At 41.8% G+C, this 68541-nt stretch overlaps 8 protein-coding genes across 10 annotated transcripts in view; 4 read left to right on the forward strand and 4 right to left on the reverse strand.

Moving 5' to 3' along the window:
* Positions 1 to 1541: 1541 nt before the first annotated feature.
* On the forward strand, positions 1542 to 9343 carry ncaph (non-SMC condensin I complex, subunit H). Its single transcript, XM_076150647.1, has 18 exons — positions 1542 to 1668; positions 2727 to 2938; positions 3330 to 3420; positions 3681 to 3773; positions 3942 to 4059; positions 4204 to 4337; positions 4495 to 4684; positions 4788 to 4870; positions 5143 to 5342; positions 6076 to 6221; positions 6337 to 6443; positions 6802 to 6921; positions 7195 to 7302; positions 7974 to 8117; positions 8363 to 8473; positions 8630 to 8700; positions 8864 to 8939; positions 9108 to 9343. Exons 2-18 carry the CDS (start codon positions 2733 to 2735, stop codon positions 9165 to 9167), a joined length of 2058 nt encoding a protein of 685 aa, XP_076006762.1. The 5' UTR covers positions 1542 to 1668; positions 2727 to 2732; the 3' UTR covers positions 9168 to 9343.
* Positions 9344 to 10365: 1022 nt separating this feature from the next.
* vamp8 (vesicle-associated membrane protein 8 (endobrevin)) lies at positions 10366 to 17604 on the forward strand. Of its 2 annotated transcripts, none has more exons than XM_076150800.1 (3): positions 10366 to 10385; positions 14976 to 15143; positions 15330 to 17604. In XM_076150800.1, exons 2-3 carry the CDS (start codon positions 15018 to 15020, stop codon positions 15516 to 15518), a joined length of 315 nt encoding a protein of 104 aa, XP_076006915.1. In that variant the 5' UTR covers positions 10366 to 10385; positions 14976 to 15017; the 3' UTR covers positions 15519 to 17604. The 2 variants fall into 2 exon arrangements, with proteins under 2 accessions (XP_076006915.1, XP_076006914.1); XM_076150799.1 differs by lacking the exon at positions 10366 to 10385 and adding an exon at positions 11796 to 12030.
* Positions 17605 to 21795: 4191 nt separating this feature from the next.
* Positions 21796 to 26574, forward strand: vamp5 (vesicle-associated membrane protein 5). Its single transcript, XM_076150817.1, has 3 exons — positions 21796 to 22057; positions 24677 to 24820; positions 25672 to 26574. Exons 1-3 carry the CDS (start codon positions 22055 to 22057, stop codon positions 25816 to 25818), a joined length of 294 nt encoding a protein of 97 aa, XP_076006932.1. The 5' UTR covers positions 21796 to 22054; the 3' UTR covers positions 25819 to 26574.
* A 680-nt stretch (positions 26575 to 27254) lies between these two features.
* rnf181 (ring finger protein 181) lies at positions 27255 to 29200 on the forward strand. The gene is made up of 6 exons (XM_076150928.1): positions 27255 to 27341; positions 27914 to 28033; positions 28145 to 28281; positions 28555 to 28670; positions 28780 to 28854; positions 28961 to 29200. The coding sequence occupies exons 2-6, from the start codon at positions 27948 to 27950 to the stop codon at positions 29018 to 29020; spliced, it is 474 nt and encodes a 157-aa protein (XP_076007043.1). The 5' UTR covers positions 27255 to 27341; positions 27914 to 27947; the 3' UTR covers positions 29021 to 29200.
* Positions 29201 to 31400: 2200 nt separating this feature from the next.
* On the reverse strand, positions 31401 to 38306 carry LOC143001363 (interleukin-6 receptor subunit beta). The gene is made up of 15 exons (XM_076150927.1): positions 38081 to 38306; positions 37728 to 37832; positions 37339 to 37450; positions 37030 to 37163; positions 36819 to 36946; positions 36472 to 36628; positions 36300 to 36382; positions 35971 to 36190; positions 34997 to 35200; positions 34493 to 34594; positions 34131 to 34274; positions 33603 to 33725; positions 33283 to 33367; positions 33001 to 33073; positions 31401 to 32804 (listed from the first exon to the last, which is right to left on the reverse strand). The coding sequence occupies exons 1-15, from the start codon at positions 38151 to 38153 to the stop codon at positions 32091 to 32093; spliced, it is 2457 nt and encodes an 818-aa protein (XP_076007042.1). The 5' UTR covers positions 38154 to 38306; the 3' UTR covers positions 31401 to 32090.
* Positions 38307 to 38826: 520 nt separating this feature from the next.
* hira (histone cell cycle regulator a) lies at positions 38827 to 49803 on the reverse strand. 2 transcript variants are annotated; one of them, XM_076150944.1, is made up of 25 exons: positions 49553 to 49803; positions 48543 to 48605; positions 48166 to 48276; positions 47420 to 47510; positions 47028 to 47122; positions 46764 to 46859; positions 46093 to 46253; positions 45742 to 45909; positions 45459 to 45572; positions 45216 to 45286; positions 45014 to 45119; positions 44645 to 44866; positions 44367 to 44452; positions 43887 to 44087; positions 43499 to 43642; positions 43161 to 43377; positions 42870 to 42977; positions 42417 to 42565; positions 42019 to 42180; positions 41772 to 41830; positions 41415 to 41520; positions 41060 to 41182; positions 40753 to 40916; positions 40543 to 40631; positions 38827 to 39979 (listed from the first exon to the last, which is right to left on the reverse strand). In XM_076150944.1, exons 1-25 carry the CDS (start codon positions 49587 to 49589, stop codon positions 39863 to 39865), a joined length of 3060 nt encoding a protein of 1019 aa, XP_076007059.1. In that variant the 5' UTR covers positions 49590 to 49803; the 3' UTR covers positions 38827 to 39862. The 2 variants fall into 2 exon arrangements, with proteins under 2 accessions (XP_076007059.1, XP_076007058.1); XM_076150943.1 differs by having other exon boundaries at positions 43161 to 43380.
* A 719-nt stretch (positions 49804 to 50522) lies between these two features.
* Positions 50523 to 56897, reverse strand: slc2a8 (solute carrier family 2 member 8). The gene is made up of 10 exons (XM_076151054.1): positions 56565 to 56897; positions 55995 to 56157; positions 55582 to 55788; positions 55303 to 55402; positions 53768 to 53979; positions 53386 to 53541; positions 53112 to 53220; positions 52710 to 52868; positions 52230 to 52375; positions 50523 to 51900 (listed from the first exon to the last, which is right to left on the reverse strand). Exons 1-10 carry the CDS (start codon positions 56651 to 56653, stop codon positions 51754 to 51756), a joined length of 1488 nt encoding a protein of 495 aa, XP_076007169.1. The 5' UTR covers positions 56654 to 56897; the 3' UTR covers positions 50523 to 51753.
* A 9561-nt stretch (positions 56898 to 66458) lies between these two features.
* mymk (myomaker, myoblast fusion factor) overlaps positions 66459 to 68541 on the reverse strand; it is a 2793-nt gene continuing 710 nt past the window's right edge. The window contains exons 3-6 of the mRNA XM_076151180.1: positions 67615 to 67763; positions 67303 to 67419; positions 66832 to 66972; positions 66459 to 66659 (exon numbers count right to left, since the gene is read on the reverse strand). Coding sequence (XP_076007295.1) covers positions 66459 to 66659; positions 66832 to 66972; positions 67303 to 67419; positions 67615 to 67763 — 608 coding nt within the window. The remainder of the gene's footprint in view (positions 66660 to 66831; positions 66973 to 67302; positions 67420 to 67614; positions 67764 to 68541) is intronic.

Genomic DNA, 68541 nt, shown 5'->3' on the forward strand with positions numbered 1-68541 from the left:
TTTCAGTTCCAAAAACTCCAGACACTGATTTGATTTTTCATAGGTGAGCTTGAGTTGGAGTTGGAAGAGTTTTTCACTGTTTTGATACATAAATGCTGATTTGCAGCTCTATATTGAAGCAAGCATGGAGCATGAACATCTACTACCTGTAGATAAATCGTATCTGAAGCAGGGACCAGAAAGTTGTAGAACCACTGTTGGCTTCCTTAACAGAAAAGTTTTCTTGGAGTTCAATCGACTTAATGATCCAGGCACAGGGAAAGATTCTCCTTGCCCACGTGAAGAATTCTGTGACATTTCTGAAAAGAAATGGGCGTTCACTACACAATAGGACATAGATTTTCCGAGGCTGAAGTTCTCAAAGCCAGGTTTAAAATGTTTGGCTGCATTATTTGACCATGGTCAATTGCTCTGCCCTGGTATCCTTTTGTAATTTCAATAAAGGCTTTGGACCAGTATAGTCCATGTATCTTCCTCTCTGATTGAGATTTCAGCCAATCTACATCTTTGCCAGATACAAATTATTTATGCTACAAGAATGGCCAGCTATGTGGTCACAGAGGACTGGTCAGGGCAGGTCAGAGTTGAAAAATGGAAATAGGCTATATAACTGTAAAAATAGTTAGGGGTTGAAAAGGTCTCCTCTGAGTGTCTGCCTGACAGCTGTGTGTGTGTTAGTTGTGGCACGACCCCTCCCACACCGTACTCGCTCGATTCTAAATGAAATGATTGTACAAACAATCATTGTGAAATTATTGCCGGATATGACCTATGTAAACAATATGTGCATGGGAACGATCACTCTCATTCTCCGCCATATGTGGCTCAAACTCTGGCTCAGGGCCTCTGTCTAATGAACGACTCACAGGACTGATGCATGCTTATCGAAAAATGAAACAGAAAATGGAGAGGGTTCTCAGGCAGTGTGTGTGTGTGTGTGTGTGTGTGCGCGTGTGTGTGTGTGTGTGTGTGTGTGTGTGTGTGTGTGTGTGTGTGTGTGTGTGTGTGTGCGTCGTCAAAAAGTGTGAGAATGTGCATGCGCATCACCACCTGTACATGCCTGCACTGTTGTACGATACCATCCTGAAAGAACTATACCTATGAGATCAATGAACTATTCACACTGATGTCATCTTATCTCTGTCATTACATTATTGTGTCATTTAAACATAACCTGGCTAGCTGCTGTTACTGTTTGTCATCCCATTGTCTTAAGTAACGTGAAAATTACACAGCCTGGTTCTCTTTATGGTATTTGTTCTCTTCTTCCTCTCTGTCTTTGCGTCTTCCCCCTTAAGTTTGACAAATGTATGCTCATTGTCATGTCAGGTGCTTTCTTAAATAAAAATATAACAAAAAACACTACGTTTGTGCTGAGGAAAAAGGATTGATTTATTAACTTATATGAGGTGATGAAAATGCACCAGACAATTTTCTTGACTGCCATCTAGTGACCTGTAAGTGTGATTGCATCACTCGTCCTCGCCTGGGACGCAGTCACTAGAATGGGCGTGGCGAACGTAATGACGTTCGGCGGTCTTGCGTAAACCGTCCGGCGCTAAAATTCAAAAGGACAACAGGAAGAAGAACCATAGTTTCTTCTTTTCTTGCCGGGAGTTATATTTTATAGCCTCGTGATCAAGCAGCATCGAGTTCTAAACATTTGAGGTACGTGACGTCACTAGAGCAAATATTGCAATACAATTATGTCAGTCGTTGATATTTAATGAGTATCATGTATGCTAAAGCTAAAACTAGCCGTGGCTAACTTTGTTTTGCTACAATGTACGTGATGCTAAAGTACCTGAGCTGCTTTGCTCGTGTCGAAGCTAATGTCGATTAAGCGAACACAGCTGTGGTGCGTTAGTGTGGCGCCTCTGCTTGTATTATAGTCACCTTTAACTTACAGTCCCACTAGAATCATTTGACAATCATTTGTATTGTCCTCCAAATAATTCTGTTTCGCTCAAGTCTCAAGTGTCAGAGCCAGATTGAAACTCAAAGCTTAACAATCAGAAAGAACGCCATCACAAGGTCATCATGTCGCAAACCAAGCTTTGAATAAAATACTTTGTTTATGCAAATCTCCGGTAATTGGAGTTTACAACCAACTTCTTGGGGTACCTTTTTCCGTTTCAAATGTTATTTTGTGTCGTGGGCTTTTTAATCTCGATGGCTAAAATGTAATTCGTTTTTTCAGTGTAACATGAATTAGCTTTATCAAGGAAATCAAGAGTTTGAGCTTACACTTTGTTTACATGTGATCAGATGCATCAGCTGCTCTTTAGGAGTGTACGCTGTCAAGTGAGCATCAGAATGCGCGTGTTGTTTAGTATCGTGTATATATATAGTCTCTGTTCATGTTTGAGGGACTGTGGAAATAGTCTATGATAATCAATGTCATTCCATGAAGATTCACATCTCAGTATTCAAGAAATGGGCAACAAATACGGTTTCCTCTGTACACGTATCCAGATCCGGATTTGCAGACACAATCTAATCAACCTTCCCTTGACCAAAGTCACTCCATTTTAAAGCTGAAATTTCAGATAAATTATTACATTTTGAAGATATCTTGGTGTCACAGGTAAACAAAATAACCAACAACAACCTCCTTAGCAGAGGTTAACTTGATCAGAGCTTTTTCATGAAGGTAAAACTTTGTGGCATTAGATAGCTTGTGTTATCATCATTTCTCTGTGTGTGGTGTCTTGTTCTGTCTCCAGCTCAAGATGAGCGCTGCATCCACACCTGTTTCCAGAGTATTTGCCTCGTCCTTGAAGAACAGGGGTCTGTCCCCTGCAGCCTGTAGCACCCCGCTATTGGCAGCCTTCCCTGGCAATGATGACAAACACGAGAGGCAACAGCGACGGAGGTCCAGGGTCATTGACCTTCAGTCTGCCACTGACTCCTCCTTCAATGAGTCTACGTCTCATAGGTAGGTTGTGACGGATAAAATAACCTGGACAGCCTGTTTTACAAACCTACTTTTATGTAAATGTCTCTTGCTCAGGTTTAAATTAGCATTAAAAACAAATGCAACAAATATAGACTAACACAAAGTAAATTCCTTGACAAAGGAACAGTAATTACCTTCAGGGATGTCCTAATACTTCTTTATGAGAGTTTAAATGCTGCTTTCTAGATGACACAAGATATCCTCTTAAAATGTTTATAGAAATGTTGATTTCTTTGTATTTTGAGTGGTGAAACAGCATAGAGGTGATGAATAGTGATTAAAAAAAAGCAGTTGGTAGAAACATTGCTGCCTTGTGGGCCTAAAGTATCCATTTGTATCTTGAGTGCCTTCGTCCCATGTTTGTATTCAGTGCCGCTGGGACTCCTGCTGCGGTGCCCAAATTGTCAAACGCACAGATCTCCGAACATTATTCCACCTGCATCAAACTCTCCACTGAGAATGTAAGTACAAGTATTGTGTGCACAATATTATCACAGAGATCCTCAGTAACTACAGACCATGTTTGTTTTTTGATATTGTATGTGGTTTGGTTTGACAAATGCATGGGGGTTGATTATTCACTACTGAAAACATTGACAACTGTTCATTAGGATAAATATGTTTCTGTTAGTGATATAAATCTCATATTGCTCCTAAGAGTGTTACTGATAGGTTAAAATTGCCTAAAGACTAAATGTATTTCTTTTTTCTTTCTTGGCAGAAAATCACCACTAAAAATGCCTTTGGTCTGCATCTGATTGATTACATGGCTGATATCCTCAAACAGAAGGATTCTGAGCTCACAAACTTCAAGGTACAACATTTGTTTTTGATCTCTGATTAATCCATTGATGCAACACGCCTGTCAGTCTTTACACTCTTTAAATTCACTATTGAATTTAAAGAGATTTAAAGGATCATTGTCTAAATAAATGCCCTGTTTAGACATGCCATACATGAATCTGTGTGACTTTTCCTGAAGGTGGCAGCTGGCACTCTGGATGCCAGTACAAAGATCTATGCAGTTAGGGTGGATGCTGTACATGCTGATGCCTACAGAGTGCTGGGTGGCCTGGGGGCAGAGACAAAACCTGCGGATGGTGAGAGAGTGGCTTTATGATAGAATGTGGGACTTTATCAAACAGCACTTGTCCAACTTGGTCCAATCTGTTTTGAAGCTGAAATCTGGCTAATGATGATGAAGCTCCTCATAAGCTCCTCATTTCTTGTTCGTGTATATAAAGAACATGGTCCTATGGAGGATGGAGAAGCAAGGGAACCAACTGCTAAGCAGCCCAAGAGGAAGAGGCCTCCTAAGAAGACTGTGGAACAGAACCTGGGCAACATCAACAGTGCAGAGTCTGAGAGGAAGTGTGAGGTATGATGTCGGCTTTAGGTGTGAGTTTGAAGGACTGCAAATGTCTCCTCTGTATGAAATGATAGATGAAGAACAATTAACTTGAAAGCCTGTCACAATGAATCATATACTTAGTATCACTGACACCAATTATTTATTATATCTGTCTCCGACCCAGGTGGACCCGATGTTTCAGCGGATGGCGTCATCCTTTGATGAGAGCAGCACCGCGGGCGTCTTCCTGTCTGTCCTCTTCAGCGAGGACAGCCGTTGTGAGCTTCTCTTCCCGTCCTACATGACCCTACTGCAGTCCAAACCCTCACTTTCTCCTCCACCTCCTCAGCGAGTGCCTGTGTCGCCATTCACTGGTAAAGTCTATGCACATGGCCTTCCATCATTAAATACGAAATGGTATGAAGTTTCACTGACAGACATTCTAATCCCTGGCCTCCTCTGCTGTGTTTGTGTTAGCTGGTCTGCAGCGTTCTCAGGAGAAGTGCTCCATCTGCCCCTCTCTGCAGGACTTCTCCTTCACAAGCTGGAACCCTGAGCAGGTCAGAGGAAACCTATAGCCACCAAATTACGTTTCATTACGTTTCATTTCATGTTAATCTATATTGCATATCCTATCAGACTCCGACAGGAGCAATCCATGATATTCTTGTGCATTTTCTTAGGTGATCTATACATTATATGTTATTCACCCTTTCCAGTTGCACACTGAAACCTGTGCTGGAGTTACTGCTTTATAAAATCCATTGTCGGGTATCATTTGTAAAGATTCTTGATCCATGTGCTCTCTGCCTGACTGAACTTCCTCCTGCAGACCATGAACCAGCTGTTAGAGAAGATGAAACAGGGTGACCACGTGTTCGACGTGAATGCTGAGCCTGAGCCCGAAGAAGACGACTGCCACGACTTTGGCCAGGACTTCGGCGAAGAGGATGACGAGGGTCAGGGAGACAGCGGGGAGGGATACAAGGAACACAAAGATGGTTGTGAGGCCTCTGGATCTGGAAGAGGAAGGTGAGAACACCAATTGTAAGAGTGGCCATGTTGAGCCTGATCCTGTCAATCTGAGCTCCTGCAGCATTTTGCCTGACTTTAAAAGCTGGCTCACCTGAGCCAAAACTATCACTGTGACACTGTTTTCTTTGTTGGAGAGGTTTGACTGTTAATTAATGAATACTTTATTGCTTTGAGAATGAATGGTTAATGTGCTGGAACACATTTTGTGCCATGTCAGACAGTACAAATATCCCACATTTAAGTGATGAAAAAATATGGCACATCACACCTTTCCTTAAGGCTTCTTTGCGGTCGGACTCTTACATTCTCTGGACATCACCGGGGATGTTTGATTCAATAATGTGTTAATGGTCAAGCTCAAACTGCACACTAAATCCAATTTTGAGATTCAGAAGCCAGTTCTGACACCCATGAGGTTGAGGTTTCTGTACTCTTCATGCTCATGTGCACTGCTTTGCATTTATCTTTAATTGCTTTTTAATGCTCTTTGAACCCGGTGAATGGAATCCATTACTGTCCATTCAGCAAAGGTGCCTTTTCTGATTGACTGATTAAACTTACAATTTTGAGATCCATTCATTATTCAATTGAGGAGTGAAGTAATTAGATTGCCTATTATCCCCAAAGAGAGGATGAATTCATCAATCAAATTATCATTAGCCTAATCATTTTTTAAGTTTGAGCTTTTCTAACAGACTACTTTGTGTCTGATTGATGGTATGATGTCTAGAGATGTGATTCCAATTGGAGAGGGAGACATCGCCACCATGTGTCTGCAGCTGTCCTCTCAGCCCAGGGAGTATTCCTACTTCAGCCCCAGGACCATGGCCACGTGGGCCGGACCCGGTTACTGGCAGTTCAAGCCAAAGCACAAATGTGAGTGTGGGAAGTTAGGATGACATATTCACATGTTATCTGGCTTTTCCTGCTTTGTTCCATAGCATGCAAAGTAACCATTATGTGTGTGACTGAATGTGTCCTTTTTTCATAGTGGATCATTTGCCTGACAAAGAGACACGTAAGAGGAAGCCCAAGAAGACTTTTGAATTGGACTTCAACGCGGACGTCAACTTAGACACCTACTTCCGCACAACAAGAGTAAATGGCTCTGCTTTTTCTAAATTGGGAGATTTCTTTTAAAACATGACAGATTAGACAGAACTGGATTTCTAGAGATGATGCAAATATTTTGGCAGGAAACTGGAAATTGTAGGATGGTAATCAAAATATTTTAAACATCACTGTTCAGACCAGGAAAAGAATCAGCATTTTGACTTTGATCTTGTTGCACTGTAATAACTTGAATAGTAATTGAAAACAGCCAATTCAGACTCAGGTCTAACCACAACCATGACAGGATCAGACAGAATGACACATATTGTTGTCTATCCAGCCTTTTGAGTATTTGATTGCAACTGATGTTATTGCAGCTGAGGTCTGTGCTCTCCTCTCACAGGCTGCCACCACTCTCAGCAAGTCTTCCTTAAGTGCCAGCAATAAGAAAACAACTCTACCAGCAGACTTCCAGTTCCCCCCTGAGACGCTGTCCCAGCTCAACCTTAAACCCTCTGCAACGGTAAAGCTTCACCACTCATCTCATTTGACAGGGCTTATAGAAATGGTGGAAATTATAGATTCACCATTACAACTTTGCTTCAACCACCTGTACAGATGTCCCATATGTTGATGCAGACTACCTTGTTGGTATTATTGAAACATTGTATCTTACATTTCATTCCACAAAGACTTTCACAAATGTGTCATACTTGCATTGTACTTCCATTGGCAGTAAGTAAAGATTATTGGTGTGGTTTTAAGTGAGTAGTGTTTTTGGCTTTGTCGACTACAGTTGTGTCAAGAAGGCCAGAAGAGGCTCTCTGGGGAGCTGGGAGAAGGCATCGGAGACTACGACTACAACAACGCCAACGACACAGCCAACTTCTGTCCTGGACTTCAGGTGTGAACCCCACCAATACATTATTTTAGATTTATTTGTGTTTGATTGCGTCTTTTAGCTGACATTCATCAGCAGGTAGACTTGGGCAGTATAAGCAGACGCTCGCGGGCCAGATGTAAATACAGGAAACACGCAGTGCAAATTAGTGAATGGGTCGGCTCACTAGTTTATGAGTTTAAAGGGCTAGGTTGAATGGGGTAATCTGTTCAACATAGGTCCCTGAACGAGCGCATAAAATCTAATTTCAGTGATATTCGTATAGAAATACTAAAATATCAAAACATATTTTACAGCAACACAATTCAACTTCAGCTGCTAAAAGCTAAATTTGTCTGCAATTCATAAATTCTTGCAACCAGAGTCACCAGTAGAGCCCCAGAGGAAATTTTAAATAAAAATGGAATGACATAAAAGGGCAAACATTGTTGAAAAATTTTAACTACATTTTTTGTTTAACAATGGAGATATTTCTAGCAGGATGCATAAAGATAATAAGTTAATTTATACTTTCTGTAAAGTAAGTACGTTCATTTCGATACAAGTATTGTGTTGTTTGCAGCCAAGGCGCATTTTCATTTGATATTCTACATTGCTGTACGCAGGTCTTTGTCACGGCAAAAACATATGAATAATGCCTTCGATGTTCCATCCTTTTGCTACGTCCCCTTCAGGGAGGTGACAGTGACGATGATGTTGAAGGGTTTGTAGGTTCAGATGACACACAGCCCTCGGGTGACAACATACCTGCGCCCTCGCAAGATCCAGAGGGCGTCTCCACCTATGGGGAGGACGATCTGGTGCCTGAACCATACAGGGTGAGAGAGAGAGAAAGAGAGAGAGAGATATCATCTCTGCACACATCTCAATGTTTACCTTTTAGTCATAACTTCATACCCTCTGGTAATAATATTACTTGTAATACTTTGTAGTTGCATGAGGAGACTTGTTCTTCAACTATAAAACAATCTGAACCGCACAGCATAAGAAAACAATGAAGGAACAAGCCTGCTGTGCTTATGATTACATTTTCTGGTTTGTTTTTTGTTTCTTGTGCCCGTAGGTCAACAAAATTGAAATTAACTATGCTAAAACAGCTAAGAAAATGGACATGAAGAGACTTAAAAACAGCATGTGGACTCTTCTCACTGGAAGCCCAGAAAAGACCATAGAGGTAAATTTCAAAAGGACCTGCGGAGACTTATGGGTCTTTTTGTCTATAAGCCACAGTAGGTGGTGGATCCTTCAGTCACATCAGAGATGTCGCTCCATGTGTGTTTCCTTCCATGTTTCACATATTTTATTGCTCACTCATTCATGTCCCGTGCAGGAGTCTGTGGAGACGCCAGAGGTGTGTGGGGAGAAAGTCTTCAGTCAGACCACAAAGGATCTGCTTCAAAGGTACTAGTAGGCCTCCCACTGTGCTGACCACTGCAAAGCACTAATGAGGAATGAAAAGCACAAATCTACATCCTCAAACGTGATAGCTTTGGAATGATGATGATGATAAATAAAATTCGAACTTTCTCTGTCTCTCTTTTCACCCCCACCTGTGTTGGTGTAGGTTGCCCAGCACGATGGCCCAAAATTTGTCAGTGCCTCTGGCGTTCGTTGCTTTGCTTCACCTTGCCAATGAAAAGGTGAGTAACGATAATGTCACACCTTCAGATGTACCTTCACCTTCAGATGAAATGTTTGTGGAAAAAGGCTTTGGCCAAGGTAAAGGTGTGAAGCGTATGAACAACTACAAAATAACCAATTGCTGTTGTGCGATAAGAAAAATTGTAACATTTTTCCTTTTCTTACAGAATTTGGAGCTGGTGACGGTTGATGACATGTCTGACATCATCATCAAACAGGGTCACTGAGTGATTGCTCTTCTCACCAAGTCCTCTCTTTTTTTAATGTCTACAGGACATTTTTTTATTTTGTTCTTATTATTTCCTTTTTTATTGCTAATCAAATGTAACAAATGATGAATTTCATGTACAAGCTGTCCTTAAATGTCTGTTATAGAAATAAACATTTTCTATATATAAATCTATTTAAATTGAGTTTTAGCAAAAATATGTAATCAAACAACATGGAAATACAATGGACTCATGAGGCAACTAATGGACTTTGGAAATCTGATGTGGCATATATCATCACCGTCTCGCTGACTCATAATTATGGATATAATACAGGGTGTTGTCACATAACTTTAATTACATCACTCTACAACACTACTGTGGTTGACTGTAGAAAACTTTACCCTCAGCTGATTTTAATGTGGTTTGATGGTGTGTGGAGATGCTCAGAGATGTCTTGGTACAAGTTCTTAAATATATGTGCTACACTTAAAACATTTCTTAATTTCAGATGAATATGCTTGTTTTATACTATGCCTGAGTTTGTTGTATTTTGAATTAATTTGGAAAAACATCCTTTCTTCTAATGTTAAGACTCTTCCTTCCAAGTTTATATCAAAATCAGTTCATAACAGGTGGAAACATGATCACAACCCGGTCCTTCTAGCACCTTCAATCATCGATCTATGATTTCAGAGTGACCTTGCATCAAAGATGACATTTAGCAGACGCTTTTATCCAAAGCGACTTGCATTACATTACCTCCCATTACAGAGGGGGGGAGCAGTTGGGGGTTCGGTGCCTTGCTCAGGGACAACTCCGTCCCCAAGCGGAAGACCTACCCACTGAGCTACTGCCTTCCCATTTATATGTATGAGTGATTGTGTTTATATATAAGTGATTGTGTATTGAATCAGCCATGTGAAACAGTTTGCAAAATGACTGATCATTTTGGTTGACTTGACCAGTATGAACAAACAAATGATTGTGAAGCAAATATTTATTCCATGATAGAAATTATGTTAAAGTTATGTTTATCTGCTCATGATTCAGGAGAACCCTGGAGTAATGTGTTTGACATGCAGGTGCTGATTCCTTGCCAGATAACAGTGAAACCGGTTGATCGGGGCGGGTGCTGGCTGGGTGGGACTTGGAGTGGTTGTGACAGCAACAACTTAAGTTTAGGAGCTGCAGGATAGGGAGGAGACATTCATTCAGCTGTGCTAGACATCAAAGGTAAGCAGACTGCAATAGTATCTCAGGACTCCTTTGAGTAATAGTTTAATATCCTTTCTACAGTTTTTCTCAGTTGATGTGGTACATTGTTCAGATCAGTATTGAATTAAATACAATTTTTGAACAAGCCGTATTCTCAAAACGGCTTGTTCACCTGCACATCATCCAGTCACGAGTGCACATCATAAAAGCTAGTTGTCATTTTGAAGAACTTGCAAATGCTTTGGCATATTCATGCAAATGATTGTGCAGAATTATCTGCTGCTACATTATCAATTGCAAATGTCATGCTGATCAAAATGTAATACACTGGTTCTCTGTTGAATAGTCTCACTCCCCAAAAATATCAATATGGAACCAGTTGTCATAATTTGTCGAGCAAATTTTCCATACTTTTGTATTTTACTTTTTGTAAATGTGTCCTGAAATGATGAATTTCTCTCAGGTGAAGCTTGACTTTCATTAATGGGGGGGGGGGGGGGGGGGAAGAATGTGTGAAGCCTCAGATCAACCAATGATCAACTAGGTTCCTAAAATATCTCAGATGTGCATCTCATGAACCTTCAATTAGAGAGCATATGTAAACAGAGTACAACGCAGTATAACAATGCCTGACAATGGAAAAACAATGAAATAGTAAGTCTGAGTAAGGCTGTGTGGTGGAAGGGCAGGGAGGCCAAACAGAGGAAGAGGTCGAAGAAGCCAAGGACATAAGGCACAATCCACGTGGAATGAAGGCCACAACTGTGGACCATGCTCTCAATGGCCGAGTCTGGTTGAAGGGTGCAGCTGAATGTTGGGGAAAAAACTGTCCTCAATTATTCAAACGCTTCATAGACAGAACAGGCATGTAATCCAGAATTATTGTTTACAAGACTTTGTTTGCAAGTGCAACAAAATTCACAGCTGTTAGAAATAATATAATGGTGAGAAATGAGAAACTACTCCTTACCAGTCAAAGAATAATGGTAATTATTAGATCTATTAATTAACAAGGTGGAAATATTATTGCATACACATTTCACACAGAATTGGATCATGTTTGCCACGGTCATCCAATCAGTCGGCACAGAGCCAACGCATTGTACCTACGGCATGACGCCATCCTGAGGACGCGTTATATCAAGCTGACAATATTTACGACAACACCGGAAATTATGTGACAATCATTCAAAACACGACCATGAATACCCGCACTAAAAGCTTTAAAATAGGGACATTACGCATCAATGTTTTATTTGAATGTGCGAAACTTCTGCTTTAAACCTCCTTCTACAATGTTTGAATTTGAACGTTTTAAGATTTTGAAATAACTATTACTACATTGCTGCCTACTAAAAAAGCGTATTTCAAAACAGGACAGGAAATTGTGCCAGAATGTTTTTATCTTGACACTCAAAGTGTATCATGTCGCGCCTCCCCGTTGTCTGAACTGATCTGAGCTCAGGGCTGCTTGAAGGAATTCAGTTCACAAAACACAACAACCAGGAAGTTAAACAGGAGGAGAGGTCTACGGCTTGAATGCGAGACAAACTCCAAAGTCGTCAAAGACATTTTAAAGGTTTTAAATCAACGTCAACTTTTGAAGAAAGTCGATCGGTCAGTTTTTCGGTGAAAGGATAATTCTTCCTACAAGATGGATCCGGTAGGTGGAAAGTAGTTCTTGTTGTTTTCTGAGCTCCTTCACGGGCAGCAGACACGAAACGCGACAGGTGTATTTCCGGAACATTGGTTTAGATTAGATCTCAAACTGCGTCTCAAAACTTTATAATGAATGTCAGCGCGTTAACTTTTCGTAATGGAGAAAGAAACTAAAGCAGACCTGAGGGCAGCATCAACAAAATGGCCTATTTACTGTTACCGCTCAGACGCTCGTTGTTGGCTACTAGCTCTTTTGTAACAAGTCGCCCACTGTATAATGTGTCAGTCCTTTATTTATCAGCCACAAAGTAATACAAATGTATCTTTGTCCGTATTTATCTTCAGAAGTAATGAGGCCGCCTGCTAAAGTAGTTTGCCGGGGAGCCTGTGCTCGTCTTGTTCAAAATAGTTCGATGCCATTATATCGTTCTCGTTGTTAACACGCCTGCTGGCCACTAAGAGGATCCGGGACTCGTGGCCGGTCTTCAATTCTGTACAGTTGGGTATTAGCCACCTTTCTTGAGTCAAATGTAAACTTTTAAAGATGGCGCTCACTGCTTACAAGCCAACTCCTGTGTTTAGGAGAAGAAACACAGAGAAAGATACAATTTACAGCTGGCACTTCAATGAAAATAGAAACACGCCGCCGACATTTTGAAGCAATCACAACAATATTCCTGCATTTCACGTACATACTAGTACAGTTGTTAATGTTATTATATAAATATATGTTTGCTACATCAAATGTCCACCATGTTGCTTTGCCATATTCAATAATATGGCCTCATTGCTCTTGAACAGTGGTTCTCAAACTGAGCCACCTGTAGCTACTTCTTGTGCGCCCCCAGTGGTAGGCCACAGTCATTGAAATCTAGGGACAGCTCTTGTTTCTCACAACGATAATTAATTTAGGTAAGAAATACGTTTTACTGTATTTATTATTTTGTCTTAAATCAATTGAATATGGCCCAAGTCACCTTTTCTGCGCACACTGTGTACTTGTTGTGGTTGTCAGGAACATTTTGATCTCTGTTTCTGTACAGAACATTGGCACATAGAGCTGTTGGCACATGGATGCTCTGCCCTGCTCTGCTTTGTTTGTGGCTGCTGCACTTGGATGAGTTTGAGAACAACTGTGCTTGAATGTTTCCCAGGAATTCCACGGAGGAACGTGAATAAATCAGTTCACAAGCTAATTTAGTTTATGTTTACATTCTGCATTTGTCTCCACCTCACTGGGCTTAAAAAGTATGACCTTTGTTTTTGGAACACTGCCTTCCCATTTATTTGAAAGTTCAGGGCAAATGGTTGGATTTTAGCTCTCTAGACTAACCTTTGCTGAGAGGAAAGCTGAAACAGTGTTTTAGGTTCCTATAGGTCTCATAACCCACTAAGTGTCTTTTTCTGCTGTTTCTAGTCCTTGTCATTAGAGTTTTACAGGTGAGGGTAATTTCATTTGAGTAGATTAGTCCTGGAGCAATGAATGTTTGATTTGGTCAGCCAAGATAAAAGAAATCTGTCCTTTGCTTATACTGCTGCATTCAAATATTCGTACAGGGAACATTTGATTGATCCTTTTGTATTTCCCAATGTACTATGATACAATCTGAATACTCAGGATGTATTAACCTGTGATGATGTGAAATCCTTCTCATGGTTTACAACAGTTTTTAATTGTAATATACTTATTGTAGACGTAAGTAGTGAGCAAACATACTTACCACTGTGTACTAACTGGAAAATAGATATGTGATTTTGCGACGTTATGTGCTTGATGTGCCAGTATTTAGTCTGCATTTGAAACATGGCTTCTGTCTCCAGCTTTCCCCTGACATTGATATTTGATAGTTGTCAGCCATTCAGTGGGCCTGACTGAACTACTATAGGAAGGAGAAAGGAGAGACTGTATATTCTTGCTTGGAGTAAACTAATAAGAATTCAGCAATGGAAAGAGGAAAAGGCAGTATGACGAACGAGTGAAGCAGGAAAAGAACTGCGAAAAGGAAGGAGGAATAGAGAAGAGAAGGAGAGGGCGGCACAAACGAAGGGGTGGAGGATGACGCAGCAGAACCTGTTTCCTGGAGACTGCTTTGTTTACACTGTGCTGATGGCTCACGGGAGTTGTGAATAATGTACACACACTCACGTCCAGAATACTGTAACATTAGTTTAAAAAAAGGTATCAGAACTCTGGACGGAGCCTTTCATGTCTTATTTTATTGTCTTGGTTGGTGTCGACACACTGCAGGCGCTCAGTGGTATGACAACAGTGAGACAGCTAATGGCTGTGCTGTCACATGCAGGAGCACCACCTACTCCATCAGAGCCACCACAGGGCTCATGCACACCTCTACAGGAAATACGTACATACCTGATAGTGTTATTTGATTTTCTCCTCACAGTGTTGTGACTCACTCAGGTGCCACACAGAGTTTATCCATCTGAGTCGATGTGAATGTCTAAGTTAGCTACTAATAAGTTGGAGCTCATGTAAACGCCACACTGCTATTATCAAGAGTAACAATGATCACAGTAACGTGGAGAACTGTGTTTTCTTTTGTATTGCACTACCCAGGCATGTATGCAGCTTAACTGTATTTATTCCACTCAGATGTGCACATGTTCCAGTGTGGCAGAAGGACATTGAGGTCACTTTATGCTCACACACTCGTGTCCAAAAACTTGATGGAATACAAGAAGGGAACTTCCAAGCAGAAAGTTCTATCACAATGGAAATGATTTTGATTTTGGTTTTGCTCAATTTCAGGGTGACATTGCTGAACAAAATGCTTAAACGGGACATTAATCATATCAATCATTACTATTGGTTTATTAGATGTTGTACATTGCAGTGTAAAGTAGAAGCTGAAGTCTGGGATGAAGTCCGATACAATATTGTGTTCCTTCATTCAAACCTTCTTCCTAAATCCCTCCTTCCTGCCTCCCTAGGAGAAGGGCGGTGTGGGAGAGCAGCCAGTGCCAAAGGACAAGATGCAGACTCTGAAGGATCAGGTAGATGGAGTCAAAGGCATCATGACAGAGAATGTGGACCGCATCCTGGCCCGTGGAGAGAGACTGGATGACCTCATGGAGAAGTCAGAGGACCTTCAATCAGGGGTCAGTATCACCAGAAGATCAAGCAAGCACAACCTTCAAAAAAACAAAAAAAACACAAGGTTATAGGTTTACAGACATAAAGAGCTTCAGTATCAGACATAACTTAACTGTAGATATTCTTTTGTACAGCACATTGTGAGGTTGTTATCATAAATCAATCATCAATGGATTTGTGTCCCTAACCAGGCTCAGCACTTCAAGCAAACGACCCAGAAAGTGGCTCGATCTTACTGGTGGAAGAACGTCAAACTGGTGGTGATCATCGTGGTAGTGGTCCTCATCATCATCCTCATCATCATCCTGTTGGCCACCGGAGTCATCCCTGTCGGCTCCTCCTTGCCTCCTGTAGTCAAGCCTACTGATAAGCCTAAATAAACCCCTGACATGTACACCAACATACAGACACAGTTAACTCTTAATGAAACATATTCCTACTGCAGAATATACAAAGTCCCTAGTTAGAACCCACTGCTGTCTGGTGAAGCCTGTTTTTACTGTTATGTTGCCATTTATGCTCAAATGCTACATTTCATACTTTGAACAGTAGACTTTGATCTAGCAGCGTCCATTTCAACAAGTCGCCCCGTCTTATTTTCGGAAAATCCAATTGAAAGGTCAGAGCCATTCACCTGACAGCATCCCAAACTTATTCCACCGGTCGATTCACGCCACGAGCCGTTCTGTCTTTAACCAACCAACCGTTATTTCATCACAGCAAAGAGGAAGTGAGCTGCACTCAGTTGCAGCATGTAGATCCACACAGTCTTCCAACAAACTCTTCACATACTGTCATACATACCTTCACATACTGTAGGACAGTAAACTCCACAACTTATACTGTTAAAATTGCAAAATGCAACACCCCAACGAAATTACTGAGGCTTGAAACGCACAAACTGCTGTTGACATCAGACAAAATTAAACACTCTAAAATGTACTTAAGCTCACAATACATGTTTGAGGCTAATTTGTATAATGGATATATATGTTCCCATTCGTGGGTGTGTTCCTTTCAGTATGCTTACCAGCTACTTAATAGACAATCTACAAAAATCAGTAGCATTCCACTGAAATATATATTTATTTTTCTCAGATGATATATTGGATGTATACAGTTAGCATTGCTTTCTTTCTTTCTTAAATGTTGTACTTGGCTCTCTTTTTGGTCTGGAGAGATTGATGGGAGGTTTTTTTTTTTACTGTCTGCACACAAAAAAAGCCAATAAAGGAGAAAAGAAGTGGCACAACTAGCTATATCCTCGATTTGCTCCTTTTACCCTCTACTGTGGCCAAACCCTCCCAGCTCACCGCTAATAATTGAAAGCGTTTCAGAACATCAGCAGGGAATTGAGAGGAAAGTTGGATCGTTTGTGGTATTTGGTACTGGGATAAAACCAGGGAGTGCACCAAGTATGATAGGTGTCTGGGCCATACAACTGAAATTAATGGAACCTTTTAATCACGTATATGTGGGTTTTCTATTTAGCATTAATGTGCCACTTTGATGGGAAGTTGACACAGAGCTGTAGATTTGTACTTTTGTGCTGTTCAATGTCTTTGGTCATTTTAACTGATCTCTGTTATTTTCTTTGCTGTGTCTCAACTGAGTTAGGTGAGAAAGCTGGTTCTGCCCAGTCTCTCTGTTTTGACGGCTTTTAGTTTCCCCCCTCTGAAGCGATGCGTTCAAGGTCACTGAAGAACAACAGGGCACAGGTTTCAGCTGCACAAGTGCTCCAGGCTTGAGAATACAAATACAGCCGTGGCTCTGATTTGATACAGCACAGACCCCCCCCCCCTCCCCCGGTAAAAGGTTACTTTCCAAGCACATGTTATTCTGTTCCCACATGTCTAGTGTTGGGGGGATCAGACTCTTCCAGCCAACCAGCTGAGAAAGTTCTGGGCTTTAGTGCTCCTCATGTTTGTTTGTTTGTTTTGAGTGCCCCCCTCTGCTGTTACACCTCCAGTTTATCTTAGACGAGGTCAAAATATTACCCAGTATGAAATGTATATAGTCAACAGTCTCACATATTTGTATATATGCAACAGCCCTTTATGTCTGTGTTAATGAAAGTATCATTTAGCGGCTATTTATTTACAGGTCTTGTTTTCCAGATTATCTAAACTGTGATTATTCGTACACAATGGTACAGTTCACCAATGTGCCTTAAATTCAATCATCCTGCTGTTAATCTAATCTTAATTCTAAAGGTAGATAGAAACAAATGTATATGTTAGAACAGATTATTTTGTGTTTTATATGCTGATCTGATCCATGCTGTGCAGGGTCAGGATGCTTTTCTGTGCACACAGGCTGTCGGTGTCGAAGGGCGTTTCTTCTTTAGACTTGTCTTTTCAAATCTTAACTCTGAAATGTACACCATGCATAAGGACATGTCTTATTTTGATGATTCATGGTGTTAAATAGTTATGTCTGAATATATAATAAATAGTATTTACTTTACCTGTTTGTTGCAGTTTGTTTAATTGTCACAAGATGGAGACAGAGTAAGGCTGAGCAGAGACTTGCTAAAGAAGTCTAACAGGTCAAAGGGAATGTCCCACTGCTGTGTCTATTGTGGTTTAGATGATAGTAAACACCACAGGACGTTCCACTTTTACATCTGACATTTTTATGTATGTCATAGAAAACCAAAGCCCCTCCTGCAACATTTGCGGTCAATGCACCCAACTACAAAGAGAGGCTTGAGTTTTCAAAATTGTACCAACATGAAGTAACCCTTGTGACAGCTTTGCACGTCATCCGTCTACGGCCACAAACGCCTTTGATTAATCAACTTAATGTGCAAAGTCCAATTCTAGATTATCCTTCAATGTTTATTTTTGCAGTAGCGCTGAAATTACCAGTTGATCAAACAATGATGAGGGAAGATTATAGGAGATCCACAATCAAGTCTAACTGTGATATACCGTGACACCAATCAGACAAACTGAATCTGCAAGTCATAGTGGCAGTTGATATTGATAATGATTTGACCCAACCTTGTTAAATGGGCCAGAGCCAGTCTTAACTCTGAGTCACGCTGACTCAACAATGGCATCCCATCACAGCGTGAATGTGCCGCTTGGTCAAGAGTTTGTGGCTAAAGCTGTTCCCATGACAAACATCCTGACGAGAATAACAGCCGATTAGACACACAAGAAAAGCCCATTTATTCCTGACGGGAAACCGGCCTGGACTCAGACTAAAGTGATCATGTGGATGTCAGTCTGCCATCCATGGACGTGTCTGGAGGGAGGGCAGGCAGCATGGTGAATATGGCCTTTGTATCGACTTGGTGGTGTCCAGAAGCAGCCTTTTGTTGTTTGGGTCTTTGAGCCTGGTAGCTCTGACCTGACAAAGCCTCACATGCACACTGAAAAATGTCCTCACTTTATCCAAGATGTCATCATACTGTTACATGACTATACTATCACACAGTATACCAATATTATTACATTACATTACGATTATGTTCCACTAATGTACACTAAGAGTACACTAAGAACAGAGAACAGAGTAACATCAATGTAATGTAGTAATGTATGCGATGTGAATATGAGTTGCTGACTGATGCAGGGCTTTATTGCTGAACTTACCTGCTGCTACTACTGCTGCTAGTGTGCTGTAATTATTACTTCTGCTACTGTTGCTGTTACTATTGGTAATGCTGATTGTACTGCTGCTACCACTGCTGCTGCTATAATTGGCCTGTAGATTAAAATAAAAAGATTTAGCTGCTGGGCACGATAAACTGCTGATATGATGAAGAATGTTTGTTTAAGTACCACACACACGTGTAGCAGTAATGGTAACAGAGTAGTAGAAGTAGCATTACTACTGCTAGCAGTCCTGCAATGTCACATGCACATCATTGTTCTGTCATTACTCAATATAATGACCTACCTGGAATGTTTTTTTTATATTAGTTTTCATAACATTTGGTTTTAGTATAGAGCTGAACAGCTTGTCCTTGCTGGACAAAATGAGAGATTTTGGCTCATATGATTTGTTTCCTATTTATCTGGATTTTCCCATCTGTTTTTTTGTGTTTCTTGGAATCAGTCATTTTAGCTTTTTTTCCAAATTAAATATTTTAATTTGTTTTTTGAATATTGTTTGATTAGTTCAAGACTCCAGATGGATATGAGGGATACTGCTGATAAATTATATAGGGCTTTGTAGGGAAAAACAATCTAGCCAAATATTTAAAGGTCACAGAGGAAATCTGATACACATTCCATACATACACTTCACTATGCCTATGTATTCAGATTGTGTTATAGTTGAATAACCTTATTCAATCCCAAAGACAATGAAGGAAATGATATTCTTTAAAGACCAATGGGCATTTGGACTTCACAACATCTCTTAAAGTCCATCATTAAAACAGACTGAAATTAGTCTTTTCTTAAGCAAAGTAGAGTATCATGGCATCAAATTCAATCATTCTATCAGTCAAATCCATTAACTATGTACAATATGTATCTAAACTTTGAAGTTTGAGGAGGAAGTTCCTGGTGCTTCTTCCTCTTTACGCTAAACAACAGCAATTCCATTCAGGCTTCAGATACTCATGTCCTATACATCCTCTTTTGCATCATTAGACACATATAACATGATACAACACAAGAATGAGTTAGTTGCCGTGAATTATTCATAGAGCAGTCTGTAAGGATTTAAGCATGTGTTGTTTTCTCAATGAGGTTGTTTTGACCTTCTCATAAGCAGAGGCTGTGATGGTGTGGATGGTAGTGTGTGCTCTCTGACAGATAGTCTCACAGTGAATATACAAGAGAAGATTGTTGGAAAGAATTATGATTGCTATTCACATAGTTGGGCTACAATGGAGTTGTGTTGTCTGTGTGTGTGTGTCAGCTTCCTATAAGAGGCCTGGCAGGGATTCATGAGCTCAAGAGCCTGCATAGTCCTCACTGCAGCACTGTTGCTTTATTATTCATCTATTCTGCATTTGCTTGAGAAAACGTACAGAGGCGCTTTGGTCACATCTATATGATATTGTAAGCTCAAATACAGTGTCGTACATCATAACTACACTGTATTTCTCAGCTACAAAGGACAAACAGGGCTGCAAGACAAGTAAATTATTGTTTTTTTGTATAGACATGAAGCCTGAATCTCTTTTGTTTTATGTCATTTACCCAACACACTGGACTGTATAAACAATTTAATAGACAAGAACACACTTATGTCTTGTGAAATCTTGTCAAGCTTTGCAAACAGTAAACAAAAGCTGAAACAGTATTTGCAAGCTCTTGTTTGTTTGTGTGATCTTCTACAACTAATTACAAAGTGTGTTTTATATATGAGCAAATATAGTTTACAGTATGAGAAAAGAGTTCCATAATGTCACCATATATTAACTCTGAAGTACCACAGTCATGATGTAAGTCTCTGTGGGGATATTACATGAATATTATACACATTTCTCACCAGGGTGGACCAGCAGTCACCTTCTTAAAATCTTGCCCAGCCCATAAGTAGGAAACAGCAGCCTGCACAGCCTGCTGAACAACTTAAGTAAAGTGGAAAAGTGAAGTGTGAAGTGAAGCTAAGTGAAGTGTGGTTGAAGGAGATCACTGTGTTTGCTTGTGTAGGTTGCAGTAACAACAAAATTAAACAAAAACAGAATTCAATATTGATTATGTCATGCTTCTGACGTTTACAACAGAACCACAAATTGCATCTGATCTTGTCTCGGAAAAGCTTCAGAAACATGAAGAACAGTTTGGTTTTACTTCTCTTTCATTCACATTGCTGCAGTGCTGTTGTAGAAGTAGTATATACTATTTAGCCTGAAAGTAATTTTGACTTAAAAATAAAAATAAAATGAAAACTGACTTTCTACAGGAAAAGAAAGATAGAATATTTGGATGCCCATGATAAATTGAAGCTTTGTCTTTAAATCACACAGATGAAAATTAATTAAAGTTTAAAACATGTTGCTCCTTTGCAGCTATTATAATCAACTGAGATTTGTACTTGATATCAACAACTCATTCATGTGAAAAAATATGACATTAAATGAATCACAGTTGGTGCTGTATGTGCTAGGTTATACTAGAATGTGCACCTTTTTGAATATATTACTGTGCTAGTGTCTAGTGCCATTAATCTGAATAATCTTTTTGAACATTTCTGTCCAGACTTTCAGGATCAGTAAAGAACTACTATACAATGTTATTCTGTGATAACCTTTATCCTTTGAGGAAACATCTGTCTGATAGGACTGGTCTCCCCAACATCACAATGCACCCATCCACTGAATGCTTTAAGGTCATTTACAGTTATATCAACCAGACCACCTGAGTGACCATCAACTATGCCTCATTCATAGCAGATGCTAAGAATTTTGGATCCCTGAAAAGACTTCAAAAACTATCTCAGGCAGGCCCAATGGTCCCATCCCGTTTTGTGCACGAGACATTATGCAAATCCTTGTATACATCTATGACTGGCCAGACTTGCAGAAGAAGCTCAGAGCTCATTTCACTACATGTATGCACATATGTATTGGTATGTGACAAAAAAACCTCTCGTCAAAGGTCATTTTACACCACAGAGTCTTCATGGCCTCCATATCGTTATTGTGGATTTTCCCGACAGCCCCTGAATGCAGCACAATGACAGGGTGTCTCTGAGCAGGGAGAGCAGAACACTCACACGCATACACACGCTCAGCTAGAAGTGAAAGTGAGAGAACAGAGGGAGTAACGACAGTATAGAAAGAGAAGAAAAAAGGAACGTGTGCTCAGGGGAATAAGATGAAACAGTGAGACATTCAAACCGCGAAGTAGATTTGTGTGTTTCCTGTTTCTCACTTTGACTTCAGTCGCTCTTTAAATGTCCTGGATCCGGTGACAGCCTCAACTCACAACGACCGACTGAGAAAATGGTGAGAAAATAAGCATTATTCTCGAGTTTTCTTTTAAATATGCTATGAGGATTGCGACAGTGTTGAAGATAAATGTACAGAGAGAGAAAGTAACACAGAAGAAAGACCGTTCTTAGCAAGAAAAGACTGTTGAGTCGTCGCGTTTACCCTTCAATATCTGTGGGCAAAGTCCCCTACGGTTATTTGTAGGTAAACACGACACCATGTCCAAATAAACTCCTCCATTTTAAATAGTAACAAATATAAAAATTTGATAGAAAAATACAGGAGTGAACATATTAATATACGATGTGCAACTTTTCTTTATAAACTAAATTAAACTGTTGTGGTTTGGACCCTGATTGGTCAGTGAACGTCTCTTGGTTTATTGACACATTTATTATCTCTTCCAAGGAGGTTGTGTTTCTCTGTTAGAAGGATATAAAATGTATTGGTGGAGGTACTTTCTCCCTTTCAGTTGCTTTCTAATATCTTTCATCACGATCATAATAATATAAATATGCAGAATAATGCTAGCCAGTAAAAAAAATACATCCATAAAGTTCACAGTATTTACTTCCTGTTTCTTGCCATTTTAATAACCATATGCTCTGATTCCGTTTCAGACACACTCAGCTCATCTGAGTTACCTGAGAACACAAAGCCTTTATTATGAAGTAACACCATGTCTTTGGGGTTTTTTGCTGGTTACAAAGTCACACAGTCCTTAGACCGTTGAACATGAGGTTGTGCCTGAAAGATAGATATCAACACCCTATTACGTTATGTGAGTGTGGTTGCCCTCAAATGTGCCAGCTGGAGTGATCCAGACAGCAGGGAGGGAGTAAGGGAAGCAAGGAAGGAAACAAGGAGGGGAATTGGAATGGGCAGCAGTTCCTGTGACAAGCTGTCGCCGGCTGAATTTTAAACAGACTGTTGTTCAACAATTACAACCATGTGTTGGACTATAAATGGCTGATGGGCTTTAATCAATATCCATCAGTAATAACAAGTATTGGAACCAGGTTTATTCTTATTGGTTTACAAGCCCATTGTGCATTTGCAACTTGGAAACATGCATTGCTTACAGATGCCTTTACAGGAAGTCAGAGTGAATGAAGAACAAATTCAAGATGCTGAAGTCTGTTGTTCTGTCTGTTGGTTTCCTGTCACATAACTTCAGAAAAACAGGTTTCCTCTCCTGCCCTCAAAGGTTAAGGAGAAAGCTGTCAGAATACAAATGGTTGTGGGTTCAAACGTCTCAGTAAATATCCTGCTCGGGGGGCTTATCAGTCTGGTGTGGCAGAGGGCGGGAGCAGCTTTTTTTCTGAGCACAAGGGTGCCAAGGCTATTTCATATTAGGAGTTGAGGCAAGCAGCTGCTCAGCTGTTTCAATGCTTTTGCCTTTGTGATGAGAGAAAACCAGCCTCACTACATGCTGATTGTGTCAAGTGCACGTCAGTGCTTGTTCATGCTTTCACAAGCCCTACCTGTTTTACTGCCAGCCCGTGTTGGGGAAATGACTTTGAATAATAATAATTACTTTGGTTGATTACGTGCTTTAAATTTGTCTCTGTAAATCTGCTTGTACTCTAAACCCCATGAGAGACGTTCTACACTTTGGACTGATGAGTGTCATCATTGTATTAAGATACAACACTAAACGTTTAGGAAACATTGGGCCATTCTGATCTGTATCAGGCAGGCTAAGGTTACATTCTTTCAATTGGCAGCAAGTTGAAGACGTTAGAATTTGTCCAAGAAATCGACAGATTAGATAAATGATGCTTTATAACAGAAAGTAACCAATAACTGAGACATTCCAACTGCTGCAAAGAAATCTGTATCCTCTAACCTGCAGGACCACATCTTATTACTAAACCTTGCCTCAGTCATTTCTCTTCATCTTTTTTCAAAATTAAACCAAGGACCTCAGGAAAGTAGGATGTCACTGTTGTTACGGCTCACTCCTTCTCGACATGCTTCTTCTTTTTTGTTTCGTTTCCCTCACAGGTGGCATGGTCTAAGTTTGAACTAGTTCCTCCTCTTTCAATTTAGTCTCCATCTGCTCCTTTGCCTTTGTGTTGCTGCACTGTTCATCTCATAGATTACTTGAACATGTAAAGCAGGGGTGGGGAACCTCTGGCCCGCGGGGCCGTTTGGACTCTATTCGGCCCGCCCGATTCGGCCCACTACCGGCAGATCACTCCGCAAATTAGGAACATTTAACCTCATGAGACGACTTATTATGTAGAACTGGAATCCTCCCGGCGTCGTTCTTTCTGAGTGAATTAGTCCAGTGATCACGATCGAGTCAATAAGCTGTTAAATTCCTTCATTGAGAGACATAATTGGAGGACCATTGGACTGCCTTGGCGTAGGTATGCACTCTCTGAGAGCGTTCCAGTTGATGTGTGGTGGTGGTGGTTTCGTCTGTTCAGCCATGGCGGTTTTCATTAGTCTTCTTTTTATCTCTTAACATCAACTCACTTCACCAGCATTTCCCGAATGTCAAGAAATGTTGCACCACAAAATCATGCTTGTACTCGTCCATCTCTCTTTTTAAATACCTATCCAGCAAACACAAAACATGACCGCACCCGTCCTCAGTATGTCTCTCATTATCTGTCATCTGGACAGGAGAATGGGAAGAGCCGCCTGCAGAGGGCCCAGGAGGACGTGGATGAGGTGAAGGTAATAATGCTGGATAACCTGAACAAGGCCGATGAGAGATCTGGCAAACTGGGAGAACTGGAAAACAGGGCTGATCAGCTGCTGGAAAAGGTGAGCAAGTGTCACATCACGTATGTTCTGCCAGTCTTCTCAGTGGACAAGGAGAATTACTGGGCCAGATAGCACACGAAGAGTCTTTCCACAAAACCAGGAAATGTCATATTGATGCCTATAAATACACCTTAGGTGGAGCTGGAGAGGAAAACAAATGTACAATTTACATCCTGATTGTGTTTTATGGGCTTATTTTTAGAAAGGTATTTCCTATTGTTTCCTAAGATGAATGAAGCGAGCTTGTCTCCCTGGGTATGACAGAGCGAGCGCAGGACATGCCACGAGGCAAATGTCCATCCAGGGGGTCGGCAAGTGGGTCACCTCTTTCCCACATCACTCTGAGGCTGTTACATCACACTGTGGGCCGGTTCACAGACCTAAAAAAGAGAGAAGACTGTTTTTCAAAGTTTGCTCTGTGGGGACTTGGAGGAGAAAAAGGTTTCAATGCCTGATGAATAAAACTTTGCAGACAGATTATTTATCATTCACTTGTCATCAATATGCATGAGTTTATAGATGTGTGTCATAGCTGAACTGTGACATTATAATCATAACTGTATGACACAGTGGGGAAGGGAATCAGTCTTTGCTCCAACAGCATTATGATGCTGTCAGTGAGTCTCATTCAGCAATCGGTGACCACTGATTTGGATTGATGACCAAAGGTTTCATCCATAGACTTCTTAATATACTTCCATTTGGGAGAATAATAAACTGTAAAACTGGCTCTTGTGGTTAATTTAGGGTTCCAATCCACCCTATTGAAAGCCCTAGATATGAAACAACCCAAATTCACACACTTAATGATATAAATAATGTTTTTGCCTCTGTTGTGTTTTTATTTCCAGAGCAAAGCCTTTGAAAAGACCTCAAAACAGGTGAAGGAAAAGAAAAGATGGGAAAATATGAAGACGAAAGTGGTGCTGATTGGCATCGCAGTGACCGTAGCAGTCGTCCTCATTATAGTCATCATTTGTGTCAGCATAAACTCCTAGATTGAGCCATGAATGAAGGACAAAACAGTGGGACTGATGGATGTCAAGCGAGGAGTGAGGAGTACAAAATATGGGATTGACTGAATCAACCCCATTTCAAGCATCTGCTTATGTGAGGTATTTCTGTTTTAGAGGCATTTTTAGGTGTCAGCAGGTCTTCAGGTGATATGGTACCATCAACAGCTGCTTCTGTTTCCTATTTTAAGTTTTCTTTTTTGCTTTTGCCAAGCCAAGATTAAAAGGACACAAAATCACAAAATGTTATTCTTTTTAAGTGATCATCCTCCCACTAGATGATAAGCGGAGGGATGATGGATGGATGGATGGGTCCTCCCTCCCAAATTGATGTATTGTTGAATGCTGGAGCATTCATCTAGACGCCATAGAGACAGAAATAGACTTTTTACTTGCAACTTGCTATCATTGAAATTTCTTTAAATTGGATTCAAGTAATGATGTGCATCCTGATTGCTTAATTTGTGTACAGTGTACAAAATATTGCTGCTGCAGAATCACTTGTAACTTGTCTTAATTTCTTTTGTGTTTATCTTCAATTTTGTATTGTAGATTGTTTTCGGTATTACATTCATTACTAAATATTAGTTAAAATGTAATGTCCTGTAGAAAAGACCATAAAACATTTGCAAAACCATGTGTAGGTGTCAAAAATAATGATTTTGACGTGTTTTCATGAGGTGGAGGAGGAAAATGGACACCAGAGAATGAATGGTAATAAACAGTACACATTATACCCAATATCTTTAAATCTTATGTTTGCAGTATGAACCCAACCTCAGTGGACTTTGAGTGACCCAGTTTGCTCCACATGGCTCTGGTATGTTGTAGCTGATATATATTTGGCTCCTGCTGGCCACATGTCCACACATGTTAGAAAACTGTTGCCTATTCAATTTATCATGATTAATACATAAGTAATCCTTCTGGTGAGCCGGTAAGAGGTAAGAGGACCAGTGTGTGTGTGTGTGTGTGTGTGTGTGTGTGTGTGTGTGTGTGTGTGTGTGTGTGTGTGTGTGTGTGTCTGTCTGTCTGTCTGTGTCTGTCTGTGTCTGTGTGTCTGTGTCTGTGTCCGTGTCTGTGTTTACGCACTGGACTTCAATCCATAGCGGGGTGAAACATCTCCAAAACTGAGCCAGATAATGTGGCGTGAAGATACACTCCAAGAAAGTGAAGTGCTCTCAAAGTAGTGAGTGTGACAAGATTCATGATGATGATGATGTTATTGATCATTATGATGTGACATCTTAATGATGATGTAATCCATTCACGTCTGCCATCTCCCATTGTAAAATGTTCATAATTGAATTCTTGCAAATAAAAAAAACAACATAAATGATGTATGACAGCCCCCCTGTGCACGTGCTGTATGTGAGCCATTGTGAGGAAGCCAGTTCAGGACATGCGAGAAGTCTGTTCCCCGCTGTGATTGGACAGATCGTACCACGTGACACTCACCATGTCACTCCCGGAAGAATGACAAGTGTTTACTGTTGCTAGCGGTCAAGGTAAGCCTCGCTTATTAGAAAAGTCTAGTCTGCTTAATAAGCGGGTAATATTTCCCCTGAAATATAGTTGTCATAAAAAGCTCTTTATTGTTTGTGAATTCTAGGTGCGTAATGTGAATAAATCCGTAATGTACGGTTGCGGTATTGAAGATAGTCTTAGTGATGTAGCGGTTAGCCTGTTAGCCGAAGCGGTACTCTCTTTACCAAACTCCTCCAAAAAATATTGCCTATTTCTGTTTGTATTTGTCCCCAAACGGCCCAAATCTTTCCTGTAGCAGTGAACAGTACAGTATCAGTACTGACAAGATGCTGTGTTTGTCACGTCAAATCACTTTGTTACACTAACTTTTTAGCTTGATTACTTGGTGCTCGCCGATCCTCATTTCTGTTTCCTCTGCTGTCTTAATGTTGTTTTAGTTTGACGCTGGTTCGCCACTTTGTATTGTCAGAGTGTTATTCTCAGGGCAGTATTATCAGTGTCAGTGTGTATGTTGTCTTTATATTAATTTGCGTAAATCAAATGTCAAGAGCCAGGCAGTCAATAGTGACTCTGAACTGAACTCTCCACACAGTTATGTTGATATAAATCCGACAGCACAGTCTGGAATGGCGTCATACTTTGAAGAACATGACTGTGAGCCCACCAACCCAGAGGAACAGTATCGTCAGAATGCTCTGCTAGAACTGGCGAGGTGAGGTCACAGTAACTCCAACTTTACACTGATACCATCTTGATCGAGAGCTTTGACGTGTGTGTGTGTGTGTGTGTGTGTGTGTGTGTGTGTGTGTGTGTGTAAGAGTAGGTCTTTAATGCAGGGTCTGGACATTGTTGACTCGGGGGCCTTTGACTTGTCAGACTGGGACCAACGTCTTCCTCCTCCAGCTGCCAAAACTGCAGTTCAGACCCTCTCTGTGGTCATTATTTCCCCCGAGCAAGCAGGTGACACACTTACGTTCAGCTTTAACACCACAATGATCATTTCAGTTCATGTAATGAGTCTAGACGAGAAAGAGATCATCGTGTTTCTGTCAGTAACTAAGTTGAGCTCCAGTATCAAACATGGGGCTGCTCTTAGTTTGAGTGTCTGCAGTTTGACTTTATGAATCCAGAATGTGGACTGTGGTGACTTTGGAGCCGTGCACGCAGGCCTCACCGGCTCCCCCCGGGTTAGTGAAGTTAGAGGGACGTCAGACGGTGTCTTTATTCCAACAGACAAAGGTGTGAAGTGTCCCGTGTGTTTGCTGGAGTTTGAGGAACAGGAGACGGTTCGAGAAATGCCTTGCAAGCATCTTTTCCACTCGGGATGTATCCTGCCCTGGCTGGGAAAGGTAAGGGAATGTGGTCATTTGTAATTCAGATGTCCATTCTGCATCAGACATGGAAGACATGAAGTGGAACTGTGCAGTGTCTCAGTGTGTGTGTGTTTGTTAATTGTAGACAAACTCCTGTCCGCTGTGCCGACTTGAACTACCAACAGACAATCCAGAATATGAGGAGTTTAAAAAAGACAAGGTGAGTGTGTCGCATACATCCTGGTCCTCTTAAGTGTTCTTTGAAGACGGCGTCAGTTCCCCAGTGTCCCTCAGCTGATTTGTTTCTTTTTCTGAATGTCCTCCAGGAGAGAAGAAAACAGAGAGAGCACAGGCTGGTGGACCTTCATCAAGCCATGTACACATGACAGCTGAGACAACACATCAGCGCTGTGGTGCAGCTCATGGCGTCGGGCTCTACAGTGACATTTTTTTACCCTGAAAACCCTGAAGGCTGCAGGAGAGACACTGGCTTCGGGATCCGATTCAAAAGGCCCTCAGCATTTTTGGAATCTCAACTAGGATAAAGGCACATTCTTGATTAGGCAGCATGGACTCAAGTGTTTTTTGTTTGAACGCTGTAGCACACACACACGCGTGTCATTTACACCACTTGGTACACATTCCCAAATTTGTCTTCCCCCCCCCTCTCCTCACACATGTGACATATCAGATTAGCATCGCAGACCTTTAAAGATGCTTCAGAAAGCAATAATTTATGACATTAGTTCAGTCTTGTCTTATCCACACAGCAGAGACTAAACCCTCAGTTTTTTGCATTTGGGTTGTTTCAGGACCAAACTGTTGAAGAGGTGAAACAGGCTTTCTAAGAACAATGAATACACACATTGGAATTGGGGATCAATACCTGTAGTGTAAATGTAGCCAGAGAGAGGAGAAGCACCTCCACAATTTAACAAACAAAGCAGATATATACTTATTTTGGTTTAAGGGATAGAAACACGTATGTGAGTAGAAGATAATGAAGGAGAAACTCAGTCCCCTATGCAGATGAGATTTTATTCATATGTAAGTTCAGTGTCGTCTTCAGAGTCTTGTTTTAGTGTTTGTTCACCCTAATTGTATTTTTGGGAAAATTCTTTTTCTTACCTCAAATGTAATTCATTCTCAAACGGGATGAAGATTGATTTCTGAGAAAGCATCTCTTTGTTGAACAGTCATGTCCAATAGTTTGGACCACAACAGATTCAACACAGGACTGATCTGCTTTGCTCCGATTTTAAACCAGTAGATTATAGGAAATCAATCATTTGTCACGTGTAAGATTTGACGCCTTGATCTGCCAAAACCGGTCTCCAAATCTGATCGATACAAAATCACCGGTGTTCCATTATAATTAACAATAGATTTGGTATACTAATCCGAGGCCAGGCTGTCTGTGTAGATTTGTTCTATTTTGCTCTTATGTATGAAGCATGTTTGAAATATATGTCCTGTGTTGGAGAAACACACATTTTGAAAGTGCTTCACACAGTTCATGCATTTACCTTTTTTAAATATTTGAATATAAATCTTTGGCAAAAAAATATCTAAATAAGAGAAAAAATCATATCTGCATTGATTTGTTGTTGTTTTTCAGGAATTTCCTTTCGTATATATAATGTTTGCAAACTCAGGAAATATGACACTTGAATATGACGCTGATTCTGTGTTGTTGTTGTTTTCTGGAGTTTAAGACCCGTCGCCTTTTCCTCATTGGGTTTCCCTTAAAGAAAGAGGCTGCAGCTGAACATGGGGACTTGGATTAAGTTACAATTTAAAAAAGATGAGGTGAACAAAGATGATACCAATGTCTGTGTGAGACAAAGAAAGAAGGCTTAGATCATATGAGCACTCCAGTGTACTTCTGTTAATGTTTCTATCACAGAACAGGAAATCACATATGAAACATTCACTTCACTCAAAACAGGACACCAATGTAAATTCCAGAGTAGATTTAAATCTGTTCTGCAGCACGAGACAAAGAGACTATTCACACATGCTATGATGAATGATTCACACTTTTTCTGTTAGAGCAGAATAAGTGTTGTGCCATATTGTCACTTCACTTAAAGTTTATACTGGCCCAGATCCAGTAATGTGCTTACATCATCAACATGTTTACATACGTGTATGGCGCTTTGTGATGCAAAACATGTTGATTCCTGCTCCAGCTGCTAAAACTGCTGTTCAGATCCTTGCTGTTGTGATTGGTGACACAGATTTACACTCCTGTAATTCCACTTAATCATCGTCAATAAAACGTCACAAATAATGACACTGCAGGTTCTCCGATGCCAAAACAATGTTTACAAAGTGCTCCATCAAAATATGTGAAGGCAGGGAGGATTTGGTGTAAATGAGGAATGGATCAAAACATGTTGGAAACCTTTATTTCACATTTAAGCAACATGAAACTTTACAAACTCATGACATATAATGATAAATAGCTCACTAAAGCTTTAGGGGTCCCAGGGCCATCCAAGTTGGAAACACAGCTGTCCTCTAGGTGGCAGTAGTCAACTTTAATTTGCGCTTCTACAGTTTGGTGTCATTTTCAACATACTTCACTGCAAGACTGATACAAAAGTTGGAAACCAGTAGGGTCGACCTTGACTTGATTGACTGCTGCTGCTGCTGCTGATGCACTTTGCACTCTCCAGGTATATTTTATTATTGGATGCTGGTGCTCGGCTAAGAGTTTAATAAAATTGTGCAACAACAGGACCTGCCTCATCTCTGCTCTCTCTTGTTAACAAAGCTGTTTTGAATCCCATGTTGTGATCTACTGTAAATGGGAACCACAAGTTAAAAATATGCATCGTTCATATTTCTGAGATGCAGTTTGCATTTGTCATTAACCTAAAACCGTTATAAAGTACAGTTCAATTTAACTGAAAGAGGTCAATATAACTAAATTAAGGTTTTGTTGTCAACTTAAATGTCACCACATCAGAATTATAGAGCAATTCTAATTAAAGAGCAATTTAAAATGTGTTCTTTTAATATTGAGATCATTAAAAAAGCCATAAATACCTAAATTAAACCATTAAATTGATTATGAGTTACACAGATCCAACAGCTTGGTTCATTTGATCACCTAAATCGACATGAAAGGAGTGAAACGTGTTGTCTCCCTTCAAAACGTGTCAATATTTACAATACTTACATTTTACATTATATTTACAACACGTCACAAGACAATGTTCCTCTGTAGGTTAAGGTGGCCGTGCAGGAGTCACAGTCCCCACAAGGGGGCAGTGACTCCTCCTGAAAGTGATGACAAGTCTGACCAGCAACTGCAGAAAACAATTGATGTACATTATTGCTGCTCACACTTTAACCAGACTGGACTGAGAATAATTCAACAATGTGACTCTGGTGCAACTTGGGACACATTTGATGAGCAATGCTGATATTCCAAAGGGCTCACTGGTTTCATCTTGTCACCATGTTTGATTTTTTTGGTGAGTCATGATGTTTCCAGCCTAATTTTGAAGGATGGTTGTCATAATTTGAAGGACTCTGTGTCATGGACACATTGTGGTACAGTCTGATGTGCTCATCCGTAGGCTTTGCAGTAAAAAGACTATTTGATATATAATCTTCCTCACAAAGCAGAGAGGAACAATCTGTCTGTCCGCAACATGTCTCAACATCAACACATTTCCGTAGAAAGGGCAAGTTTGCCATGTTTTCTGCCTCAGTCTCAGAAAAGCACTGACTCACCTCACTCACTAGGATTTCATGAAAATCACAATTTACAGCCTGTCCTGTCTGACGTAACCCGTGAACACCTCTGTCCTGCCCGTTTGGATTGCCTTCCTGAAGCAAACAGGCCAGAGCTTGGTGGGTCTGACATAGCTGCAGAGGTGCATCATCAGGGTCATCGCCTTTTATGATGTAGTCAAGATAATATGGCTGCAGAGAAACATCCTGGTGCTGTGTGTGGTGGCTAACATATTCTGTTTCTGAATCTAGAGCTGACAGTTTGATGATGAGATGACTGAAAGATGGCAGAGACATGTCTTCATGTAGGTTCTCATCTGAGGAGGCTGTGGGTTTTGGTCCAATCATAATGGGGCTTTTCTCTCCCAGTACATCTGTAACCTGAAAGTCTTGAATGTCCAGGGTGCTTCTCTCTGCCAGTTTCTTTAAGGATATCAAGTACTGCCGATTAAAACATAGCAAATGCAACAACCAGCTGAGGTGAAAACAATAAATCCATCTGCTTCCTTGCTTCAGCAGCGCTGTGCACACTGAGTGAACACATGCGTTTTAGATGTATCGGCTAAACCCAGTTTTTGTTTGCGAAAAAGTGTGAAATCTCATTTAAAAAGCAGCTTACCTGTTTATTTGTGTTTAAAAGCCATTGTCCTGTTGTACTGCAGCGAGGGTTGGAGACTAAGTAAGACTTGTGCCTGCACACAGACGTCAGTGTGTTAAGTTCTACTTGTATGTATGATCTGATTGTTTTGGTCACTGTAATTATTGAGTTTCAAACTAATATTGCTTCACACACAAAAATGACTCTGCCTCTTCCTCCCTCATGGCAAACAAATGAAAGACCAATTGTTTTGTATTCATGTGTTAAACACTGTCAGATGTGAAATGATCTATAAAAGCTCACAGCGTCATGTAGAAGACGACAGCCACCGTCACAAAGACGAGCAGCACCACCAGAGGAGCAGCTGTGACCGCAGCTGTAACCTCACCTGAGAGAAAAGAATCACAATTTAACAACTCATATATAATCAATAAATGGATGGGTGAATGTTCTGTGTAACACAAATCCTATTTTCTCCAACCAGCATGTTTAGTATTAGCTGATATTTCTATTAGATGGCATTTAGATTGCATATTATTGCTTCACTAGATGTTTAATTTACTTATTCCTAAAGCTGAAGGTTTGGAGATAACTTTGTATGTTCATTCACGAGGAAAACTCACCCACAGTCGTGATAACAATGATGTCCATGGAAACATTACCGGCCAACAGGATGAGCGAATACTCAGTGTTGGGTGTGAGGTTGAGGAAAGTGTGCTGCCTTTGGTCCGGCCACAGCTGCACGGCTGCAGAGGAGAGAGCAGGACGGAGAGACACTGAAATACTGGAAATCTATTATCTAGATGCAGTATTTAACATTTCCTGGAATTCAGTCATTCAGGCTCGAATGACAAAGTTGGGAAGGTGATGAAAATTTGTCAAAACATGTGCAATGATCCATCCAACCTTTAAATTCAAAATCACTACATACAAGGAAAAAGTGATAAATGAAAATGATGTGCTAATATATAGATTTGCCCATATGTATGTCTGTGTTTGTCTTATTTTCAGATTATTCTTATGTCCTGTTAGAGTGTGAAATTACATTGGAGGAGAAAGAATGCATGCAAAAATCCTGCGGTGCAAAATCAGGCATTAAATTGAAACAAAGTAAAGATTCACAGTTTTGAGTGAAAACACTGATGTCCTACTTTGTCTGTGTGAGCCTCGTCTCAGCATCACGTCGTATCTGTCCACTTTGCTTCCTCCAGTGCTCTTCCTCTGCCACGTCCACACTGCTGTCACTGTGGTTTCGGTCTTACCCACCACCTTCAGCCTCACTGCTTCTAACAGAGCTGAAGAAACACATGGAAACATCTCAACAACTAAAATTAGAATTTTCTACTTTAAAACTGGATCTTGATGGGACTTTGCCACCAAATTCCAAATACTAATAAATTCCAAAAAGCACAAAGGCACTGCAGTTGCTTTACAAATTGCAGCTTTGTGCAGGATCAAGATCATACACAACTTCTGCAATGATTTATATGTGTATTTGTTAGCTGCTGCTTACCTCCATGCTGTAAACTGGCAGGCAGTGACAGAGGAGGGCCACAGTGGAGGCTGAGCACAGGGAAAACACTGATGATGTAGGATCGCTCAGGCTCAAGATGCTCTACAAACACACCACAAGTTAAACAAATGCAGAGTGAAAACACTTATTTACATGAACAGGCCACATACAAACACACAGTATTATTTACGACCAGGCTCTTATTTGAGAATTTCAGATTTAACACAGACTTTGTGAAGAGAGTGCAGCCATATTCAGATCCGCATGCAATTGATGAAATCAGACTGTAAGATATGTGTGTGATTGGTTTGGTGTGCAGTGTATCATAGCGTCTTCATGTGTGGAAAAGGAAAATCGATTTTTGAATGATTTGGTTGTCAAGCGTTGGGCCTGATTTTGTTGATTTTGTACAAAAGTCTGACAGAATAAGATCATCCTGTCCTCCTGCATCAGCAGTACCACCATAAGTGAGATCACTTTGTTGTTTGGTGTTATTATATATACCTCGTAGGAGCACTGAGGTGGTGGCGCCATCCACTCGAGTCCAGTGGCTAGAGGGCAGATTCAGCTCGGCTCTCCACCGGATGGCAAAATGACTGACAGGCAGAGTAGAGGGAGCGGCTGACTGACTGGAAGCCCATTGGACCAGAAGGCCTCTTTCAGCCCGAACAGAGCGGGAAACCCACAGGTGTTTTACTGAAGGCAGAGCTGAGGTAAACAAAAACAGTGACATTTTGTAATTAGTGAAATCATTGAGACCATCAGCAGCATCCTACTTAAGAGCTCCCTCCTCTGCGTGAGTATTTGACAGAAAGAGTGAGAGTTGTGTTGCAATGTTTCATCTGAAAATTGTGACAGTGCTGCTTCCCTCTCAGGTTTTCATCCAGGATGTTGCCTAACTGAGTGCAGATAACCACTCAACCACCTCTTAGGCTGATAGGGTCGGTTTAAAAAGGCTGAGCAACAGGATGTGACATGGAAGACACCGTGATACTGTGGATTTGTCCGTATGCACATGCCGGAGAATGTACAGCCAATGTTCCTATTAAACGCTTCTGCTGTTATCAGAAGATCTGGATTGATGCCTGAGGAATTATGGAGCCAAGCAGGTTATGGGCAGAAATGGAAGGTTGGAAGACTAAATGTGGTCATGTGAAGGAATAAAGGCCGATATGTCAGATTTCAGGTTTAAAATCCTGTAAATTGCAGCATCCTCTCATGTCAGATGCACTCAATCTTCTCGTTTGAGTCGGCAGTTAGCGATGACGCACACTCCTTTGTGCAGGAAACACAGGTGCAGAGAACATCATATGATCACAGAGGCTTGATTGTCTAAGCACATTTGTCACCTGCGCAATGAAACAGCAAACTTATTTTGCTATAGAAAGTGAGAAGAAAACAAGGAGAGGGAAATCATAGCCTGCAGCACCTCTCCTCACCACTAGGCACTCATACGTGAAAAGAGAGAAGACACTTACTGTTCTCTGTGTGCGTGTTGATGCTGAGATATGTTGCAGGTCCTAAACCGGCCATGTTGTGAGCGTTAACCGTGACCATGCAGCGCCCCTCTTCCACCACTAGGCTTAGCTCTGGTTCTGTGACATTATGGATCTCTTTGCGCAACTTCTGTGTCTTCACAGGCTCGTAGCTCACCTGATAACCTATGAGTTGACCTCCGGCCTCATGGAGGTCAAGAGCCTGTGGAAAGAAGTTGTTTCATTTATAGCCACAACCTCCAAAGATGATCAGTGATACCAGAGGGGCTTTCTGTTGGAGAGAAAACCACACAAACACTTCCACAGTGTACCTTCCACATGAGATGAAGGTGAAATGATCCACTCGATGTATTCTTTTCCACTCTGTAACACACCACTGGACGTCTGGACGGCGCTAAGTTTAAAAGAAACAGCACAAAGTTAAGACTTGACTGAAGGACTCTGCATGACTTTGGCTCTGTGTGTGTGTCAGTCAGGCATTACCCCTCTGCAGCGTCCTCTCAGTGACCTCAGAGCTCCAGTGGCTCCAGCTGCCACTCTGCCCCCTACAGGCCACAGCGGCTGTGTAGACGGTGAAAGGCAGGAGGTGTTTTATTATGTAGACCAGCATCTGTCCCTGATGTGCAGGCACAGAAACAGCCTGGAATAAAGCAACAGCAACAAAGTAAAGAGAGACTTTCAAGAAACTCCTGAGCACTTAAAGTGTGAAACTCCCTCAAATATATGTTACTCCCACAGAACAAATGAAGACGTGTGCTGCATCCCATTTGTTTTGGTGATGGGGATACTATGCCTCCATTCCTCATGTAGAGTCATGGTGTGTGAACTACCTGAGACCAAGCGTCAGTGTTGTTTCGGTAGCGGAGTCGACAGATGCCATCACTGCTGCTTCTCCAGGACACAACAAGTGAGTCAACAGTGGAGTTAAGAGCCAGTAACACAGGTTGAGAGGGTTTAGCTGAGGAGGAGGAGGAGGATGAGGGAGGTGTAACATCTGATAGGCTCATAGATGAATCCTACATATGTGGCTGTGTGTCTTACCTATATTGTACAGGAGCACAGTATGAGGCTGGGACCAGATTTCACTCCTTGTGTTGTAGTTTCTTATCTTCACCGTCACGTTGAGGATGGCTGCTGCGTTGAGGACGCCCTCACAGGATAAAATTGTATCCTCACTGAAGAAGACGAGAAAGAAATGGATTTATACATTACATACATTTTTCTGTACAGTTCAAATAACCAAACAAAGATGATTTGAAACATGTGTTTGTACCAGTTGAAAGTAAGAAATCAAACAGGAAATAATTTGATCAGAATGTGTGTGTGTGTGCGTGTGTGCGTGTGTTTTACCTGCTGAAGATGAGAGAGCTGACGGTCTCAGTGTAAATGTTTGTCTTGTGTCTCCAGTGACACGTCACAGATTTTTCGGACATATGGTAGTAACAGGACATGTTCAGGTCCTCTGGAGGACACACACACACACACACACTGTCATCTGAGTGTGGACATAATCAAAGGTTATGCAAAATATGTAGAGGTAGGACGTTTTGTCACTAAGTAAAAGTAGCAAACCCATAAAGGAACAGCTTGTTTTCACACAGTGTGCATATCAAGGTTAAATGCTGAATAAAGAGACGTTTTCAGGAAGATAAGAAGAGACCACATGTGTCTCTGTGTGTGTGTGTGTGTGTGTGTGTGTGTGTGTGTGTGTGTGTGTGTGTGTGTGTTTGTGTGTATACCAAGTGTAGCTGTGGGTGGTGGGGGGCTACAGTCCCTGGCGAGAGTCACACACAAATGCTCATTTTCCTTGCACAGCTGCAGCTCAGAGTATCTCACCGTCAGCTCTGATACACAGTGAACAAAGACACAACTTTATATTTCTGCAATGATCAGCATCTGACTCACAAACAAACACATTATTCAGTTGAATTTTCACTTATATTTGCAAGGTGCTTGGTTTCAGATTTGGCTTTTACTAAACTGAACACACTCATATCTACCACATGGACACACGGTCACCTCACTCAGACATCATATAGAGGATTTAACATTTCAGGAAGTAAATGCAAAGAGACTCATGAAGCGGACTTACCGGGTGCGCACACTTGGAAAAAGCAAATTACGACCCAAACAGCAAGGTCCCATTTAGGATATCCAGAGATCATCGTGACCACGGGTCCAGGATTAAAATCAGGATTCACCCACAATTCCTACATCATCTGAACACCTAAAACCTCATTCATTTAGATAGAGAACAGGGCTCAGATGTTAGTTACTAAATGATGTTTTAGGTGATGCAAGAGGAAGCTGAAGATAAACTCAGCTCAGCCCTCTGAGCAACTGGGTTCTCTGTGGCCAGGAAATTGCTCCATATCTGCAACACACACACACACACGCATCAAATCTCTCTCTCTGTGTGTGTGTGTATGAGAGAGTGATCTTCCAAATGTACTTCATTAACTAATAAAATTACATATTAATAGATAATACATATCCTTTTTTACTTATAAATTAATAATTCTAATAAATAATTACATTGAATTGAAGTGCACATAGGTAAAGGCAGTGGTGCCAATGTGCCGCATGGTGGCTTTAGTTTTTCAGAAATACATTTGCCAATTGAACAATCACAATGTGTTCCAAGAGTTTCCAGATGAAGTCAAATAGGAAGCCTACTATAAATATGAAGCCTACTACAATTTGTTGACCCTATACAAGAAAACCATATTATAAAAGATAACTACATGGCTTATAGACTTAAGTTTGGCACAACTGGAAGAAGTTTGTTTGTTTCTGAGCTCAGTAAGGTTCACACACCAAATGACAGGAGTTACAAAATTCATCCACCATTATTTTAATTTTCACTTTCTTCAAAAGCAAACTTTCTCGTGTGATTTCTAGCCTTTTCTCTTTTTATAGAAAATGGAAACAAAAAAAATGCCTTTTACAAACATTTAAAAATGACTAACTCCAAATAAACAAAAGAGAGAAGAAATTAAACAGAAATTCTGTACAGATTAGTAAAGAAAAGAGGAGGGCCTTAAATCTTCCTCTGTATTCTGCCTGTGCTGCATTCCACACTGTGCAGTGTAATATAGCAGTAAACAAGCTTACTAAGCTTACAGTCACCAATTTCATATATATTTATATATATACACACACAAACACATACGCACACACACGCGCAAGTATGCCTTTTTACAAGTTGATTGATGTAGTGAGTTTCATGACCCCCTGGGTCCTCGAAACCTGTTTAAAAAGTCAAAACTTTATGATTTTCCCTCTGTCCTAAAAAAGCTCACACACATTAACGGGGTACAAATGATAGAATTGCTGCCCAGTTACATTTTTCAAGCCTGTGCGTTGCCGCATGTGATGCAGAGTTCATGTCAGAGAAGATGGTGAAGCTGGACACGACGATTTGGATATATCCCTGTTTGACCTCCACACCCAAACCCGTTTCCTGTGATCAAATAAATAAGCGCTCCACCGTCATTTTGGATGCGGAGGCAGAGGGGGACGAGTCTTCACCAAGCAGTGGATGTGAGTTTACAACAGTATGACGCAAACATACAGTACGTGTGGTTCAAAAAGTCACAAACCTGGAGGAATAGAGGGGATATGCTTGAAAATGAATGGACGGGCCTTTAATAATGTGTTCCAAGAATATCCAGGGTGGAGTTTGGAAGGATCAGCCACATCGACGCAAAGTGTTCAAGCACTGAAGGTCGATCCAAGGTGGTCTGTGTTTATTAACCAGGCCCAGTCGAGCCAAAGGGGTTCCACAATGAGTCCCAGTGTGTTTGTGTGACATCACGTGTCCCCGTCCCTCGATGTCTCTGTATGTGTGTGTAGCAGCACGTGTGTGTGTGTGTTATTTGTTACGCAACAGCTCCAGCTGGTCCTGGTATTCGGTGAACAGTCTCTGGAATCTAAGGTTTGCGCCGATGACGGGTAAGACTTCTCCCAGCAGCTCCCTCTTACGCAGGCCCTGATAAAACACACACACACACACACACACACACACACACACACACACACACACACACACACACACACACACACACACACACACACACACACACACACACACACACACACACACACACACACACACACACACACACACACACACACACACACACACACACACACACACACACACACACACACACACACACACACACGGTATGAGTAACAATATGGTGGCTGTACTAACATGCATAGGCTTTGTTGAAAAGACGATTTTGTTTACTGTCCCATTCTCTGTGTGACCTCTATATTGGCACGTTAACACAGTTAATTACACAATCCAGCTGTTCACACTGACATCATGTTTCTGCTGCCATAATGACTTGATGATGATCTACTTCAAGTGTTTCAATAAGAATTGTAAGCTTTGCTCCTCTTTGGTCCTTTTGCCCTCAATCCAATCATTATTCATTATCATTTTGAAAGCTAACAAAAAACTGTGACAACTAAAAAATGATACAATACAAAATGGAGACAATGGAGACATTTGACAAAGGCTGCTGAGTGTTGTGTGTCTCTTACCAGAGTTGTTGGTTCCCACGCTGTGGCTGCAGACTTGTGGACGGGACCCAGCAGCTCTTTACACAGCTCCCTTAGACGAAACTCAGAACCTGCACAGGTAACACACACACACACATCTTCATCAGTACATAAACACCACTTGGGACTCACTCTCTGTTCGTGGGAGAGTTGTAACTTGTGTGAGGTCATCAGATAATGTTTGTTAGGTACCTTCATTGACAAGGAAGCGAGCGTAGATGAGCAGCCAGTACCGATACTCTTGTGCCGACAGCAGAGTCAAAGCGGACGCCAGCTGGTTCTCCAGGAAAGCCAGCGTCATGCTCTGCTGCATGTGGTGAGGGGTGGAGGACAAGCGGGACGCCAGACGACCAGCACTGGGGGGAGAAAGACAGAGAGAGAGAAATATCAAGCCTGTGTTTGATGCATGTTCATGTAATATGCTGGATGGGGAAACGGGGGCAAGCGAGACGCCGCAAAAGGCGAGTCTGCAGACTGCTCATGAAAGTGCATGTAGTACTTGAGATTGCGGCCCTGCATGACAGCCAATGGTCCAGAGGCCACAGGTGCATCATGGGTAGACAGGCAGCTCCTGAAGTCTGCACACTGGACCAGAGAGTCTCCTTTATCTGCTATCAGAGTCCTGAGAGAGACAGAGAGACAGAGAGAGAGAATTGCGTGTGACGGTTCATATTGTGTACTGGCTGATATCAAATCATCTACTTCTGCTAAATGTCATGTGATGCAGATTCACTGATATCAGCAGACTGGGTGTGTGTGTAATTTCAGCAGAGGCGACAGTAAGGGAAGTCGTAGTTGTAATAGTTCACTAACAGCTCTAGCAGTGTCATTAGGAGTTGTATCTACTTTCTCACCATGTCTCCAGTGAGGAGCTGAAGCAGTAGGATTTCCCGTTTGTCAAACCGATGACTGGAACGCCTTGCTGAGTCAGCAGAGACTGAGACACAGTGGTGTCTGTCCCTAAAGACATAAGGGAAAGATGTTAGAGCAGCCATCCAGAATAGCTCTTCGTGACTTTCGTGAGGCTGAATGTCAAATATGTGGGATTATTATATTATACTGGCTGTATTGAGCTTTGAAAGTGTCTTCATATATACATTTCAACAGAACAGAAACCCTACGGTAAAGGATTCCACACCTCCAGGAGCCAGGAACGTTGCAATTTGTGTACAATATCTAACAACATACTGTATATCCCAGCATGCACTCACCTGATAAAATGGTCAGCAGGGACTCATTCTTCACCACAGCCTTCTGTTTCTGAACGTCCCTGCAGACATGAGCACAAGGGTTTCACATTACATTTCCTCTACCAACTGATAGTACAATTAAAAAGTAATACCTTAAAGAAATATTGTTTACTGATGACATCTGACAAAGGTCATTTTTACAGTTTTGAAGTCGACACCTAAACACCTCTGACAAATGTATGGAGAGCTTCAGCGGCAGCAGACTAACCAGACGGACACCACGGCTCCGGCAGTGAGAGACATGACGAAGTGACCGGAGCAGTGCAGCGCCGACACAGGTGTGGCCAGCTGGATGGCAGGAAGGAGCCGACGCCCACAGGAGGAAAACACAGACAACATCCTGTCCTCACATGCCACAGCGATTACATCACTGTGGGGTAAAGAAAAGAAAGAGTATGAGTGACCAATCCGTAGATTTTTGAGGGGAAAAAGGCAAAAAGGTCTGAACATATTAACACCCGAATAACAGCAAACCTTAGCAGAGTTTCATATAGTAGTCTGAGTCGTTGGAAATATGCTTTCTATACCGAGTAGTTCTGCGTAAATACAAACACCTGAGCACAGACTACAAGACAGAGACAGAGGACAGTCCAGACGGCTCCTCACCTGCTCCCTGCAGCGGTGCTGACCCAGCTGGGCAGCAGTGTGTCCCAGTTCCGTCCATCTCTGGTACATTTCAGCTGGCTGAGCTTTGACCCTGCCACCAGCGACACCTCGTTCTCCACCTCCAAGAACACAGAGGGCTCCATGCTCACCTGGACCGACGTGCGCACAGTCAAACAAAGTTAGATTTATAATGGAGTTCAGAGACAATTTTGTCCAGAATGACTGACATTAAGAACTATCAAAAAAATAAATTCCAGGTGAAAACACACACACACACACACACACACACACACACACACACACACACACACACACACACACACACACACACACACACACACACACACACACACACACACACACACACACACACACACACACACACACACACACACACACACACACACACACACACACACACACACACACACACACACACACACACACACACACCTGCAGGCTAAAGGTCTTCTGTCTGCTGGGTGTTGCTAGTTTGAGTGCAGCCATAGGAGTTGGCGCTGGTGGCACCCTGCTGGGCTCCCGTTCTGTTGGAGGAGTAACCTGAGAGGAGACACACACTCGTTCATCCATGGAATATAATCATAATATAATAATAATATAGAACACCAACCAACTAAAGAACCACAACCGAGAAAGAAAGACGGATTTTACAGCACAATTCCCAGACTTCTCCCTGACTTTCCGTTTCATGCCGTCATCATCTTTTGGCCTCCGCCTCTTTACCTGAGTGAAGGTTTGGGGGACCGGGGCTGGCATCTTGTCTTTCCTGGGCCGTCCCTTCTTCCTCTTCTCCACCACCGCCGCATCTTCCATCAGCAGGTCAGGCTTCCTCTTGTTTAACATCAGGTTCTTGTTGATGGTGGCCATCTTGTCCTCGCTGTCGCTGCTGGTATCATCTTTGATTTTCACATCTTTCAGCACAGAGATGCTGTCTTTTGGCCTGCTGGAAAGTTTCACATCAAACAGTCAGAGTATATTCACGCCTCTTTTGGACTTTATCCCATTCAAAGTTTCCACCTGACCCTAGATCTGGAACATAACCATTAATATGACCCAATCACCTGTCTAGAGGCATGATTCCTGCTGTGGAGGAGATGGCAGCTGTGACCCCCGGTGTGGCCTTTGACCTCTCAGTGAACCTGGAGTCCAGAGCTTTCATTGGCTCGATCTTAGAGGCAGAGGTCAGCAGCAAAGTGGTCTTGATGCTGCCGTCAGAAGGAGGGTGCAAGTTTAAAATTAGCAGGTGTAAGAATGACGGTAAAAGCATCAGGCATAATAATATATAAACACAATACTAATTTAAAATAATCCAAGAGATCATTTTCTGTTCAGGAGATAAAAGTTGACTGTGTTGAGTTTTTGTATTTGAGCTTTTTGGGCTACAAACTATCAGAGGCCTCAAAACGAATTCAAAACAATCAGATCATTGAATTCAAGTTGGTTTCCCACCCATCCTTATTGTCTTCCAGGCCCTTGGCAGTGCTGTTGGGTGCGGGTGAAGTGAGCAGGGCGTCATGGCCGGGCCTCAGCCCCAGAGCCGGGCCCTGTCCTGGGCTGGAGTCGGAGCTGAGCTGCGGGGTCAGCTGGTTGGACAAGGAAGAGCCGGACGGCAGGATGGGAACGCTGTTGAACAGAGCCGGGGAGAAATCCCTGCAGAGAGAGAGAGAGAGAGAGAGAGAGAGAGAGCAGAGGTACAGATACTGGAGTAAATGGCAAGTAACGTGTAACCAATGTCAGGAACTTCATTTTTGATTTAAGGGGCTTTGAAATGAATGAATTATGCTTTAGTTCAAACTTGCACTGCAGAACTTTATTTTGACTCTAATAAGAAGATAGATAGAAGTGTATTATGAGCATGATGTCACTAAATAAGTGTAAACAGATCACTGCACTTGTTGACGCTGCATCCGTTTTGCAGCGTTTCCTTACCCTGTGTCAAGCTGAGCAATACAAAGTGGTGTGATTCGTCTTCTGCCATCCGCGGTTCTCGTCTCCACCTGCTTCTTTAGAAGATTCTGGAAAATGGCAATCGATAAAATGAACGTCCAAAAAGACCATCAATGTATAGTATTACAAGCCTTCGCTCAGGCTGATAAATAATGAAGTGGGACAGAAATGAAATGGTCTTTAAAACCGTCAATAGAAGCAGCAAAACTATTCCCTGATTGATATGTCCTAATTTTTAGATGTTATCGTCTGTCTCCCACCTTCCTGATGTCCTCCAGAGACTCTCCATTCATCACACTGTTCAGTTTGGGTGTGGCCGATTCGAGTCCGGCGCCACTCAGTGCCTGGTTGGCCTGGGCCGAGGTCTGTCGCTCCTGTTGATACTTGAGCATCTCCGGGTTCTCGATGATGGTGGTGGAGAGCTGAGCCTCTGTGCTGGTTATAGCCAGACTCTTCCCGTAGATGTTCTGGTGGATGGTGTTCTGCAGGAAAGAGGGACAGACAGAGAGTCCTCATCTTGATGATCAAAGGGTAGACCAAGATATGGCCTCTAGCTTGGAATTAAGGGCATTAATACAATGAATCATTTTCAGACAGTAGAAAACCAGCTTGTTTGCGTGCGTTCTGACCTTCTCCTCTTCACTGAGCGGGTCTCCCAGTTCATCCAGGGAGAAGTCCAGGTACGCTACTGTACCGTCCATGGAGCACACCAGCATTCCCAGACCTGTCAGAGTCCTTTTACAAGCACAAACACATCAGCGTCACAGAGATGTATATGCTTGATCAATGGGCGTCCATGCTGTTAGGGTCTTTGTGCCGTGTCAAACTCACCAGGAGATATCCATGATCGATTTATCAAACAAATCATGGATGACCACTAAAGGGCGCTTCAGAGAGGTCAGCTGAGGAAGAGAAACACAGACAGCTTTAGTATTGTCACGATTCCTTCACAATAATGCTGATTGAAAAGCCACAAAAAGTGCAGCAGTGATTGAGGTGAAGCTGATGATTGAAGTTTGACTGGATGTGTTGGAACAATATCACTGCAGAATGACGTGTGAGCCGCGGACGCACCCATACGGAGAGCGATCTGTCTTTGCTGCCGACAGCACAGCAGCAGTACGGACAGCTGGGCTTTGGAGAGCTACCATTCTTCTGCTTCTTCTTGAAGATCTTTGGGTTGAATTTCTGTCGAGAGGAAAGAGTCGTCAGCACACACAGACACAAACACGCAGCTACGGGGAAGATAACCTGATGAAAGCTCTCACAGTAGAGTGGAGCGGATGTGAAAGACGTTCTAATGTGCGGCTGCTATCAGAAATGTGAGAACGATTCAGACGCGTTAAGGAGAGCTCACCACCACGGTGACAGCTTTACGGTGGCCCACAAAGTCCATGTTGGTCTTCCAGCCGTCCCGCTCCACGATCTGAGCGGTGGGACCGGAGTTGTTCATGGCATGAGCCGACACCAGATACTGACCGTCGGGAGACCAGGACAGACGCAGGACATGGGTCGTGCCGCCACACTGAAAGAGACGAGATGGTCATAAACGTGAGTGTATTTTATGAAGAGTTATCTAGACAATTTCTCGATTAAATTTGAATTGGGTTGGACAAATTAATGACCCCAATAATATTAATTGAATCAAATATCCTGTCATTTATCCATTATCCCTGCATCCACACACACTTCGGAGGATGTGCTGTACCTCACTGAAGGGTTTGGTGATGTTGGCCTCCAGCTGCCAGTCCAGGGTCCTCCACACTTTGAGGCTGTGGTCGTCGGCTTGCGAGGCCACGTATTTCCCCACAGGATCCCACGTTAAGCCTTTAACAAGCCCAGTGTGGCCGCGCAGACACGTCACCATCTCTGCACAAACAAGGTGACACAGAGAGCAGGAACGTTACCGACACAGGTTCACTTATGATGTTAGTAACCGTAGAGAAATAAAATAACTAATAACTAGTACAAAACTATTCAGCGGGCATAATAACCTGCATCTAGATCAATGTTGTGATGAATTCAAGAGAACTGGAATAGAGTATACAGACGCATGTTCCATACTTTCCATTATTTAGTCAGAAAAGCCAAAAATGTCAGAAATGAAAATGTTTCCTGTGCATTTTGAGTTTAGCAGCATGATACTATGTTGGAGCAGCAGCCACCAATCCCAGAATCAACCGCCGTCTCCAGGAATATGAGAATATAAGACGTCTCATCTTTTTAAACAAGGCAACTTTATTGCAAAGCATGTTGTTCGATGAAGTGAGCAACCATCTAATTGAACTTCTGGACCTCTTTGTCACTCATTCTTTGCGCTTTTACCCGGTTACGCTGTGATTATTAACTCTCACTTCAGTGGGCCGGTGTGTGTCCTACCTGGGAATTTGCGAGCGTTCCAGATGACAATGGTGTTGTCCACACTGCAGGAGGCCAGCCACATGTCGTGAGGGGACCAGGCCACATCCATCACATCTAACACACACACACACACACACACACAGGTGACATTACATTACAATACAATACAAGAATACAATACAACAGTGCTTGCTTGTTTGCTTTGTGTCGTCCATTTGTGGCTATTGCGCATGTTTTATGGTTGAAATGAGCTGAATTGTATTGGTGTGTTTTCTGTTTTACCTCCAGTGTGGTTCCTCAGTATGGTCACACACCTCCACTGCTCCACGTTAGCCAGCTTACTGCTCGAGCCAAACACTGTGCTCGGGCCAATGAACCTGCAGAGGGAGAACATTTAAACAAACAATTAACACGGTGACAAATGTTCATCTTTCATTCTCTGAGACTCCGGTGCCAGTATTGGTTCTAAACTGTCACACATTCACAACAGCAGACACACACAGTAAAATCCTCTTTGCTGCTGCTAAAAACAAGGGTGACTCTCTCTCTCATGGCCCTTGGAACCATATACAGAACTACAGTAATGAGTTTGATGATGACAACCTGGCTCCGCAAAATGGTGATATTGTGGGTCAACTTGGGGATGCCAGTAAAGTGTTTGTGTGTTAACGTACGCGGCTCTCTTCCACACCATGACCAGCTTGTCGTCTCCTCCTGATGCCAGGTAAAGGCCGTTGTTGGACCAGCGCACACAGTTCACACATGCTGCACAGAAAAACAAAACACTTCTGTTCATTCACACTTCACATATGTTTTGGGGATTTTAGCTGAGGAGGCAAATATGGTGGATAATAATAGCTCAAACTTTTCAACGCTTCCTGTTAAAGTGACTGCGTGTTTGTTTTGCTCGTTTCATTCTCTTCCTCCAAGGAACACTGGCTGAGCACAAAAGCCTATTTTCAGAAGAACTGTGATCCATATATACAGCATTAAAACAAACCAGGAGTTCACCGCTGTTGTCAGAGGTATTTCAGTATTTGTTACTGATAAAAAATAAATAATTAATCCTTTAACCACACTAACTCATGATAAACCTTCTCCTCCCAGCTTTAGACTGCTGCCACTCATATACTCACATTTATAACAGAAGAAACAACGCAATTTGCAAGAATAGAAGCTACAAAATGAATACATGTATGTATTGTAGATGTAGTCTTAGAAGTAAAAGTAGTATTTGTAGTTTTTATATTAGTATCTCTCTCTTTCTGTCAAAGCAAAAGTAGCACTAACATAAACAGTATCTGTCTGAGTAGAAACACCATTAGTGTTGTTGTTTGTAAAGGTATTTATTAACAAATCATTTGGTAATAAAGGTTTCTGTATTCAGAATAAAGCAAAGGTTAAAGGCAGCGCTGGTTACCTAAGTGATTGTCCATTTGGCAAAGCATCTTGGGAACATTCTCATTCTTCTCATCTTCCTCTCGGAGGACAGGAGCCATGTTCCAGATCATCACCTTGCCAGAATCCTCGCCTGTAAGAAGAGCAAAAATGGGAAAATACATCTGCGTCACGTCTTTCCTCTTCAGTTTTAATTCAGGGCAATGAATGACAACATGCAGTATTTGTTTTGGTATTTTTATTTTAGGACTCCAGGCTGCTTTTCTAGGTTTCAATACAGGTGCAGATCCTAAAATGTTTATTTCAGCAACATGAAATATCACCCTATCTGTGTGTGTGTGTGTGTGTGTGTGTGTGTGTGTGTGTGTGTGTGTGTGTGTGTGTGTGTGTGTTTCTTACCTTGCCCACCGGTTGCAAATTTTGTCCCATCAGGGTGGATGTCAACTGAAAATATGGGTTTGCCTGCAAAACACAACACATAACAAAGTGTAGCTGACACATAAGCTGTGTGTGTAAGGGCAGTTTGAGCAGTTTGAACATTAACCACGGACTGAATAGCATAAATAAATGCCCAAACATATGACATGGGTTTGAATTATTTTATCTGGGTTTTAATTTATGTATTAAATGACTAGAAGACAATTAATAGATGACAAGTTTTGTAATTTTCACATACTTGTGCTAATCAAAAATACACCGAATGACAGTCTCGATAATAATTGCATAAAGAAACCAATGTCACCTTCGGTTTACAGATCGTTATATATTTAATAACTAAATGCTTTGGGGCTGCATTAAATTTAAATTAAAGAGCATCACTTTGGGCTATGGGACGTCGTGATAGCTATTTTCACATTTCATCATGCAGAAAATATTAATTGGTAATAAATAATCGACTGGCAAAACAACAGTTAGCGTCGGGGCTAACGGCGAACTTTACAAGCTGTCAACCTGGAGATTTGACCACAGCAACTTATTATTAGCTCAACGCTCACTGATGTAGAGCTCAACGGTGACGTTAGCAAGCTGGTGGGCCAAAAAGTGCAATTAGTGAAGTCAATGTGTCACTTTGAAACATTAAAATAAGTAATTTAGCAGGTAAGTTTGGAAACAACGGCGCGTCTGAGCTCGGGGGGGCTAAGTAGCTAGCTAGCTAATGTTAGCAAACATTAACATATCGGGGTTGAAATAATGATCGAACGCGGCGGGGTGATGTGTGTGCTCAACTTTTAGGTTAAATACATCAACCAGGCGTGTTCCACTATTCAACTGCGTGTGGATTCGAAGTGAGCAGCAAGTGACAAACAAGTGAAAGAAGTGTCGACCACCACATCATGCCTCCTTATCTCGTCACCCCCTCCGACAACAAAAGCCTAACTTGGTCCAAACAGATTCCTGCACAAGCTTACCGTTGTGGCTCACCCAACTCGGCTTCAACAGCTTCATTTTTAATTCTCCGTTATCTTATTTCCCACCAGATCTCTCTTCAGGTCAGTTCGGACAGATAACTAGCGATGACCCCCGCTCCCTTTGTCTGAAACTCAGTCGGATAGTTTGCTATTTGTCTTTAATTCAACTCCATCTTTGCAGCAGCATCCCCATGTCGCCTCCGAGCCGAGCAGCAGCCCGAGCAGCCCGGATGACAGACGCGGTTGCACCACGCACAGCCGGAAGTACTCCTGTTATTTTTTTGACCGCGCAGTTGGGAAAAAAAGCGCGCTGTGCAGCTGTCACAGTAGTTCCACCGGAAGACAACATTACAACATTTTCTTTTTAATTTTGAAGCTAAATAAGAATATTTAAACTGATGACACTGTGTCGTTCTTCAGAATACCGCCAATTAATTCTAGTATGTTTGGACGAGTCAAACGTACCAAAAAAACCCACGCGGCGTGACCGAGTTCAAACCTCTAGTTGATAAGACCTTTATTTTGAAAGTATGCAGAAAAAATGGGCGTTTTCTTCCGTACACGTAATTTTTTTGAATTCAGTGCATCATAATTTTGTAGATTATATGGCCATTTAAATGATCTAGAACAAGATGGCTCAGAAATATTTCGAATTTTAAGTAAATGAAAGTTAAAATGTTGTAGAAAATGTAATGTTTGAAATACAACAGCTTTTGTGGAGAATTGTTGTAATCAATGAAGATGAATGAATTTGAGGAAAAATATGATAAGTCAACTTTTCGATGCTGTGTGTACATGTGTTATCCTCAAAGTCAGATGTTTATTGTGAGATGCACTCTGAAATGATGAGCTGTCCTTCACCTTTGTCAAGTAAAATAATAATGTAGCACTAATAATTAACAGAAGGTCAAGGTCAAGAGAAGCTGATTTTTCTGTAGGTGTAGAAAGAGACAAAGTGACAGGGGAGATGTAATAATTACAGAAAATGTAACTTATAATGCATATTGAAAACATTACAAAAATATAGTACACAACATTTTTTTTTCGTTATGTTGATGGTGTAAACTTCACATAACAGTCAGCACAGTAAGTGTTAACAGTAAACACACTTCATGACGTGTTTACTGCCTAAACATCATTACATGAACATTGGTGTGGCACTGAATCAATCAATATTTGTGAATAACTCCCTGCACTTGCACATACACTGTTTTAGTGTCATCCCAATATGGTCCGAGCTTTAGTCAAACTACAATAAATATTCTTTGATTAATACATTTGTACAATACCAATTTGTGCGTTGAAAAACCAAGTGAGCGCCCATACAGTCAGCTAAAATATGTTTTTCTGTAACTCCACTTCCACTGGGACAAATGTGGTCAGGGAAACAAGATATCACAACATTCCCATAGTATTTGCATTTTCCAACCCATCATGAATCAGGATGTTATAAAATACATACAAAATCTGATCCTCATGTAAAAGAGGGAAATACCAACTAATCAAGAGTTTGATGGTGCTTTCAGGTGGTTGAAAATGCACATATTATTTTCATTTATAATCAAATATATCACATCATTGTAACAAACAGACGAACAAATATGAATCCAAACATTAAAGTTATTGGCAAGAAGGTGTAACTGCATTCAATAGTGTCACAGTGCATTGGTGCAGAGTCTTCAGTATGAGCAGTTATATTGAGGAAAAAGGCAATTTGATGTTCTGCTTTAAACATTGAACTATCTTACTTAACGACTCTTTTACTGCGATCCAACAAAGAGAGGACAGACTCTAAAAGATCCCTGTTCATGCATTTAACATTTTAGCTTATGGATATTTGTCAAATTACACATATATATTTGTCAAATGAAATGCACTTTGAGCAGTTCTTCCTGTTATGATCCAGTTATCCTATCTTAAAGAGTCAAAGTGTGGAGGGAACAACCAGCGTTATTAGAATTCACCCTCTTGGGACTATGAATGTCTGTACCCAGCGTATAAAGATCTGTAACTGTTGGTTACATAGACAAACAGTCCAAGCAACACTGTTTTTCCTAGAGCCACACACACAAATCTGATAACAATTTCTGTACAGCGTCCAGTCAGTTTGTGGGATGAATAATGTATAAGAAAAAATATTAATAATTAGATCTGTCAGTAACTGTTATCTGCAAAGTTGGTTTTGATCATAAGTGTGATCTTCATGGAGCTGACGACCCTCTGAAATCAGCTTCTATTTGCTCGAGGGTCTTGCCCTTGGTTTCTGGGAGGAAGGCAATGGTGAAGACGACGCTGACGGCAGAGATGGAAGCAAAGAGCCAGAAAGTTCCTGCGGCGGTTAGATTAACCTGGAGAGAAGAGGAGCCAAACAAACTCTCTCAGTGATGTTGATGTGAGAGAACAAAGATACAGCAAACATTCATAGTTTGAGGGACAATAGGCAGCATAAAATAAAGTGCATCTGCAGCTGTGGAGGTGGAGTCCAGTTAATCATCCAAACTGAATAGAAATCTACTGAATAATCCTAATGTGTCAAAAACATAAAGCTAGATAGGACACGTCATCTTTCATAAACATGATCACAACATCAACATTGTACTCCATGACCACAAAGTAATTATCTTCATCTGTGTCTCCTCTGGCATTGTGTGAAAATGAATCCTTCTTCAGCTCTTACCATCAGGTCCTGGAAGGTCTTGGTGACAATGAAGGCCATGGTCCAGTTGGTGAGGACGCAGGCGGCGCTGGCAAAGCCCCTCACCTTGGAGGGGAAGATTTCAGACATGACCAGCCAGGGGATGGGACCCCAACCCAGAGCAAAACCTGAACACAGGCACAGATTAATACGGTGAGTATCAAGACACAGTCATTAAGATTACTATGAATAATATGGTTACCATTCATTTCTACCTAACAGTGTTTGACAGTCTGTGTGGGTGCTGTTCACAGGGAGTTTTACAGAGCTCATCTTGTTTTACTGGTTTTACCTCCTTGGAAATCATTGGATGGCACTCATGTGACGCACAGTAACGACTGAGCTGAGCTGAGCTGACAAGAGCTTTTCTGCCCTGTGTTTGGGCTCCATATTCTTGCATGTCAGAATCATTGGCAGATATGTACAGAGTCGAACCACAACAAGCGGCTTCTACTGTCTCACCTGTGATGAAGACGCCCATGCTGATCAGAGCCAGCAGCGACAGGTTAGTGAAGCCTTCAGGAGCCACCTGACCCTGAATGTCCATTACAGAGCTGCTGTGGGCATTGACCAGGTAGAAATAAACCCCAAATGCTACGGTACTGATCGTCATGATGATTCCTAAATTAAGGAGGGAAAAAACAAACAAATAAATATCATGGAGATAGATTAAAACTGAAGAAAGGGACAAATTAAGCACTTTCATTCCACAATGAAATTAAATGTATTAATATAAATAAATTTAAAATATTCTTCCTTTTTCCTTATACTTGAAGGTTTTCTCGGGAGTCTTTCCTCGACACTGCATGTGATATTGGGCTATACAGATAAAGTTGACTTGACTATTAAAATTAATGTAAACACCTGAGATGGTGAGGAGGATTTTCCTTCCAGCTTTGTCCATGATAAGTGCTGCCACTGCTGTGAAGATGACCTGAATCAGACCCACTATGACCGTGGCCACTTCACTGTTCTGATAAAAAGACACAGAAAACAAAAAATAAACATCTTGTGGGAAGTGGGTGACATCATGCATTAAATGCAACTGAGAAACACAAAATAATCCCTGTGTTATTACCACACTTTAAAATGTACTTCTTCTTCTTATTCTACAATAGAGTTTTTAAACGTTCCTTACCTCAGGACTAAAATTGGCCTGTTTGAATATGCTCTCAGCATAGAACATGATCGCATTGATCCCACTCAGCTGCTGAAAGAACATCAGCAGGATGCCGATCACCAGAGGCTTGTAGACACCAGGGTCCTTCAGGTCAGACATCTGGAAGCCTGATCCCTGAGAAAAAGACAACTATCATCAGACCACACAGTAATGGACAGACAAAGTTAAATGATCTTGATACGAACACCATGCGTTGTTGATGTGTAACTGTTTTGGGGTACTTGTAAATGCAGCATGAATGACAGGAACTCTTGCTGCTGACTTGATACCCACTGGACTGAATGATTGGGGTCTCTTGGTAGTAGGCAACAAATGGTTACCCAACCTACAGTGAACACACCTGCTCATTGCTGGAGTTCTCGATACGGGCACACTCCCACTGCACGGGGGCATCCGGGCCTCGCAAGAAGCGCAGTGCCTCCTCAGCTTCCCGCCTCTTGCCCTGGGACAACAGGAACCTGGGCGTCTCCGGCATGAAGCACATGCACACCATCAGCAGAGTTGGCGGGATGGAGCAACAGATGGCCAGCCAGCGCCAGTGCAGGCAGAGACCTGTGGGACACACCGGGGGAAACATTTTGATGAATAAATCCACGTACACATAAGACTCCACAGTCCCTCCTTTCCATAAATACATGTGATATTCATGCGCTGGCTTTCTTACAGCCTCAAAGGTTCTCAAAATGTTGAACCAAACATCACCAACCCCAACCAAAACAATTTAGCACCTTACCAAAAAGTCATCCACAAGTAAAAAGCAGAGAGAAGCATGAGCACAACAAGTTACTGATGTGCACTGCACACAGGATGAGTTGTGTTATTGATAATATTTTATATGCAGTTGCATATTAACTAATTATCAATGAATCAATTACATGTAATTTGCCAGTAGAAAACAGAATAAGAATACAGAATAACAATTTTTCACAAGATTCAATGACTCCTTTTGATTCTCTGCATATACAGTATGTCCAGACTCATCAGGTCTGCCAGCGGGGGGCGTTGGATGTTTGACGCTAATAGGAACCTGAGTGCCTCATGTCATTAGGTTTGTCATGCTTTGTCATATCCAGGCTTCTTTCATCTGCTATGTTAAAACACATATTTCTCAGCTAATCTGATCATCACACTTGACTTTCTGTGATGAGCTTCACCTTTGAAGAGATTCAATCACCAGTCTAAGAGTCATGGAAAACCTACCAGTGATAATCCAATCACAAAGAAGTTTTCACCTTTGTGGTTAAAAGATAATTAGTCCATACAAGGACCCTAAAATGCGAAGACCCACCTCATGTGACACACTAATGGGTAAACATGCACGGTATGCAGCAAACAAGATTAGTAAGCACGGCTGAACCAAAGGAGCTGCAGGGAAACTGAGCATATCTGCAGAAGCAGACAGGTCCGTCACATGACAGCCTGGGTTTGACTGCCAGCCACTGTAGTCTGGTCAACTCTTCTTCACGACCTTTGATCCAGGCTTTTAAAATGTGTGAGTGAGAGCACTGTCCTAAAGAACTGAGGTTGATAGCGCACTTTAAACCAGGCTCATCAAGGGTGATTGTAAAAAGAACCAAACTGAAACAAAACAGATGATGAGTAACGACATCATACATTTTCAGATAGAGACTTTTGCCTGTGTAGCATGTTTTAAAGATGTTTGTTACACCATAGAAACAGCTCTTCATGATCTTATGACATCCTTTAAACCATAAGACATATTAAACTAAACCATTCATTTCTTTGACCAGAGCAGTCACAATGTGTATGGTCAGACTTTATGATTACTTTATGATGTGATTGGCTTCTTCTGTTGTTGGTCACGTGGACATGGACATCATGCTGGTCCACTGAGTCTAGAGCCATTGTACATACCTGCCAGATACACTCCCATGATGCCGAACACCACCATGAGCTGAACACAGGAGCCCAGCAGACCACGGACGCGCTCATGTGCCATCTCAGAGATATACAGCTGGCAGGCGAGTGAAAAGAGCAAAAGACCTCCAGTTAGTGAAAGTAATGGCTCAGGACACATCTCAGGACACATCAGACCAACTGGGGCAGAGAGGTGGAAAACTCTCCCAAACGCCTTATAACTGACATTGCTATTTCCTGTTCTGGCCCTGACAAAGACAGACGGCACCTACTTACCGGGACGACCAGTGATGTGACCCCACTGGCGAGGCCAGTGAGCACCCTGCCCAGGTAAAGCATCCACACATTCTGCGCCGCCACGATGACGGTGAAGCCGAACACGAACGGCAGCGAGCAGAACATCAGACTGAGCTTCCTGCCGATCTTATCCACCATCCAGCCGCCCAGCAGGCCTCCCAACGCCGCTCCCAACGTCACTATAGACTGGAAAACAGACGCAGGATACAGATCTTAATTAATCTTATTGGGATTCTGACATAAATTATGTGTTTATTATGGAACTGGCGCTTCTTGAAACTGAACACCACAATGAAGACAACAATAGGCACAGGGCTGAACAGGATTGATACATATATTCTGTAACATATAAACAGGTTCTTCTGGTATAAACATCATGGTTGCCATCTTACCCCAAACCATGAGGCCTGCACATCATTCAGCCGTAATCGCGGGTCTTCGATCGCAGTGAGATCAGGAATGGCCGGCGAGCTGTAGCCCAGCACAAAGCCGAAACTCATAGGACCCAGGACAGAGACAAACGTGGCCAGGAACAGTTTCCCATTCTTTACTTTGCTGTGGAGAGGAAGAGGAAGAGGACACAGAGCAGGAAGGAAAGGTCACATATCAAACCTGACTCAGACTCAATTATATCTGTCATACAAGTACAAATTTATTCATTAACAACTTAATTTTTCAGTGGTTTTGCATTTAAGGAGCACAAATAGCTCATTCTCTTCAACTCTGGGAACATTTCAAAACATTTTCCACCAGCTTGTGCTGTGTTGCTAGTTGTTCTTAGAGAGAGGCTGGATTTCTAACCCAATTAAATCAAACTGGGCATAGAACATTGATTCCTATCTACTGCAGATGTGAGGATTTGCAATGTTCCCTTTTTTGGCAATTAACCGACTTAACATGCGTGTATTTCCATGGTGTACTTTTATCTGTCGTGTGTTGAAAGCAGCCAGGTTGTGACTCACGCCAGGTAAGCTTCCTGCTCAGCGGTCTGTGCTGACTCCTCTCCTCCCTCTGAATCCAGCAGCCTTCTCCTCTCATTCTGGATGTCCATGCCGCCTGGTTCTGTTCTCCTTGTTTACCTTCGCTTCTTAATTGTTCACCTGGATCATTGGTTCATCAAGCAGAAAGCGTGCAGGAGACAGAAAACGGAGAGTAAAAATGACCTGAACACGAGTAGCGAGTTCGAGTCCTTTAGATCCGAGTGTCCGGCCTGCGCTCCTCTGCTGGACCTCCTCGTCAATGCTTCTTGCACCGGCGGCCCACTTGCTTTGTCAACATTTCAGTCAGCTGATCACAAGTGTGCCTGCCATTTCCTGGTTAGTATTTTTTCAAAATAAAGGCATTATTTTCTTCTTTGCACCCAAAGATCGTGTGTTTTACGAAGAGCCACAGCTTTATTACTCACGTTTTATCTGTTTTTTTCTCAATACATGAATTTATCAGGTCACTATTTTTCTTCCGTTTATCAGGTTACCACACTTAAACAGATCCCAAGATATCTGATATATTATAATGCTGCATCTAAAGCTGTATTTTGGAAGCGTATCCGTCCTTTCATCGGGTTTATTAAATGCCTTTTTATGAACATTTTGTATTAACCTGGATAAATCTTCACTTTTACATGTTTTACATCTACATTTTTTAAACCAAAGTTGCTGTTGAGGATTTACATTTTACAGAAATGACTCAAAAATAATCTTAAAAATCAAATGTAGTTTCACTGATATTTGCAGTGTGCTGGCAAACATAAGCAAAACTATTTTGAAATCTTAATCATGTGATAGATTACTTTTATACTTATATATAAAAATGTAAATTTAACGTTCGGAATGCTCACATTTTATGTTGGTGTAAAATTGATTAAACAAGATGTCATTTTCCAAGAATCCATATCGTTCTTTGGTCATATGTGGTTATTATGATAGAATGTATTCAAATTCATTTGAAGTCTAAATCAGATCGTAAGCACTATCAAAAGCCTTTGAAGTGAAACCTCTCGCTCCAGCGTTCAAATCTCTGTTTTCAAAATAAAAGCTCCGGGCCTCCAGCCTGTCGCGTGAACTGGTTTCCATAGTAACAGATTTATAGTTGCACACAACAAGTTTCAACCTCAGAAACTCAGCAAATGTGAAATATAACCGCATCTCATATCCGCTAAATCAGGAAAACAATGGAAACTTCTGAGGAAACAAATAACCAGCAGGTACAGTTTGTGTTCAATACTGAAACAGCCATCGACTCGAACAACTTTCCCTCGAATTGTTTCTGTAATGGAAGACTGAAGTTTAAGAGGGAAAAGGTTGCAAGATGAGACATATATAATAATCTTCCAGGCACTTGAATGGATGACAGGAAAGAACGGTTTCTCCTCAGGGAAGTGATCTTATGTGTATTGTGCCGTTTTTGTTTGGGAACACTTTCACCTAAACTCAGAATCCACATTTAGTTACTCAACTAAGTCAATGACAAATCATTTCTAAAGAATTTAAATAACCAGGAAGAAAATTATCTTTATGTAGGGGGAAAAAAACGTGTTAAATGTATATATATACATATATAATGTTTTTTGGAGTGGCACTCTGACATCCCATTTCCACCTGCAGGCAGAGGAACAGAGTGTTTTCCCCACTGCTGTGTCAGAGGAGGAGCTGGAGGAAGCCAGGCAGAAAAGCACTTTCAAGCAGATGTGTGGCTCCGGCTGGATCTTGGTGAGGGCTGGAGAGAGAAGCCTCCAGAGAGCTGAGCTGCAGGGGAGCCTCATCATTAAGAACAAGGCCTTACTGCAGTGAGTGTTAATATTAGCAAACTGAAAGCCCATGAGCCAAGCATAAAGCAAACACCAACACCTCACACTAAAACAACTTTGTATATTTAGTATTTGTCAGGAAGAGCAAAGTCTAAACCTTTTATCTTTGCAGTTATTCAGATGGAAAAGAGGCGATGGGACATTTCCAGTATGAGAAAGCTGTGATGTGCTTTACCAAGGCCATCACACTCCAACCACAACAGGTTCTGCACAGTCTGTGAAGTCAGACTGACTCAAGCATGCAATCATCTATTTATAATGTTTCCATAATAGAGTTAATGGTAATAATAGTTAATTCAGTTTATTATTTATGGTAGAATGCCTGCTACAGTAATTATTTCATGTAGCCTAATGATTATAATAATTATTATTACAACCTAATATCCTGTGACATGTATTACAATGATTTTCAGTGTTTTCCTTGATTTGTGAAAGCCTCTCCTGGTTTACATTTGTATTTGTATTATTTGACTTTTTGTTTATATATGGTGTCTGTATGACAGTGTGTGTTGCTCTGTGTTAGACGCAGCTCTATGTAAGCCAGGCAGAGGCTTTCCTGCAGCTCTGTGACTTCCAGTCAGCAGCAGCTTGTTACCGACGAGCTTCCATGCTGGAGCCCGGAGCCTTCGTCCACCGCCTGGCCTTCATCTACCACATCCAGGTCAGAGTCTTCACCAGACTCCCCTGGCTGACTTTTAGAATTGTTGTGTTCTTTGTTGTTTATTACTACATTTATGCTGAAGGGTTCCAACATTTGACTGTTGGCGACAAAATGAATCTGGATCTTCATCAACATCCCTTTTGAGATAAAAAAAAACTAAAACATAACCTTCTTGATGGTACTGCAAAAAAAGACCAGTAGGTGGCATAAGGCTATGTGGAACAGAGTCCCTTTGCACTTTCCTTCAATTTTAGAATTGTGTATCACAATTTTGTTCACCTACAAACTGAAGCTTATGTTGCTGTTAAACTTGTGCTTTTCAGAAGTTTCAGCCAAAAAACACAAGTATTAATGATTTGTCCTCAGGGCCAGTGTTTGTTTGATAGAGGCCTTTTCCTGGAGGCCCTTGAGTCCTTCAACAAGGCTGCAGAGGTGAAGCCTGGCTGCAAAACCTACGAAATGAGAAGGTCAGATTCATCCATCCTTAGATCTGCATTAAAGCTGATCAATATGTATAACAACACTGTACATTTTCAGGCTTTAAGCTGTCTGAAAGCCAAATTTTCATCCAAACGTCTCAGAGGTTATTGACCGTTTTAGATTTGACGGTGTTTAGTTTGTGGGAGCCGTATTTCTCTTGACCTGACCACAGTTTTTGTTAAATAATGAACTTCTATCAAACAACCTCATTTCCAGCAAGATTTTCTCATTTCAAATGTGCTTTACCAGATAGCTGAGGTTTTTCTCTTTATATAATTGTCAGACCCATTGTTTTATTTTGTGACTCATGCTGCAGCCTCGCCTGTCTGTCAGCTGTAGGCCGCTACAGTGACTGTCTGAAGCTGGTGAATGACCGGATGGTGTCTGACGGTTCCACCGCCGACCTTTACACCCTCAGAGCCCGACTGCACCAACAACTCAAGCAGGTAACAGCTGGTCAGCGCCACTGACCTTGGAAACCAGCTGTTCTCACACAAGCATTTTAGGCATATAAATGGTAACATCAATAGCATTAAGCTGAATTTAAATGTGGTTGCATGGAAAATGTGAACATTTATTGCAAACATGTAAAGAACAAGGAAGGCCTCGTCAAGAACTGTCAAGAAATCCGGAATTAGTTTGCAGACATACTACAAACATCACACAGGCAAATAGATCATTTTATGGCTGCAAAGACATGTCAGATAGATTTTCATAAAATGTACAATACTTACCATTGTCTCTTCTACCCAGATGTCCAGCTGTTATTATGACGTGAAGTCCGCTCTGGCGTTGAACCCAGCGTGCCCTGAGGCTGGAGCTCTGCTGCTGATGCTGGAGGAGATGAGCGAACAGGCCAGACAGCAGGCTGTTCATCAAGCTCTGACTGGCCAACTCCACACCGCCCTCTGCAGGGTCAATATGGCCCTGGAGCACTGCCCACAAGACAAACGGCTCTACCTGTTCAGGTGAAGCTGGTCACAGCAGTTGGTAGAAGTGTTTGGAATTGTTAATAATATCCCATTTAGCTTTGAGTCAATCTACTACATTCCTCATGTAACCAGCAAAGGTTTTTTGATTACCAGAATCAAATCCATTCTATATTAAATCTAGTTCCGTTCAATTCACTTCAGTGAAGTGTAATCATGTCTCCATCAGAGGGATCTTGTATCGGCGTCAGAAGGACTTCACAGCAGCCATTGAGGATCTGGTCCATGCTGTGGAGCTGAGCGAGGAGGAGGATAAGGAGCAGGAGGTCAGAGGTCTGGCAGAGATCAGAGATGATGAGCAGACTTGCAGCTCTGTGGAGGAGGAGGCCAAGGCTCAGCTGGTCCTCACCTACAATGACTTTGCTGTTCAGTGTTACGGCAGACTGCTCTATCCCGAGGCTGCACTGCTACTCAACAAGGCCATCCAGGAGGAGAAAAGCCAGGCGGGACTGTATCTGAACCGAGGAGGTGATTTATCAAAAACAGGAGCAGGGAAGATCAGCAACCTATGGAAATCTAAGCTTTTATTCAGCTATAGCTCGGTCTAGGAGAGTGAACTGCTTTGCAACCAGCATGAACACAATCATCCACTGGTGACAGGGGTGGTTGTTCCTTGACAAGGGTGTTATTCATCGCTATAACTTTATGAGGAAAAGTTTGATTTGCACCAAAATGTCCATAAAAGCGGCAGAAAACTAAAATGCCCTAACTTTTTTGGGACGCACTGTTGAGTCTGAATGAACAGAAAATACCCCAAGAATTTGTTTGATTTTTTTTTGATTTTGTCAATTCATCATATAACACATACACACTGTATGTCATATCATATCACCATATATGATAAAAGGCAGAGCTACATAGGTCAATATTCATATGGACAGCTGTGAATAATATTTTGAATTATGTTGAATGTCCAGTTGTGTGTGATGGGTTCATCTATCTAAATCTGTATGTGTGTGTTTACGTCCCAGACTGTTTCTTCAAGCAGGGTGAATGGATCTATGCGCTGGCTGACTACCAGCAGGCTGAAGAGATGATGAGTCCTTATGACCCGACTGTCTGCCTCCGTCTTGCCGTCATCCACAATACACTGGGCTCCCTCAGCTTCCAGGAAGGGTGAGACACACACACACACACACACACACACACACACACACACACACACACACACACACACACACACACACACACACCACTGTATTATTGTATTGCATTTAATCTTAATTGGATGAAGATGATGATGATGATGGTGAATTATTTTAGCTGCGGTAAAGATGACTCTCTTCTTCTCTCTGCAGGTGTTTCCAGGAGGCAGCTGAGATGTTTTCTGTGGCCATCCACTACAACCCGACATCCAGCAGGTACTATGAGAGCAGAGCCAAGGCTTTCCGCAAACTCCTTAACCTGGAGGGGGCTAAGCATGACCTCATCTGCATGCTCATACTGGATCCCACCAATGAAGAGGTCAGGCCCTCCTCTCTACCCACACACACACTCACTGCATCCATTATACAGAGTGCTACTGCTGAAATCTGATATCTACTTTGTGTTTGTGTTTAGCTGCTTCCTATGCTGATGAGTCTGTTCCCCAGCTGCAGCGTGTCTGATGTTCTGTACAGTCCAGCAGGCAGAGCAGTCAGAGTCCAGCTGATGGACACGATCCAGGCCTGCGGCTCCTACTCTGTTCAGCAAAGGTCAGTCACAGAAAGGAGGAAGCAGCTATAAAACATGACATACTCTGATTTTACTTACTCTTGAACAATCGGCAATGGCAAATGTTTTGCAATACCATAGTCAAATGTGTCTAACTTGCTTACCTATAGACCTACTGAGGTACATGATTGTGTTTTTTAGAATGTATTTATAATGTGGGTCACTGTGTAAAGTGTGCAAATTAGATACTACTCATAAGTCGATTTACCGATTGCAATCATACTGTAGTAAGTGAACATATGGGTGCTGCTTTTGCTTTTAGCCTGTGCGAGAAGCTCAGAAAGACAAACCTGACCAGTGAGAACACACAGAGCCACTCAGAATGTCCAACTGAAGTGGAAAAGCAGCTGCAGCTGTGTGTCAATCAACAGGAACTGAAAGGGATGATGAAAAACGCTCTGCAGGTACGAAAAAGAAGTCTAGTTGGTCCTGAAGTCAATCCCTCCTTTCCAGCATGTCGATTAATAGCTTTTGACACAAAAATGAAGGTGGAAACGTGACCTCACCAAATGTTGGGCTGCAGCATTCACTGGTGCTACGTTCAACAAAACAAAGCAGTCTTTAATTTGCCACTGAACTGCTGCTGCTCCTCTGTGTTGGCTGTGGCAGGTCAAGGAAGCTGTCAGTTCTTTCCTCCAGCGCCGGCCGCCTCTGCACCACACTGGACCTCGGCTCCCCGCTCTCGGCCCTCCACCATACACTCAGAGGAACAGGTCCGGTCTACTTTTCGATGTGAAAAGAGGCTGCAGAACTAGAAAAGGTTTGGGCGTCTTTTGAATCAACATCGGATAAGTGATTTACTGTATTGTATTTTATGAGAACAGCAAATTGATACTAAGAAAATAGTACGATACTGTTATATATTTGTGTCCAGCAGATAGCAGCAGAGGCCTATTTAACTTTCATGTGGCTCATGTTAAATCGTTTTCTTTTAGATTTGAGAATGAAAAATGGAGTATACACTATAACCATTGAATTATATTACCATTTATTTTACGACCACCAGACTGGCCTGAATCGCTACAAAGGAGGTGGTTAAAGACTGTACTTCAGCAGCAGTGTACTACTGTACTAAGTGTTCTATGTGTGGCTTTTGTTGTTCATCCCATTATGCTCCATTAAATCTGATTTTGATATGTAAAATTGTAGTTGTGTACAATAATTTAATGGTGTATAAATCCTGTACATATAATTTTTCTTAAGTTTAAATTGACGTGGCTCAAATGAAAAGGTTTCCTAGTGTTTTCCATTTGATCCAAATTTAAAATTGCCACGGTGACCTGTAATTAAGGTCCATGTGACACATTTGATACATTTTTTGGGTGACTTTGCAGTAAGTAAGTAATCAGTATTTGCACAATCTGCAACCCTCCACCTGTCCACAGGCTGCTTCCCTATCCAGCCTCCACACCTGATTCCCACAACAATTCCACATTTTCCTGTTGTTTTCTGGTAGTTCTGCTGAAGAGGTCAAGTCTGTCCTCTGCTTGTTTTTAAATATTTCTTCCCTGCTTTAAAAAAACAAACTTTGTTACTTCAGTTTTGTTGACTAGAGATATCAGACTTGGATTTGGGTCGAATCTCGAGTTGTTACAAGCTCAATGCTGATTCATTCTTATTCTGTATCAGGTTGACACAGGGTAGTACCATTTTTACTCATCAAAAATATCTCTTTATGTCACAGCAATAGCCACATGTAAAATATATGTTCAGCCAGTCCATTCAATCAACATCCAAATTAATTTTCCTCTCGTCTCTTGTGTGGGCATTGTGCTGGTGATGTGTATGAGCAGTAAAGATGAGCTGTGGCTGATGGGCAGCTGACCTCCCATCATTAACAGCTGTGCTAACAGCTGACACACAGAGAGAAAGGACATGTGGCTGCTCTGTTGCCATAGACAGTACTCACAGGACACAGCTAAAGAGTACAACATACCAAACATACTTCAGTCTGTTGCACTCATCTCATGCACTATAGTTGCCTTTTGAACTTAATTGAGTCTAATGCAAACTGATATATCAACCTTTTCTTCTCCCTCTCTGAGCGGACTGTGGAAGTCAGGCTACATATGGAATATTGGAGAAAATTCTCTTTCACTGGTGAAGAAGTGATATTTTTTATTTGTTCAGATGTATTTCTTTATTATATTTAGATACCCACTGAAATTCCACGCCGCCGTGGAATGTGGGTGCAGACAACCACGGAGGAGACGACCACGATCACACCATTGTCATTCAACCCTTATTGTGTTGACACTGTTGACGTCTGCTGAGCCTTGGCCGCCCAGCGCGACTCGCAGTGCACGAGCCCTGGTTCAGGTCTGCAGAGAGTGTGTGTGCCTGCTTATGTGTTATGTTATGTGTGCTTATGAGAACCAAATGTCTTCAGGTTAGAGCATTTATGCTTAAGGTTACGGCAAGTATTGAAACTGATATTAACATGCTATGAATTTCATATTGTTACATTCATATAGCAACTATTAAAAACTAATTCAAATGAGTGTAAAGTTGTCCAGTTCTATGAGTTACATCCTCCTTCATAGTTCATAGAGATCATTCGGAAAATCTTGTCAGTTGTCATTGAGCTAAACTGCTTTGGAGTTTTGCCACTGGATTAATGTAGTGGGGGAATAGTGTATCAGTATAGAAAAGCCTTCACATGTACAGTAATTCAGTCCTGCATGTGTGTGGGCTGCAGCCCCTCAGCAGAGCGGTGTGGGATAGACAGTGGTCGTAAAGGAGCTGAAAAGTGTTTCACACTCATGCAATAAAAGGCTCAAGTTACCGTCATGTCAGGGCTGAGAGGTGCTGGTGGCCCAGCCAGCCAGGTTTCTGCGCCCAGACAAAAACACCTTTCTCTGGGCACAGGAGCTGGCGGCTTGGCCCCGGCTCAACACATTCCCTGGTGGAGGGGAGTTTCATTCACGTTTTTGGCTGGAGACTGTTTTGTCTAAGATATGCAGAACACGTTTGTAGTCTTTGGGTAGTGTTCGGGGCAGGTGACGTGCAGCGGACGCACAGCTCTTATGTTCTCCTGAAGTGAAAGTGGAATGGACGATGTGGGTTTGGAATTGGATTAGTGTTGCTAGACTGGGGTGGGCCTTGAAGTATGTGCCAGGAAGGATTTTTGTCAATGGAAGGCAAAGTCCATATTACTGCATTATGATCATGGCTGAGATAGTTCATAAGGGTAGAAAAAATTGCAGCGTCAACAGCAGTTAAAAACAGGAATATAATATTTATTTTATATTACAAAATGAAGCAAAATGAACTAAATCAAACTCAAACATAAATACAGTGTACATACAGTCCTCCCTGCTGCATTAAATACCACAATGCATTCATAAAGGCTTTCACCATAGCGATAATACCGTCTGAGCAGTGCACATTAGGGAAAGAAATCATAGCCAAAGCTGCTTGGTCAGTAAATTGAAGTTAAGAGACAAAACTGTCCACCTGCCGACCCAGAAACATGTCAAGATGTCGTCTGGGCTGCTGCTCCAGAGTCTGATGTACCAGATGACACGTTTGGCACCTTGAGCACATATAAAATGGCAAAATGTGCTTTTACAGTCTTGTAATTCTCATAACTGAATTTAAGCGCTTACTTCCTTTCCCTGAGAGAGACAGAGAGAGAGTGAGGAGGGGGACGGAGAAAGAGAGGCGAGCAGACGAAGGGTCTCCCCCGAGGAACATTTCTAAAGACAATTTATATATTTTGGAGAGATAAACCATCTGCCGGTTTGTCCCTCTCATAAATTTTCCAGTCAGTTTTACTGGCTTGTCTCAGCCACCGTCTCCCTGTTCTTGCTGTGTGTGTTCTTTGGTTGCGTGCTGCCTGTCCTCAGATTTGGACAAGCGCTGTAGACAGCTGTATTCATATCAGGTCCTTGAGGGCACCGGAGGCCTGACTCCCCTCTTGTTCTTCCTCTTAAATTGTATAGCCACTGACTTCTCCTCACCTTCATGTCACGCTGGCTGGTGGATTCCTGAACTCACGGTTGACCTTAACTATTTTACCAGCCAAAAAAGATTTTTGGAATAGAAAGGAAAATCCACATGATGGTTGGTTTCCTGCTGAAGTAGATTAACTTTCCAGCCATATACAAGTTCATCAGCATTTCACTGGTGGTCACTTTCCCTCATTCCTAACCCACCACGCTTTGGGATATAGTCCTCCATTATGGACAGTTGTGACATTCAGAGGTCACTTCCAGCCATTCATCTCTTTAAGCTTGCTGATGCTGGTTCCTTTGACAGGTGTGGAGGGTGGGGGGTTGAACAGAGGCAGGGTGGGGGTGCTGCAGCTTCGTACCCACGGCTTCACGGTGGGCACTGTCCACACAGTCCGACTTGATTTCTTCTTTGCCTTGTCCTTCTTCTCTTTAGTAGTACCAGGGGACATAGACTGGAGAGGGACAAAATGTGAAATATGATTAGAGTGATCGCCCACATGTTTCAGTGGAATTACCTTTACATGGTTCATGTTTCATCTACTCTGTGTTACCCACACAACCAGTCTACTCAGTTACCCCTGTGAGAGCTAGGAATAATTTATAAAATATATATATATATCATACACAGCAGCAGAGGGCGAAGCAGCTGAGCTTGGCAGCGTTCTGTCCCGTCCCAGCATAGCGGTTCTTCTTAGGCAGCAGCAGGACAAAGGACACAGCCAGAGACAGGTGGTAGAAGCTGTGGACATAGGCGTAGTCCCACTCCTGCATAGAAGAGAATGAATGTGAATAATTCAGAGAGCAGCTTCGTCACTTGAAAGTCATTCCTATTTTTAGGGATTCTGCTCTTGTGTTGTTTCCTAAAATAATAAGTGAGAGGGAAGAGAGAATTTCTTAAATCTGAATGCTAGTATCTAAACTCCTTGGATGCTTATGTTAATGAAAGTAGTTTATGTGAATTTGACACAAATCACAATAACAATCAGCCACAGAATTTTAGGACTAATATACAATGACCCAAGTTCGTAAACTCACACGGATAAATGTCAACTTTATGGTGTTAATATTTTCTGGCTGGTTTACAGGGATTCTCACCTCAAAGTAGAATCGCAGCATGAGAGCGAGGGCCCCGAAGCAGCAACCTGGACCGACCTGCTGTGTGTACACCTTCTTCTCTGGGTACACCGCCCTTAACTGCTTCATCTTCTGTAGCTGAAACAGCCGGGGAAAAAACAGGATTCAGTACAAGAACAACAGTATAAATATGTAATTAAGGACACAGGAGAGTGGAACGGGATGGCAAAGATGGAGCAAGTGATGTAGGTATTTCACTACTACTACATCATCGTTTCACTATTCAACATCGCACTGGCTTGTCTGCCAGTCAGGTGTCAGATACTCACTCACCCATTTGACAGTGATGATGAAAACAGCCGACCCTATTGGTCCAGAGAAGATGCCGTATCCCCAGCGATCCTGATAGATCCTCACAGCGATGGTCAACACTCCAAACATGGTTATAGTGGAGCGCTGAGGTTCATCAAAATCACCCAGAGCTGGAAGAAGATGATTTAAAAAACGAATGATCACGCTTGCAACCAAACAGTGAGGCTGGTGGATAACAGTGAAGTCAGCTGGTGTAGCATTTGTTTGAAAGGAAATCCTGCAGACGTTCATGAATCAAAAGCTTCAATGTTAAGCTTTGGGAGCCAATTGGCAGAAGATAAAATGTGTGTGTGTGAGTGTGTGTCTGTTGATGTTTATAAGACTTTGAGAGCAAGTATATCTGAACATATGTGAGTGAGATTTAAAGACACAGCATTTGCTGCCAGCAGCTGTTCAGCTGGACTTTGATACAGCAACATGCCTGTACACCAAAGGCTCATGGGAAGTGAAGTTTAAATGCTCGAGTGATCTTGAGCACAGGAACCTTAACCCTAATAATACTGCAACACTACAGCTGAAGGAAGAGATATTTATGAACACACAAATGTAGAAATCATACTTATTAACTGTTGAAAATCTGGTTACACTGATGACTCAAAGTCACATTACTACTGCTAAAGCTGGCTGATGGTGTTTGTAATTGACTTGTTAACAGTCATTTAAAATCAAATGTTTTAAACTAAGAACCTCAAAACATCAAAGAGCCACCTCAGCATAAAGCCTCCAACTCTTGATGGAACCCTTAAATAATCTGCCACAATGACAGCATTCCCATAAATATCAACTGTTTTGATTTCCTGTAGTAATTTGACTCATTTTAGACTGAATATAAACTATTGACTAGTTAAAAGAGGCTGGTGTGGACATGGAGTAAGGTTGGTATTCCAT

Source organism: Genypterus blacodes, unplaced genomic scaffold, assembly GCF_046128005.1.
Source record: "Genypterus blacodes isolate CSIRO-AG114 ecotype Tasmania unplaced genomic scaffold, CSIRO-AGI_Gbla_v1 ptg000053l_1, whole genome shotgun sequence".
NCBI classification, from domain to species: Eukaryota; Metazoa; Chordata; class Actinopteri; order Ophidiiformes; family Ophidiidae; genus Genypterus; species Genypterus blacodes.

What these genes read in the sequence shown, in the direction of transcription:
- ncaph (XM_076150647.1), top strand. Translation starts at nt 2,733, where the DNA reads ATGAGCGCTGCATCCACACCTGTTTCCAGAGTATTTGCCTCGTCCTTG. An exon ending in AGTCTGAGAGGAAGTGTGAG is followed by an intron (nt 4,338 to 4,494) that starts GTATGATGTCGG and finishes TCTCCGACCCAG; the next exon opens with GTGGACCCGATGTTTCAGCG. An exon ending in ACCTTAAACCCTCTGCAACG is followed by an intron (nt 6,922 to 7,194) that starts GTAAAGCTTCAC and finishes TGTCGACTACAG; the next exon opens with TTGTGTCAAGAAGGCCAGAA.
- vamp8 (XM_076150799.1), top strand. An exon ending in CAGAGGACCTTCAATCAGGG is followed by an intron (nt 15,144 to 15,329) that starts GTCAGTATCACC and finishes GTCCCTAACCAG; the next exon opens with GCTCAGCACTTCAAGCAAAC.
- vamp5 (XM_076150817.1), top strand. An exon ending in CTGATCAGCTGCTGGAAAAG is followed by an intron (nt 24,821 to 25,671) that starts GTGAGCAAGTGT and finishes TTTTATTTCCAG; the next exon opens with AGCAAAGCCTTTGAAAAGAC.
- rnf181 (XM_076150928.1), top strand. Translation starts at nt 27,948, where the DNA reads ATGGCGTCATACTTTGAAGAACATGACTGTGAGCCCACCAACCCAGAG. An exon ending in GCTCTGCTAGAACTGGCGAG is followed by an intron (nt 28,034 to 28,144) that starts GTGAGGTCACAG and finishes GTGTAAGAGTAG; the next exon opens with GTCTTTAATGCAGGGTCTGG. An exon ending in AGGAGTTTAAAAAAGACAAG is followed by an intron (nt 28,855 to 28,960) that starts GTGAGTGTGTCG and finishes AATGTCCTCCAG; the next exon opens with GAGAGAAGAAAACAGAGAGA.
- LOC143001363 (XM_076150927.1), bottom strand. Translation starts at nt 38,153, where the DNA reads ATGATCTCTGGATATCCTAAATGGGACCTTGCTGTTTGGGTCGTAATT. An exon ending in ACCTTCATCTCATGTGGAAG is followed by an intron (nt 36,191 to 36,299) that starts GTACACTGTGGA and finishes TTCTTTCCACAG; the next exon opens with GCTCTTGACCTCCATGAGGC. An exon ending in CATTGTTATCACGACTGTGG is followed by an intron (nt 33,368 to 33,602) that starts GTGAGTTTTCCT and finishes CTTTTCTCTCAG; the next exon opens with GTGAGGTTACAGCTGCGGTC.
- hira (XM_076150943.1), bottom strand. Translation starts at nt 49,589, where the DNA reads ATGAAGCTGTTGAAGCCGAGTTGGGTGAGCCACAACG. An exon ending in GTAAAGCTGTCACCGTGGTG is followed by an intron (nt 45,573 to 45,741) that starts GTGAGCTCTCCT and finishes TCCTCTCGACAG; the next exon opens with AAATTCAACCCAAAGATCTT. An exon ending in CGCTCAGTGAAGAGGAGAAG is followed by an intron (nt 44,867 to 45,013) that starts GTCAGAACGCAC and finishes TCTTTCCTGCAG; the next exon opens with AACACCATCCACCAGAACAT.
- slc2a8 (XM_076151054.1), bottom strand. Translation starts at nt 56,653, where the DNA reads ATGGACATCCAGAATGAGAGGAGAAGGCTGCTGGATTCAGAGGGAGGA. An exon ending in CATGGGAGTGTATCTGGCAG is followed by an intron (nt 53,980 to 55,302) that starts GTATGTACAATG and finishes TGTGTCCCACAG; the next exon opens with GTCTCTGCCTGCACTGGCGC. An exon ending in AGAACTCCAGCAATGAGCAG is followed by an intron (nt 53,542 to 53,767) that starts GTGTGTTCACTG and finishes TCTTTTTCTCAG; the next exon opens with GGATCAGGCTTCCAGATGTC.